The sequence below is a fragment of the Chelonoidis abingdonii genome, chromosome 14, assembly GCF_003597395.2.
Source record: "Chelonoidis abingdonii isolate Lonesome George chromosome 14, CheloAbing_2.0, whole genome shotgun sequence".
NCBI lineage: Eukaryota > Metazoa > Chordata > Testudines > Testudinidae > Chelonoidis > Chelonoidis abingdonii.
The window spans coordinates 33863734-33934584 of NC_133782.1; the positions used below are offsets into that span (position 1 = coordinate 33863734).

A 70851-nucleotide genomic window follows, 5' to 3' on the forward strand; every position below is an offset into this window, starting at 1 on the left:
GCCCACCCCTGGGATGCCAATAGGCTAACATACCTGTTTCTCAGTACTTTACTGTAGCCATCTGGCCTTGCCCCATCACAATACATATGAATATGTATGTAAGGATGTGTGTGGATGTACGCAGGTGTGCATTTTCTTGTGTGTCCATATGTGTGCATATGCATGCATAGGTGTGTGTGTGTGCATGCATGTGTGTGTGTGCATGTGTGTGTATGTGTGAGTATGTGTGTGTGTCTGTATGGCTGCTTGCATTTGCGTATGTGTGCCTGTGCGTATGTGTGTGTGTGTGCACGTGCATATGTGTGTATGGGTGTGTGTGTGCATATGTGTGTGTGCGCATAGGCATGTATGAATGTATTCACACATGTATATGTGCATGTGTGTGCATATGTGTGCATACGTGTATGTGTGTGTGCCTGCATGTGTGTGGATATGCGTATGCATGTGTGAATGTGCATATGCATGCATGTGCATATGTGTATATGCATGTGTGTGTGTGTGCATGTGTGTATCTAGAAGTCTCTCACCTACAATGAACAGATGCTCAGCATTTTTGCTGAGTCCATTTCCCCTGCACCCTCTCAGTGAGCACAATCGCCCCCATTGTCTGAACTTTGAGCAGCCACAAGTTCATGTCTCCCACCAGCCCACTGATACCCATCAGTGGAATTGGATACTGGCCCTAACAAGACTGGGGTCCCAGGATTTGAGTATCTCCATCTCCACTTTCTCTCAGGGCTGTAAGAACAGTGGTATTCAACCAGGGGCACCTGCAGACAGGGGGTACAGAGAGGTCTTTCTGGGGTACATCAGCTCATCTAGAGATTTGCCTAGATTTACAACAGGGTACAGAAAAAGCATTAGCAGAGTCTAAAGTAAAATTTCGTACAATGACTTGTGTATTCTACTGCATAGACTATACACTGAAATCTTTATATTCTAATTCATTTATTTCATAATTATATGGCTTTGAAAGTTTATAAATGAGGTGAAATTTGGAGATATACAAGACAAATCAGACTCCTGAAAGGGGTACAGTAGTCTAGAAAGGTTGAGAGACACTGTGTGAGAGCAGGACATGAAGCCCAGGGAAGCTCAGGGAAACACGACTGGGGACTACAGCAGGCTTCAGTTCAGGCCGTCCCCCAGCCCATGTTATATCTATTTTAACCTAAGAAAATTCACTGGTTAGCATGATCCAAACTTGCATTTCCTGCAAGCTTTCTTCAGGCCCTCCTGGACCTCTTTGTTTCTCAGGCTGTAGACGAGGGGATTGACCAGGGGAGTCAGGACGGTGTAGGCAACAGAGAGAACTTTCTTGAAGTCGCTCAGGAAGTTGGTGGTTGGGAACATATAGACGGTCAGCAGAGTTGCATAATAAATGCTCACCACAAAGAGGTGGGAGGAGCAGGTGGAAAAGGCCTTTTGCCTCCCAGTGGTGGACGGGATTCTTAGGATGGTGGCAATGATATAGATGTAGGACATCAAGATAAGTAGGAATGGGACCAGTGAGAAAAGCAACATAAGTGTGACAGCCAACGTTTCCATCAGTTGTGGATCATTGCAGGAAAGTTTTAGAAGGGGGATGAGATCACAAAAGAAATGGTCAATAACGCTGGGGCCACAGAATGTTAACTGAGATATTGACAATGCTGATATGCCACTACCTATGATGCCACCTATCCAAGAACCACCTGCAAGCTGGAGGCAGGCCCTGCCACTCATACGGGCTGCATAGTGCAGTGGATTGCAAATCGCTAAATACCGATCGTAAGACATCACCAACAGGAGAAGGCATTCTGTACCAACTATAGAACAAAAGAAATAACATTGTGTGATGCAGCCAACAAATGAAATAGTCCTGTCCCCAGTCAGGAGACCAGCCAGCATCCTGGGCAGGATGGTGGAGGAGCAGCAAGTCTCCAAGCAGGACAAGTTCCCCAGGAAGAAGTACATGGGGGTGTGAAGGTGCTGATCAGCCACAACTAGAGCAAAGATCAGGAAGTTCCCAGCCACAGTTGCGATGTAGATGATGAGAAACAGCAGGAAAAGAAGAGTCTGTAGCTCAGGGAGATTCCCAAATCCTCGTAGGATGAATTCTGTGAGAACCGTTTGATTCACTTGCTCTGGCTTCGCCATGCCGTCCAACTAGGGGAAAGAAACCAACATTTACAATGGAATCTGAGTGGATACATTTTTATCATGTGTTAGTATCAATTTACTTTCATAAATATTTCATAAGGCCCCTCATCCAGTGGGGTTATAGATGAACCAAGACTCTGGAGGCAAATTTCCTATTTAGATCTTTGAGATTCCATATTCACCTCCTTCTGGTCAGTGAAGAGATTGATGCAGGCAGAAAACCACACACACTGTTGTGTATATTGATGTCAAAACTGGCAAAGCCATTTTGTATTAGTCTTTTGTAACTTCGACAAGTGGTCCCCTGGCTCACCAGAATGGACTGTGACTTCTTGCACTGCAAACATAATATTGGTTCAGCTAACAGTTAGGAGGCTCTAGTGGTCTCAGCCAAGAGCGGGGCCTGTGATCAACATGGTATCAAAGAAGGTTATGTTAGTCTCCATTGGACAAGATCCAGCTCTTTCCTGCTTTTATTCTTTTTCCCTTTTTTGACATTCATCCTGGACCTCTCCACAGAGAGAGGGAGAGAGACACATCACTAAGCTCTTGCATCACAAACTGATACTAAATTTACACTTCACTCTCCTTATGATTTCCTTTGACAGCATCACAATCACCTTGGTGTTTCGGTTCCTTTCCCTCAGGGACACTCGCCAACCGAAACTCATTTTGTTTCTGTCTGCAATTGACTAGTTCCTCCATCCTGCTGTGAGTTTGCTTCCACTCCCCGCTGGTGTTATCTGCCAACGCGATTAACTTCACATTCTGAGTAAAGGGGAATTATGAACTCACACAGGATCAACAACCCAATGAGCTCGCTCCCCAAACTTGCTTCTCCCCACTCTCTGATTGATCTATTTTAATGCTATTTTATCCAACACACCGGTCCCCTAGCTCATGGCTTCACTCTCTGTTACTGAATCCCACTGTTTTTGGAAACTGAGCCACACAGCCAGCCACAGGGCAGTGCCAGGAGCGAAAGCAATCAGATATTTTCAGTCACTGTATAATTCCACTGATAATAATGGCATGTGTGTGATAAGATTTATTTTTACCGCCGCTCAGTCCTCTGTGTGAATCATTTTCCCCAGACCTTCTAGAGAGTTGTCAATTTCTCTCTTAATAATCAAACAACAAATAATAAACTAGGCATTGTTAGCAAAAAAATGGAACAATGTGTAAAATTAGGGGAATTATTGTCACCATTTCAGGGTAACGGCACATGTTTTCCTCCTCCATGGTCTACTCTGGGAGTTCCCAGTCAGGTCTCCAGCCATCATCTGTCTTTAGGCAGGGACTCTTCTCCCAGGCCCATCTGGCAGGGGATTTCAAGACTGCACAGCTCACCGGCCTTGCTCAGGGAGGTCCTCAGCAAGCCAATCTACCTAATGCCCAGCATCATGGTGTTTCCTTCTCTCCAAGGGCTAGGAACAATTATTGTTAACACTTACGTATTAACACACATCAAATTTATTTTCAAGGTGAAAGGATTACCGAGGAAAAGATCATTAAAAGACAACAAACAGATTTAAAACTAACATCAAACACACCAGGAATCACCCAGCAGTCTTATGGGCCCGAGCTGGGACAAGCCTTCCTTGTCCTCGCATCTTGGACAGAGATCCTGTTCATTTCTGTGTTTGCTAGGGCTGGTCTACACTTAACGCTTAGATCAACTTAGCTACATCGCTCAGGTCAGAGGATAATTGTACACCTTCTGCGACATTGTCAAGTCGATCTCTCACCCACACACAGTAGACACCACTAGGTGGGGATACAATTCTTCTGTTGATCGCGTGTCACCGTCTCTCCATGGGCCACAACTGAGAATACCAAATGAAGGACAAACTGCTGAGAAATAGGGCAGACACACCCCAAAACTGGTGGTTCTTCTCCCATAAGATATACCAAACCAGCAACAAAATAAACTTCTGTCTCACCACATTGGCTAATAAGAAGTCAGAAAAACAGTCTCCTTAGGCATTCTAGGCCACACACTAGACTTAATGAGGAGGGGCTATTTAAACCAATTTCATCAAAGAAAAGGGTTCTTCTGACCCCAAAGGGCCAGTCACACCCAGGTCAATATGTAATTCAGATCTTACCGAATAATCACGTTGTTGCCAATCCTTTAGTATCCTTTAGGAATTAAATGCATACAATAAATACAAAGTTCTTGGATCAGGCTTGTAACTTTGATGGAATGGCTTGTTAAGTCTCTGGTAGCTTCTGAATCATTGGAATGTCATAAGTTCCTAAGTTAGAATGCTCCCATTAATACAAGTTCATCGTAGTCCAGAAGTTGGAGCAGGAAAGAGGCCAAAACACATAACTTCACATACACAAATGATACACGCATACAAATAACACAATCATATTCTGCAAATCATAACTTCCCTATTGACACCTTTCTTGACACACTTTGTATAAGATTTGTTGCAATAGTATAACAGTGGTAACAACAATGATCTACATGGTCATATTTGAATGAGATAACATCACACCAAGCTATTGCCTCTCGGGGAGGAGGATTTACTACAGAGATAGGAAAACCCATTCAGTGGCTGGAGTAAGTGTCTACATGGCAGTAGTGTAGCTGTCATGTATCTCTTGCAGTGTAGACATGCCACCAATCTCTAGAAAAGCCAGCCTGAACCAAAACAAGCAAACCATCCCTGGGAGGGTGAAACGTCTCTGGAGTTGTGTAGTCTCAGTAACTTGCCTTCATCACCTCCCACCCCCAAGTTTTTAGTTCCTGACAGAGCTGTGGTTACTTTCCTCCTTGGAGCTGTATACAAGCCAGGACTCACAGTGATCCATGACCTTAAGTCAGTGGAGTCCACAACAGTAACAGTCAGAACACTATAATAATAATAAATAATAATAATAATAACTCAATTCTTGATGGAGATTTTTATTGACTATTAATATTGAAATGGATCTTAGGAGACTTACTTATGGACCATGACCCCCATTGAATGCGTAGCTGCACTAACCCAGAATGTTTGTGTGATAAAGTATCAGTAACATTGCTCAGTACTGAAGATGAAAAGTTCTCAGTAATGTTCTCATTCCTATCATTGAGTGTTTTCCATCGCCAAAACGCTATACAACATGAACACATTAATTCTGTCCATGGCCCAAGGAAAAGACTTGTCATCATTTAAAAGGAAATGATGTCTTTGTACAGGTGATGGATGCGGTGACATATTCTTCCCTGTCCCGAATGATCTATTTTTAACAAAGATGAGCGTGAAAGGTTTGTTTACCTTAAAGTTGGCATAGAAGAAGCTGGAATCTGTAACTTGACCTTTTCACTTGGCGTTTCAGGGAGCAGGATACTGGTTCAGCCGCCTGCCTCTGATCTGCACCCCCTTCACCTGTTTTAGTTGTCTCAAGGTACAACTATCTGCACACCATTGGAGGAGGCGTATAGGGTCTGTGTGGGTACACAGTGCAGTGAAGAGCAGTAATGAGATCTGCATGTTTCTGGTTGGACACTGCAGTTGTGCTGATACCCTTGGTTTGCTTTGCCTTGTATCTCTCACCTGAAAATATATGTCTCTCCTGAGTCATTGTTTACCCTGCAGGTGAATTTCCCCTTGAGACTTTGCTAATGGGCATATTAAATTTCTGGAAAGGAAAAGTCAATTGTATGTTTTGTTTAGGTTTTTGAGGTAGACAGTATGTTAATAGAGTCAAATTATTTCTGGCCACTCAGGGAATGGAACAGAAAAGAAAAAGCTTCAGAACTACGAAGTCTTTATCATTTGAAGCCCGAGACATGGACCAGGGCCCCAATATGCTTGGTGCTGTACAAACAAAGAACAAAGAGATGGTCCCTGTCCCAGGCCTCTCTCACTCTTTCCTGTTGAAACTGTGTGTGAAATACTTAGATATTCATTTGGCCAAAGAGATGGATTGAGAATTGTGCTCCAACTCACTGGTTGGGGAACTCGCATAGAAGTTGGGAGACCGAAGCTCCAGTCCCCTTGCTGCAATGAATAGTTAGTTATTTCATACGCCTCCTCCACGTCGCATCTGTGCCCTGGAGCTGTCCTGTGCCCTGGCACCTGAGCACACTGCCAAGGCAGAGTGAGTGTGTGTGGGTTATGGCGGGTCAGGTCATTGCTCAAGGAACACAGAGTTACAGTAGCATTGGAATGAAGCTTTACTCCACACTTCCTCATTAGGAAGAATGTCCAGGGTGCCAGGAGACGGTTGGGGTGTTAGCCCACGCTGGTGAAGTTTGCATCTTCCTCTTCTCTTCTCTTTTGGTCAGCCAGCGTGGTGATGGCCAACTTTCCTCCCAAAGATTCTTTTTCTGAGAACCCCAAAGGGAATGATGGGGCAATAGCCCATCCCCTCACTATCTTGTAGTTCAGCTAGCTTGCATTTCCCACACACCAGTTTTGGTTCATTGACTTGTGCTATCACGCTGTTCTAGTTTACCAGGCGTGGCCTCAGGGCCGACTTTAGCCAGTGCAGGGCCCAATTTGTAGGGTATGTACTCTCCTGGTGGCACTTTGGATTTCCGCTTTCCGGTGGTTGTAGCAGGGCCGCGGACTTGAGGGCAGGGGCGTCTCCAGGCCCCAGTACGCCAAGCGTGTGCTTGGGGTGGCATGCCATGGGGGCTGCTTCAGTGGAGCTGCGGGCAGAGCGCCTCCCGTGGCATGCTGCCGTGATTGGGGCGGTGAAAAGTCTAGAGTGCCCCTGGTTGCGGGGCTCCTGCTGTGGGAGAAGGGCAGCTGCACTTCCCACTCTGGAGCCAGGAGAGTTGGACTGAGGGATTGCAGGGCACCGGCCGTGGTAGTGGGGCCACGGGACTTGCTGCTCGCGGCTGGGGGACCGGGACTGCAGGGTTGTGGGGCTCTGGCTGGGGCGGCGCGGTTCCAGGGCTCCGGCAGGGAGAGCAGGGCTGCAGGGATGCAGGGCTTTGGCTGGGGTAGCGGGGCTGCGGGTTTGCGGGGCTCTGGCCGGGGTAGCAGGGCCATGGGGCTCCGGCCGGCAGAGCAGAGCTGCGGGGTTGTGGGTCTCCTCCCTGGGGAGCGGGACTGCGAGGTTGCAGAGCTCTGGCTGGGGTGGCAGGGCTGCGGGGCTCCAGCCTAGAGATCGGGGCTGTGGGGCTCCGGCCTGGGTAGCAGGACCGCGGGGTTGCAGGGCTCCTGCCAGGAGAGCGGGCCGCGGAGTTGCTGGGCTCCAGCAGGGGTAGCAGGGTTGCGAGTTTCTGGGGCTCCGGCCAGGGGAACTGGACCAAGGGTTTGCGGGGCTCTGGCCGGGAGAGCGGGACCACGGGGTTGCAGGACTCCAGCTGGGGGAGTGGGACTGCAGGGTTACTGGGCTCCAGCCAGGAGAGCAGGGCTGTGGGTTTGCGGGGCTCTGGCTGAAGGAGCGGGACCATGGGGTTGCGGGGCTCTGGCTGGGGGAGCGGGACTGAGGAGTTTTCAGGCTCCAGCCGCGGTAGCGGGGCCACGGGACTTGGCCCGCTCGGCTGGGAGAGCGGACCGCGGGGTTGCGGGGCTCGGGCCGGGAGAGCAGGGCTGCGGGGTTGCGTGGCTCCGGTCAGGAGAGTGGGGTTGCGGGGCTCCGGCTGGAGGAGCAGGGCCGCGGGACTTGGCGGGCTCCGGCCTGGGGAGCGGGACCCCAGGGTTGTGGGCTTTGGCCGGGAGTGCTGGACCGCAGAGTTTCGGGGCTCTGGCCGGGAGAGCAAGACCGTGGGGTTGCAGGGCTCCGGCCGGGAGAGTAGGCCACGGGGATGCGGGGCTCCGGCTGGGGGAACGGGGCTGATAGGCTTCTGCTGCTGTAGCGGGGCCACGGGACTTGCCGCGATCGGCCGGGTTAGCGGGACCGGGGTGTTGCGGGGCTCCAGCCAGGAGAGCGGGGCTGTGGAGCTCAGGCCTTGGGAGCGGGACCGCAGTGTTGCGGGGCTCCAGCCAGGAGAGCGAGGCTGCAGGGCTCTGGCAACGGGGTCGCTGGGTCGCGGGACTTGCCGGGCTCCGGCCTGGGGAGTGGGACTGCTGGGTCGCGGGGCTCTGCCCGGGGCAGTGGGGCCGCAGGACTTGGGGGAGTTGGGCTGTGGGGTTGCGGGGCTCTGGCAGGGGAGCGGGACCGCGGCGTTGTGGGACTCTGGCCAGGAGAGAGGGGTTGCGGGATTATGGGGCTCTGGCCGGGGGAGTGGGGCCACGGGATTTGGAGCGGGACCGCGGGATTGCGGGGCTCCAGCCAGGGGAGCTGGGCCAAAAGGCAAAAGCTAACATTAACGTTGTTTCAGTCTGTGTATTACTTGACATTGTGTATTCATTGTCACCATAGAAGGGAAGCACTCTGCATATACGGAAATTTGCTTGGGCATCAGTAGAAAATGTTAAGTAAAATTTGCTTTAAAAATTAAACCTGGCGCTTTGTAATCTTGTGTCACCATTTTTATTTCTTAGCTTTCAGCTATTTAAGTGAACTCTAAAAGTTTCATACTGACAATTTCCTATCTTATGTTTTATCTCTCTAATCTCCTTCATAACCATCATTGACTTTTTTCCATTTTAATACTATCCCATAGTATCAGAGACAGTGAGAAAAATAGCAAATAAAGGTACATTACTATCTTTCTATCTCTATAGAGAATGATAGATATACATGCCTCTGTCTCACATAGAGAGATGTGATGTGTTCCCTGCAGCCAGAGCCAGCTTTAGAAAGTGCGGGGCCCAATTTGAACAGTTTTGACGGGCCCCCGGCAGGGATGACTAAAAAAAACCAACACGTAAAAAAACATGTGGGGCTTGTACTCACTGGACAATGCTCCGAGTCTTCGGTGGCACTTCAGCGACGGGTCCTTCACTCGCTCCAGGTCCTCGGCGACACTGAAGGACCAGCCGAAGACCCAGAGGAAGCAAAGGACCCACTGCCGAAGTGCTGTCGAAGACCCAGAGCGAGTGAAGAATCCGCCATCGAAGTGCCACAGAAGGCCCAGAGCACTGCTGGGTGAGTAAAAATTAAAAAGACACCTCTATCCAGGGAAAGGATTCTCACTGGGCCTGGGGCCCTCTTAGGCACGGGGCCCAATTCGGGGTAATTGGTGGAATAGGCCTAAAGCTGGCCCTGCATGGCTGTAACACAGTCCTTGAGTTCTAACAAAAGGGATTTTTGTTTGGACTAATTCAGTCTTTTGTCTTTTCTTTGCATTTTTTTTCCTTCCCCATTTGTTGTTCTTGTTCACCGTGACACTCTATGAACTTTCCCTCACTTCTCCCAGTTGAGTTCCCACTGAGGGTATGTTCGTAGGCCAATTATCACAGATTCTTTGTGAATCCAGCCCTGGGTTGGACTTTTAAAACCATCAAAGATGCAAACACCCTTTGAAATCAATGAGTTTGAGGAGCCTGGGTGCTTTAGAAAAACCCAGTAGGCACCTAAATACCTTTAACAATCTGTCCCTCAGTGCCCTTGAGATAACTTAAAAACCCATCACAAGTAACTGGCATAACTAAAATGCAGTGCAGCATAACTCATCATCAGTGACCCTGAAAGCGCCAATCTCTCCCCTCTTCCATCAGTGTTAGAAAGATGAATCCCTTGTTTTAGTCCACTGGATTCAATGTCTTGGCAGTAACAGGGATAATGAACAGATCTCCCCAGATGCCAGTCCAGCAACCCACTCACACGCGTTGAACTGTAGTGACCTCAGTGGGAATACCCTGGAGTTTACAATGAAGTATATTCTTAAATGCTTTGCTGCCTGGGGGCAGGAGCACTCAGTGCTGGTAGGATCTAGTCTGATCACACTGATCAAGTGCAGGACCATCAGGTCCAGGTTCCTGGCACCAACACTATGGACCAAATTGTTCCAGGGGTTGGTCCAGAACAGAGCTCAACGGGAAGGTTTGGGGCAGATACTGTGTGAGGGGGAAACAAGTTAGTACAGCAGAACTGACACCTAAAATCATTCTTATCCAGTTTCCTCCCCTGACACTCATGGCATATGCACAGAGAAGTGGGCACTGCCCTACATACACGCTTCTGTCCTTCTCTTTAACTGGGTTTCCTTATTCCACATTAGGGCTCACTACATACAGAGACCCAGCCAGGGTCTTATGCCAAAAATAACAAAGTTTGAAAATCCCTGTGGATAGCTCCCAGGAGTAGAAACAGTATTACTGATCACAGAACTATCCCATAATATTATTTTAGCTGGAAATTTACCCTCTTAGGGATGAATAAATTCTGTATGAAATTTGTAAGAAATGTGGTGCTGCTTTTCTCATTATTAGAGCTATTCAGGACCAGAATTTTCATTTCATGGGAAATTCCATGAGTTCACATTTTTGTTTTCATTCCAATTCTGACTTTTAATTTTAAATTTTATTTTGAGATTTTATTTAATGTTTTATTTCTTTTTATGTCATATATTCTATTTTCAATGCTACTGTTTTCTTTTCATGTTATATTTCATTTTATAGTATTTTACACAATTCTTCCCCCTAGACAAAATTTTGTAGAAATTTCCCGTGGAACATTTTGAACTTGACAATTTGGCATTTTCTGATAGTAAAAACATTCCATCAGAAAATTATCAGTCTTCATTAACACATATTAGAGAATCTTGTACCAGAACTATAGGCCCTTTGGTGGTGTATTGGAGTGAATGATAACCACCAGAACATGTGTTCCAGCAGTTACAGAAGAACACAAATATCCACTTATTTCTGAATGCAAATAAAAAAACAAAACTAGAGGATTGTTATTCCCAGTCCTCTCCTAGCATAATTTGCTTCCTAATCATGCATAATGTCTCATACAATTTACCACCAGTGTGAATAATTTTGTGTCACCAAAGCTTTGTGGCTCATAATACCCAAATGTTAAATATTTGTGGCTCACACAACTGTATTTTGGAAAAAGAGGTTTTTTTAAAAATTAATCTATGGAAAAAATATTGCAGACAAGGATGAAATTCCATTGCTTAATTCTTCGAAGGATGCACGTTTAATATGAAAGTGGCTAGAATACAGAGACAGACCAGAATCTTCTCAGACAGTGGCTTAAATTTCAAATTCCAAGTTGATTGACTACATAATTTGAGGAATATTTTTAACTGAAATCAGGAGTTTAATCATTAATACTGGTTATTTACCATTCACGGAGTCGTACAGAGATCAATAGGAAGGATACAGAAAAAACTGGCTTCCTCCTAATGCCCATTGTACACCATGGCCACACTCTTACCAAACTTTACCCTCTGCTCTCCCTAGTCTCCATAATACAGTACGACTGCCCCTTTCCCATCTCTGCAGCCCCCAATGCCCCTTGGCCCTGGGTACATTCTTGCTTGTGCAGCCAGTGCTGAAGCTGGTACCGTGGTTTCTATATTTAGTGAGTGAGCTAGAGTACAGCTAGAGCGGCTACAGGAGATTCCATTCACATCCCTGGCTGCAGTGTAGATGCACCCAACGTATGGTAACTGAATTATTCAGTCAGGCCTCTTTCCGTCAGTCGGCTGTTTTTGACTTGGCAAATCAGCTTAAATTCTCAGCATGCCATTTTAATGCAGAAGACAGACAGGTTCCTTGGTTTCCTGGAGTTCCTTTCAAAGCCATGAATGTACTGATGTAGTTTCACTGGGACTTACGCGAGGTCGCCACATGGATTTTGCATCAGGGTCACTATTCTGGTTAATGGTGTAACTTTGTTTTGGAAATCGTTCTACCAGTACAACCTTTAGCACAGACACAGCAAACCAGTATTGAGGTTCCTTGAACTGGGATAGCTTCTTCATCTTCAGAATGAATGATTCAGATACAAGCAGCTTTACAACAGTGTAGTTGCATCCAGTCAGATTAGATGAGTGGCCACCTCACGGCACCCACTGGAGGCCTCTGGGCAGCCCAGAATGCAGCCCCTCACCTCAGTTTCCCTTCTTCATTACCCAAATAAATTCCACATGGTTTTTTTCCAGTCCAATAGCAACAGCTCCCAATTTAGGTTTCATTTATTAACTTAACATTCAAAACTAAAATGCAGATGACACCTTCCCACCAGTTACCTACACCCCAAACTCCCCCCATCCAGTCTGAGTTCAGCCCGCCTTAGCAGGCCACTCCCAGCTCTTCCTAGCTGGAGCAATTCCCCAGTCACAGGGTTTTCCCTCATTCACTCTCTGAACTTTCGCTTCATCCTCTTGACTTTGCCTCTTCCCCATCCCCCTTCTGCTCTCTATTGGAAAAGGCCTGATTCCCCTCAGGTAGGGAGTCTTCTCTTCCCCGGGCTGGCTTGGCTCCCGGCTCTCCAGCCAAAGGGCACGTGGCCCTGTCACTGGCAAGGATAGGCAGATATAGTTAAAGTGGTGCAACTTGTACATGTAGACAAGCCTTGCACATTTATTCCACACACTTGATATGAAGGGGACTGTTGCAAGACTGAGGTAGAAACCCCTTGGATGTCCTGCCAAAGGGGTAGCTCCTCCCCTGCTTCTCAGCAGAACGGCTAAGTGCAGGGGCCCAGACACTCAGGAAAGAGCTCAGCTGCAGGCTCTAACAAGGGCAGGCTCAGAAGAATCAGCTGAGCTGAGTGGTGCCAGCTGGGCTGGGGGCTAGGAGGAGGTATAAGCCCAGGGAACTCACTGGGGGAAAGGCTAGCCGGGGGGAAGACAGAGGAACTGTATCTCTGTCTCTGCCGGCTGCAGAAAGCCTCAGGGGCTGGTAGATCCAGGGAAAGTTCAGTGTTGGGATTGGTGTTGTGGGAATTGCCACTCTGTAATAAGCACCTCAAATAAAAAGACATGGGAGAACCAGCTGAAGGAGGCGTTGGGACCCTTTCTTGGACAAGCCGAAGCACAGAGCACAGGGATGAGAGGACAGAGACCTGTGTAGACCCTGTGTCAGGGACAGATAATGGGAAGTCTGACAACAGTGATTAGGAATTCAGCATCTCACACCCTTCGGTCCCATTGTCAAATACAATTGGATGTGGTGAAGCAGACAGGGCACTGGACCGGGATTTTCGATAGTTAATTTCCTGCTATGAGCAAACTGAGTTATTCCAGCCCTCTGGGATTCACAGTCCCATCTTGGCTGCTGGCAAACCTTGCAGGCACCCAAGTGTTTGCAGTAAATGGGCTGTAGGTGCCACTGGCCATGCCCTGCGGAGCCCCACACCATGTATCTGAATGCCAAGGCCCCAGAACAACACACAAACCTGGGGAAGGTGCGTGTTCCCCTGCTGATTCTCCTCCAGGGCCCCATCCGGCAGGACAGGTGCCCAGAGGCTTTGAAAAATCCCACTGGGATCCCAAGTATCTGGAAACAACTGGCTGTAAATTATTGCTGAAAATGAGCCAATAAGAGGCCCATGCTGGTGTCCTATGTTCTGGGGCCCAGGCCAAAGGGTTTCTTTTGGCTTTTCTCTTCCTTAGTATGAAGCCTGGGGATGAAATACACTGTTTGAAAATAAAGTTAATTATTCATTTTTCTAACATTGGAGTTACATGCTGACATTGTAACCCGATATTTTTAGAATGGAGGCATCTGATTTTTCAGGGATGTGTGCGTATATATAGAAATCTCTCACTCTACACAGAATAGATGCCCAGTGTTCCAGCTGAGTCCATTTTACCTATAACCTCTCACTGAGCACAATCTCCCCTCATTCTCTGAACTTTCAGCAGCCACAAGTTTAAGTCTCCCACCAGCCCAGTAGTATCCACCTGTGGCATCTTATATAGGTCCTAAAAAGCCTAGGGTCACAGGTTTTAAGAGGTCTCTTCACCTTCACTTTCTCCCACAGTTTTGACCCTGTAAAAACATGACTCAAATACCAGTGAAACTCAGGGAAACATGAGCTGGGACTACAGCAGTCTTTGGTTCAGTTTCCTACCCTAATCCATGTTATATCTATTTTAACCCAAGAAAACTGACAGGTTAGAATGGTCCAAACATGAATTTCCTGCAAGGTTTCCTCAGGGCTTCCTGGACCTCTTTGTATCTCAGGCTGTAGATGAGGGGATTGACCAGGGATGTCAGGACTCTGTAGATGACAGACAGAACTTTCTTGAAATCGCTCAAGATTAACATGAAGCCGTTCTGTGGTTGCATTTCTGTCTTAAAACATGTAGAATATAGTTAAGTTAATTCTAAATAGCCTACTTCTTGCCTTGGAACTGCTGTTATATTATTTTCTTTCTGGGAGGGAGTTTGGGTGCAGGAGGGGGCTCCAGGCTCGGGCAGAGTGTTGGGATGTAGGAGAGGGTGAAGGGTGTGGGCTGTGGGAGGGAGTTTGATGCAGGAGGGGATTCTAACCTGGGTCAGGGGGTTGGAGTTGGGGTGCAGGAGGGGGTACGAGGTATGTTAGGGAGTTTGGGTGAAGGACAGGATTCTGACCGGGGGCGGTTCATGGCCAATTCGAGCTGCAGGGACGGTGCTGGGATGGGGGAAGTGCGCGGAACTTTCTCCCCTCACACCAGGGGCTGCAGAGATGTGCCAGCAGCTGGCCACTTCCGGGAGCAGCGTGGGGCCACATTTTGCAGGCAGTCAGCCTGAGCCCTGCTGTGCTGCTGGACTTGTAGTGGCCCATAGATGGCAATCGACTGGCAGAGGCTCCAGGATTAACCAGTTGATCACAATCGACAGGCTGGTGACACTGAATTGTATATAATTATGGATTTATTTTTGTGGGTCCCCCCTTAGCCCGAGGCCCAGGGTTGCAGCCCCTAAAACCCTATATTAATCCCACCCTGTTCAGAACTGTAGGTCTGTACCTGGTCTGTTAGAGTTTGAGAACCAAAGAACAGCACAGATTCCATCCACAGTGTTCTACATTCACACTAGCCCAATCATGAGCCAGTTTGGGTGCAGTCAATACAACCATGTCAGTTATCTATATTGCAATATATTCTACAACTTGACTCCAACACTGTCCTTTTTCAACATGAAGTTTTTGACCTACTGTCACTTCTTGCCTTCTTCCAGCATTTACAGAAGGATACAAATATCCACTTATTTCTGAATGCAAAAGCAACTAGGAAACAGTAATCATTCCCAGTTCTCTCCTACCATAAGTTGCCCACTATCCTTGCAGTAAGATCTAAACCCAATTTATCCCCAGCATGAATAACTTTGTGTCACCAAAGCTTTGTTGTTCATAATGCCAAATGTTGAACATTTGTGGCCTGAATAATTGTATTTTTGAAAAAGGAGTTTCTTTGTTTTTTTAAATTGATTTTTAGTAAAAACATTGTTGTCAGGCCTGGGTGGTGCATATCATAGCATGGGGGAAGCTAAGCCTCCCCAGACAACCCAGCATGGCCCTGCCTGTGCTTCACCCTGAAGCCCCTTCCTGCTTGCCGCTTTCCCCTTGCCCCCCACCATCTCTGGCAGCCTGCTCCTTTGGGGAAGTGTACCAGGGCTGGGGTTGGGGCTAGGTTTACAGCCTCGTCCAGGACTTGAGGGCTCTGGGGCTGCCTAGTCCTGCTGCCCCCCGGGCAGTGGGGCCACACTGCCTAGTGCTTGGGAGGGCTGAGGGTACTGGGTTGGGGCATCCCACTGCTGGGGCAATGGGGCCAGCAGCTTCATGGAAAAGAGAGGGGCGCATGACTCTGACAGGGTAGCGGGGCATAAGGAGCAGAGGAAGGGGCAGAGGGGGGCAAGGCCTCAGGCAGAAGGGATGGGGCTGGGAGCTTGGCCCGCCCCAAGGAGCATCTCACGCACTGCCCATGCCGACAGGGATGAAATCCCATTGCTTAACTCTTCAAGGGAAACACGTCTAATCTGCATATTGGCTAGACTACAAGGAGAGAGCTGAATCTTCTCACACTGCAGCTTAAAATTTTAATTCCAAGTTGATTGACTTTTCATCACTTTAAGGAATATTAAACCTGTGATTTCAGTTAAAATAATTATTTTATTCGCCATTTCCTGTGATCAGCTGCCATGTAGAGATCATTAGGAAGGCTACATAGAACATTGGCCACACTGACCTTTGCTTCTCCTGAAGCCCACTACACTGTATAGCTCCCCCCGCCGTTTCCCAGCCTTCCTCCTCTGCTATCCCTAGTGCCTCCATGCTAGAGTAAAGCTGCCTCTTTCCCATTCCTCACCCTCTGCTGCCCCCAGTGCCCCTTTGCCCCAGGTACATTCTTGCATGTGCAGTTGGCACTGTACAAAAACGGTAGGTACAACAGTACACCGTAGGAAACAAGCAACCAACCCCAACCACCATTCTGGGATCTATTAACAGGAGTGTTGTAAGCAAGATATGAGAAGCAATTCTTTCACTCGATATCATGCTGATATGGCCTCAACAGAAGTATTGTGTCCTGTTCAGGAAAGATGGGGACAAATTGGAAAAAGTCCAGAGAAGAGCAACAAAAATGATTAAAGGTCCAGAAATCATGACCCATGAGGGAAGATTGAAAAAACTAGGTTTGTTTAGTCTGGAGAACAGAAGACTAAGAGGGAAAATGATAAAAGTTTTCAAGCACATAAAAGGTTGTTAGAAAAGCAGGGAGAAAAGTTATTCTCCTTTATCTCTTAGGATAGGACAAAAAGCAATGGTCTTAAAGTGCATCAAGGGCACTGTAGACTGGACATTAGGAATAAAATTGTGGGACCTGCATCATTGGAAGTTTTTAAAAACAGCTCAAACACCTGTGAGGAATGTCATAGTGCTGCCTTGAGTTTAAAGGACTGTACTAGATCATAGAATCATAGAAGATTAGGGTTGGAAGAGTCCTCAGGAGGTTATCTAGTCCAACTCTCTGCTCAAAGCAGGACCAACACCAACTAAATCATCCCAGCCAGGGCTTTGTCAAGCTGGGCCTTAAAAACCTTTAAGGATGGAGATTCCACCACATTCCTAGCTAATCCATTCCAGTGCTTCACCACCCTCCTAGTGAAATAGTGTTTCTTAATATCCAAACTAGACTTCCCCTACTGCAACTTGAGACCATTGCTCCTTGTTCTGTCATCTGCCACCACTGAGAAGAGCCAAGCTCTATCCCCTTTGGAGCCCCCTTTCAAGAAATTGAAGGCTGCTCCCCACTCTTCTCTTCTGCAGACTAAACAAGTCCAGTTCCCTCAGCCTCTCCTCATAAGTCATGTGCCCCAGTCCTCTAATCATTTTTGTTGTCCTCCACTGGACTGTCTCCAATTTGACCACATCCCTTCTGGAGTGGATGCAAAACTGGATTCAATACTCCAGATGTGGCCTCACCAGTGATGAATAGAGGGGAATAATCAAGTCCCTCGATCTGCTGGCAATGCTCCTACTAATGCAGCCCAATATGCTGTTAGCCTTCTTGGCAACAAGGGCACTCTGCTGACTCATATCCAGCTTCTTATCCACTGTAATCCCCAGGTCCTTTTCTGCAGAACGGCTGCTTAGCCAGTTGGTCCCCAGCCGGTAGCGCTGCATGGCATTCTTCCTTCCTAAGTGCAGGACTCAGCACTTGTCCTTGTTGAATCTCATCAGATTTCTTTTGACCCAATCCTCCAATTTGTCAAGGTCACTCTGGATCCTATCCCTATCCTCCAGCATACCTACCTCTTCCCCCAGCTTAGTGTCATCCACGAACTTGCTGAGGGTGAAATCTATCCCATCATCCAGATCATTAATAAAGATGTTGAATAAAATTGGCCCCAGTACTGACCCTTGAGGCACTTTCCATAATACTGGCTGCCAACTAGACATCAAGCTGTTGATCACTACCCATTGAGCCCGACCATCTAGCCAGCTTTCTATCCAACTTATAGTCCATTCATCCAATCCATACTTTTTTAAACCCAATGAAGCTCAGAGAAGCACAACCTGGGACTACAGAAGGCTTTGGTTCAGTCTCTATCCCAGTCCATGTTATATCTATTTTAACCCAAGGAAATTGATCCATTAGCATGGTCCAAACATGAATTTCCTGCAAGCTTTTCTTAAGGTCTCCTGTATCTCTTTGTTTCTCATACTGTAGATAAGAGGATTGACCAGGGGAGTCAGGACTGTGTAGATGACAGACAGAATTTTTTTGAAGTCGCTCAGGATGTTGGTGGTTGGGAACATATAGACAATGAGCAGAGTTCCATAATAAATGCTCACCACAATGAAGTGAGAGGAGCAGGTGGAAAAGGCCTTTTGCCTCCCATTGGTGGATGGGATTCTTAGGATGGTCGTGATAATACAGATGTAGGACATCAAGGTTAGCATGAATGGGACCAGTGAGAAAAGCAAGGTGAGTGTGAAAGTCACTATTTCCATCAGGTGAGGGTCGTTGCAGGAGAGCTTTACAAGGGGGACAAAATTGCAAAAGAAATCATCAATAATGTTGAGCGCCACAGAATGTTAACTGAGATATTGACAATGTTGTTATGCCACTACATAGGAAGCCACCTATCCAAGAGCCACCTGCAAACTGGAGGCAGACCCTGCCACTCATACTGGCTGCATAGTGCAGTGGATTGCATATCGTTAAATACCAATCGTAAGACATCACCGACAGGAGAAGGCATTCTGCAGCAATCAGAGAACCAAAGAAATAATATTGTGTGAGGCAGCCACTAAATGAAATAGTCCTGTCCCCAGTCAGGGGACCAGCCAGCATCCTGGGCAGGATGGTGGAGCTGTACCAGGTCTCCAGACAGGACAAGTTCCCAAGGAAGAAGTACATGGGGGTGTGAAAGTGCTGATCAGCCACAACTAGCATAATGATGAGGACGTACCCAGCCACAGTTGCAATGTAGCTCACTAGGAACAACAGAAAGAGAGGGATCTGCAGTTCAGAGAGGTCCCCAGATCGCAGGAGGATGAATTCTGTGATGGATGTTTGGTTTCCCTGCTCTGGTTTTCCTATGGGATTTGTCTATGGGAAAGAAATGAACTCTGACATATAAATGAAGAAAATTCATTTAATAAAACGTCAGCACTGTTTTAATTGCCCTCCTCTGCTGGCTGCTGGAACAATGGGTGAGTATAGAATGGAGGTCGGGGAGGGGAAATGCCATCTTGTGATCCCTGGGGCAAATTTCGTATCTGAGCAGACTGCAGGTTCAACAAAACGTTAATCTCTCTGGAAACTCATGTAGTAACTTGACAGATGGCACTAAGCCCCCAAATATTAAGATGATGGGGCTTAGGTAAAACAGTAGAAAATGTGTTGCTTCAAATAGTCACATTTTTCACTACCTGGTATATCAGAGCAGGGCAATGTTCTTTATAGATTGGAGATCCATGGGCAAAATGAGCCAGGATTTTATATTTTAGAGGAAGCCGCAACAGAGAAACAAACCAAAAAATTAAGGCTGGGATTTGCAGTGTCTGGGCAGGCAACTCCAAGTGAATTGCAGTGAAAATGAGCAGTCTAAGTGTATTAGAGCCATTTGAAAGTTTTTATCATCAGACAAATGCCTGTCCTTCCCTAGGACAATACTTCATTGTCCTGCAGTCGTACACGCTACACATAGAGAAGTGATCTTCATTAAAAAACAAAACCAAAAAAATTCCCGCTAGAAACCACCATATTAGCTGGAAATTGATCCACTCTTGCCAGGTAAAAATCTGGATAAAATTTGAAATTTGTAAAAAATGTGCAATTTTCATATTACGAGAGTTGTGTAGAACCTGAATTTCCATTTCTTTGGCAATTCCATGATTTCAAATGTTGGATTTCATTTCAATTTTACTTTTAAAATGTATTTACCAATTTTTAATTTTATTACTAGTATATTTTTATTTTATATTTCATTGTGTTATATAGTTGTTTACATTTATTTCTATTCAGTTTTATGTTATTTTATTTCATAAAATTCTATACAATAACTCTTTTCCTCAGCAAAATTGCATAGAAATTGATTTGTTCCCCTCTAACATTTTGATCTCTATCAACTAAAAATATTTTCATAAAAAATGCCAATCAGAATTTTTTATTAGCTCTATGTTTTCTTCTTTATCTTTGTTAAAGGTAATACTAAATCTCTCTTTCTCTCTAGTCTGCCACTACTCTCTCTCTCTCCCCATTACTGATCCTTAAAGAGAGAGAGTGAATGAGGTCATATATTTCCTTGGATGGTTTTACTAAGCTATATTACCAGCTCAGTAAAGCCCTGATCCTGCACAGAATTATGTATAAGGTTATTTTAAACCCCGGGAATAATTCTGCTATGTCCCATACTTCTCCGCTTACACCTCAGATAAAAGTTCTACTAACTTCAAGGATGGGCCCCTTTGATTCCAGTGGGATTTGGACAGCGAACACCTTGAGCTTTCTTTAAACGTACAGCTTGTCTGGATTCAATTTCCATTGACAGACATTGGTAAAGGTCAATATCAGCTGAAACAACCAAACCAATCAACATAAACTATCAGAAACAGTGGGCATTAGTGCAGCCTCTCCCTGAGTTTTGCTACTGTAGGTATGATGTGACTGGCCTCATGGCCAGGCAGGGAGCCCTCTGCACCCAGCTGTCCCAGGAATGAATGAGTGGGGCTGGGACAGAAGAGCTGCAGAGGGCTCCCTGCGTGGCCACGTGGCTGGTGACACCCACCCCTGCAGGCTCAAGATGCGGGGAAGTCTGCAGTCCTGGCAGGCTCGGGCTGTGAGGAGAAGAGTGAGTCCTTGGCTGTGGGGGATGCCACCCTGCTGCTGAATGGTTACTGCCCATCGATGGAGCAGTTCAACAATGAGGTGACCACTCCATTGGCTGGGGACTCCCCGCCATACTCTGCCTCCTGCTCCCAGCCCTGGCCATGGATCTCTGCTCCACTGGGCGAGAGCAGCCACCTTCCCTGCCCCTTGCGCCGTGGTGTCTTGGATCCCTCGGCAGGTCAGGAGCCCCCCGACACCCCGCTAGCAGCACTGTCCTCGCCCTGACCCACACCTTAACTCCCACTGAGCTACTGGAAAATTCAATAGTTAAAAAGTGTGTGTGTGGGAAAAATCTTAAAGATAAAATAATCCCAATGTTAACTCTCTAAGGGGAGAAATAAAACTGATTTGTGCCAAGTTCACTTATAGCCAGTGTCTGTCTCCCAAGCACCGAGGGCAGCACCCAACAGCAGCTCTGCTTATTCAATGCCCTGTGAGGGGGGAGCTTCCAGTGAGGGGCACAACCCTGTAGGGTCAGAAGGGGAGATTAGAGAGGAACAAAGCCTGCTCTCGTGTTTGAGGTGCTGGTTCCCATGTTTGAAGAGTCGGCAGATGTTTGGAAATCTGCCCTGAAAGTAACACAAGGAGCTGATGATAAAGCAGGGAAATTAACCAAGTCTGGTAGGTACTAAACAATGCACATTGGTGCCTGAGTAGGGGCTTTACCTAGCGCCCATCGATTTCCAATTCCACTGGGGGGTCTGCGTCTTGAGGTGCCAAAATACGTCCATAAATCTGCTTCTCTGTGAGCCAGGTCCCACCTGTAAATCAGGGGTAATTTCATAACAGGGGGTGGTGGGAGGATAGATACATTTAAGGCTGCGAGATGCCCAGATATCAGGGTGATGGAGGCCAGTTAAAGAACTAGGATAGACGTGACATGACAGGTCTTTCCTATTCCCAAATTCAGTCATTTTGCTTTGGGTTTTGGAGTTTGAGAGAGATCAGTTCCCTATGGATTCCCATGGGATTAGTTACCGAACAGACCTACACAGCTTCAAACTCCTCAAGATTCAAGAATCAGAGAGGAAAAGGTTGACTTACCTTTAAGACGGATCTGTGAGCAGCTGGAGTCTCTGTTGTCACCTCCTCATGCAACATTTCGAAGACCAGAATCCAGGTTATATAGTCCATTTTCTCTCTGCACTGCATTCACCTACTTCCAGACGCCCAGTAACAGGAATGACAACTTAGAAAAGCTACCAAGGCTGCATTCCAAACATGGTATTGTGACCTTGTGGCTCATATCTACTGTCAAATGGGGAACGTCTTTTCTGGTTCATTAAATATCCTTCTGTGGGAAAAGGCAGTCTCCTGAGGCGTGTCTGCTGTGAGGAATGCAACAGGCAAGGGAAAGTTGGTATTTACTGAGATTTTCTAAAACTAGACCAGAGTCAAACTTCTAATCTCAGAGGAAGAGTCCTGGAGAGGGAAGAAACTTCTAATCCTGAAACAAATCTCTCTATTGCGTGAACGCTATCGTGATTCTTGAGAAATAACATACTAATTCTAGATTTTAGAGCTGCCTCAGTGATTTAGACACCTAGTTCCTATCCAATTACTGTAGAAAAGTTTGAAAATGTCAGCAGAGTTAGCTCATCTTACATTTTCTCCAATGTTGCCCTCCATAGCAAGTGCACATGTACCCAGTCCCCATCCAATGAGCTCACTCAGTTAGTTCAGGTAAAATTTTTTAAAGAGTCTAGGTGATTTAGAATCCTAAATCCCATTTTCAAAAGTTTCTGAGTTGCTAAGGCTTAGCAACCTAAATCTCATTGAAAGGCAATGGGATTTAGCCTCCTATTTCACTTTTGAAGTTTACTTAAGTGTTTTTGAAAATGTTACCCATAGCTCAGTGCCTGCTGGTCTTTTCTGAAACAAAGAAATGCAGCCTGCTGCTCAGATAAAATGCAGGTACAACAGGATGCTTTACACATTTAGGTTGGGATCTTCAAAGAGGGGTAATGTATGCAATAAAGACCCAACTCCCATTATATTGCTATGAGAATTTTGCACCTAACTCCTTTATTCTTCTTGGAAAGGCCCATACCAAGGAAGCATGAAGTAAGAGACCTGAAATTATAAGGTACAAAGAATTTTTTCCCACACCCCAGAAAAGTTTCAGGGTCTCACGCTTCTTCAGTGCTACAGCAATTATACAAAAAAGTAATCTTGTTCCAGAATTGTAGGTGTCTAGTTGATCTGTTAGAGATATTGTGAACCAAAGAATAGCACTGATTCCATGCTGTAAAGGACAGTGTTCTCCATTCACACTAGCTGATTCATGGGCCATTTTGGGTATAGTCAATATAATCATTTCAGGTGTGTGTATTGCAGTATATTCTACAACTTGACTCCAACACTGTCCTTTTTCATCATGAAGTTTTTGATCTACTGTCACTTCTTGCCCTGAAGGGAAGGTTTCTTCCACCATTTACAGAAGGATACAAAAATCCACTTATATCTGAATGCAAAACCAACTAGGAGACTGTTATAATTCTCAGGCTTCTCCTACAATAATTTGCTCCCAATCTATGCAGAAAGGTCTCATTCCAATTTATCCCCAGTGTGAAAAATGTTGTGTCAAAACTTGGTTGTTCATAATGTCTAAATGTTGAACATTTGTGGCTCTAATAATTGTATTTTGGAAAAAGGGGGTTGTTTCTTTCTTTGTTTTTTTAATTGATCTGTGGAAAAAAACCCCACTTCTGTCAGGCCTGAGTGACATGTATCGTAGGCTAGGGGAGGCTAAGCCTCCCCAAACAGCCCAGCATGGCCCTGCCCATACTCTGCCCGAGACCCCCGCCTGGTTGATGCTTTCCCCTTGGCCCCAGCCTTGGCAGACTACTCCTCTTCCAGGAAGGGGGCTTGGGCTAGAGCCTGTGGCCGGGACTTGAGCCACCTGGAGCTACCCAGCTCTGGGGGCCCCCAGGCACTGGGGCCACACTGCCCGGCCCTACAGGACTGTGGGTGCTGGGGCTACAATGCCTGGTGCTCTGGTGAGGAGGGGACGCTGTGGCACTAGGGCAGGTCAACCCAGGGCTGGGGTCGCGGGGCCAGCACCTGTGAGGGGTAGGGAGGGGCTCAGGACTCCGGCAAGGTGGGAGTGGGCTGGAAGTGGTTGGGTAAGAGGTGGAGGGGGGGCAGGGCCTCAGGCAGAGGCAGGCAGGGTCTCAGGAGAGGCAGCGGGGCTGGGGGCTAGCCTCCCACAAGGAGTGGCTCACACACAGTCCATGCTGACAGGGATGAAATCCCATTGCTTAACTCTCCAAGAGAAACATGTCTAATCTGCATATTGGCTAGAATACAAGGAGAGAGCTGAATCTTCTCAGACTGCAGCTTAAATGTTTAATTCCAAGTTGACTGACTCTTGATCACTTTAAGGAATATTAAACCTGTGATTTCCTCTAAAAATAATAATTTTCCAGTCACTATGATCAGCTGCCGTGTAGAGATCATTAGGAAGGATACATAAAACACTGACCACATTAACCTTCGCTTCCCCTAACACCGAATACACAGTATAGCCACCCCTTTCCCAGCTTTCATTTTCTGCTATCCCTAGTACCCCCATGCTAGAGTAGAGCTGCCCCTTTCCCATTCCTCACCCTCTGCTGTCCCCAGTGACCCTTTGCCCCAGGTACATTCTTGCATGTGCAGCTGGCACTGTACCTAAACAGAACATACAACAGTACACTGAAGGAAACAAATGAAGAAACTGTGAATATCATTCTGGGATATATTAGCAGGAGTGTTGTAAGCAATGTATGAGAAGTACTTCTTTCACTCGATTACAGGCTGATAAGGACTCAACTGTACCATTCATGATAGGTGCTTGTCTAACCATTTCTGAAAACCTCCTATGATGGGGATTCCATGATCTCTCTTGGTATCCTGTTCCAGTGTCAATTTTTTCTTATAGTTGTAAGCAGAGTCAGGATGACCTTTACCCTGACATCCGGTGGAGAATTATGGCAAGTGTGGAAAAGAACTTAGGGAGCTGATCTTGTTTGCATAGGCACACCCACTCTGCCTAGTATGAGCCATGGCAGCCCAAAATGGTCACTTTGACAGCTGTGGGATCCCTCATTTCTCAGTTATTGGGGTAGGAGGAATAAAGTGTGGTTACCCTGATTATGTGCATGAAGGACTATGAGACTGTTTTAATGACAGAGGGTCTCACCATCAACTAAGTAGCACTCACTAGACGAGGGACATGGGTTCCAAAACCCAGTGAATTGAGAGAGGTTGGGCATGGGTTGGTATGAGTCCCCTGCCCTGAGTTTTGAGGGCATAGCATACCAATTGCACTGCTTTCTCTCTGTGCTGTTGAATAACAAAGCTAATTTTGATTCTGCTAGGAGTCTAGCTGGAAGCTGCTGAGCTGAATTCACTTTGGGCCAATGGTGCACCAGCAGTGGGGCTTCTCTCCTACAAGCTGAAACCACTAAAAGACCTAAAATTACTGAGTTGAGATCACTGAATGCTGTGTTAACTAGTGGGGGAACCTGAAGATATATTGCTAAGCAGCTGGCAGAGCAGAGCAGTTTGCAGGATGGTTGGAGTGGTGAATGGAGCTAAGCAGTTTGTGGGGACAGCTGGAGTGGCTCATGGAGTAGCTGATGGAACAGAGCTGTTTGTGGTGAAGGCTGCAGCAGAACTCCATGGAGAGGCAGGGCAGTCAGCCTCAGACCATGTAAGGTTCTCCTTAACACCCTGTGTCCCCCGCCCATTTCCACTCAGGCTGGGGGAGAGACTAAAACTCTGCAGATAAACTTTTGAACTCTGGGGCAGCACTGACCAGGGATAGAGACTTTTGGGTTGTTGGACTTTGGGGTGATTTGGACTTAAGACCCTGAGGGGAAAAGGATACTGCCAAACTTACTTGGAGGTGGGTCTTTTGCTCATGGTTTGTGTTATGATCCTGTTTGTGGTGTTTTCCCAATGTAATGCCACATTGTTTCCCTTTTTTATTAAAAGGATTTTGCTACACACTGATTCCATGCTTGCGAGAGGGGAAGTATTGCCTCCTAGAGACTCCTGGGGGGTGATATGTAATTGTCCCAGGTCACTGGGTGGGGGCTCGAGCCAGTTTTGCATAGTGTTATTGAAATGGAACTCTTAGATACTGAACCCAGCCCTTGTTGCTGCCAACTCAGAGGGGCAGAAGGGGTACATAGTAAGAAAGGGTTTTTTGGACATTAGGAAAAACTTCCTAACTGTCAGGGCGGTTAAGCATTGGACTAAATTACTGCTCAGGGTTGTGGAATCTCTGTCATATAGACAAACACCACCCAGAGATGGTCTAGTTATTCCATTGTCCTGCCTTGAGTGCAGGGGACTGGACTAGATGACCTACTGAGATCCCTTACAGTCCTACTCATTTATGATTTTGTTAATGTAAAATACATTTCCCTTGGATTACTGAAGTTTGTTTCTAAGTCACGAACATAAGGATGTATTTTCACAGGAACTAACAAAAGGTCTCCACACAGATTTTTGCACCAGGATAACTATTTTGGTTAGTGATGCGAATGTGTTGGAAATGGTTATACCGCTACAACCTCTCATGCGGACACAGTTTACCAATACATCTCTTATTCTCCTTCTCATCTGGGAATCAACTATCCCACCAGAAGCACCATCACATCAGTATCATTGTATCTACTCGGTGTAGATGAGTGGACACCTCACAGCACCTCATGGAGGACTCAGGGCAGCCCAGAGCACAGCCCCTCATCTCAGTTTCCCTTCTTCATTTCCCATATAATGGAGGAATTTCCTTGGTCTCATGGTTTTCCCTCCAGGAGCCTGTTACTCTCTGAAGTCTCACTCCAGCCTCCCGAGTTTGCATCTTTCTCTGGCCCCCTTCAGCCCGTCATTGGAAATGGCCTGATTCCTGTCAGCTGGGGACCCTTCTCTAATCAGGGCTGGCTTGGCCCCCAGCTTTCCAGCCCAAAGGCACATGGCCCTGTCACCAGGGTCGTCCTTAGCCATAGGCAAAATAGGCAGCCGCCTAGGGCACCAAAAGGTCTGGGGGCACCAGACGGGAAGCAGTGGAGCATGTAAGAGCAAGGCTGCTGGGTCCTAGAGAGAGCTGAATGCAGTACAGTCTGAGGGAGGTGAATGGGCGTGGGAGGGCTGGAGAAGGAACTCACTGCAAGGGGTGAAGCTATATGGGCTCCAGACCGGTGCTCAAGCACCGGATATTCAAGCTGGCGGATGTGCTCCACAAATTTGGGAGCTTTGGCGGTTTTTTCCCCTTGCACCCCTCTTCGGAGCTCTCCTGCCTGAAAGAAAACCGCCAGTCGTCTCTCCCTTTGGTGTGAGCTGCTTTTGGCCTAAGGCTATAGAGATCAGTGGCAGGTAGGAGCACCCGGGAGGGAAGAGAGAGGAGGGGGAAGGAGGGGCACCACCAGGCTTGGGAGCTTCTCTCCCCCGCCCCCCAGCACCCGGTCGCAGCAGGGGGAGAGGTCATACATGTGGCAACCCCCTGCCTGGTACCCATCTAGGGGAGGCGAGTGGGCTTTTCTGGACCTGAGAGAGTCCTAGGTAGCAGGATGGTGACTGTGGTGCCGAGTGAAGTGTGCCACGGGTGGTTGGGGAGCAGGGGGAGAGAAGGGGTACCCTTCTCCCCTGAGAGCTCTTCTGCCAGTTACAGGAGGGGGGAGAGGTCCTCTTGGCCTAGCCTTGGGGGAGCCTGTCTGCATCCCAAGTTCCTATCCCCAGCGCTTGCCCCCCCCACAGCCTGCGCCCCCAGCGCCCCAACCTGAGCACCCTGCTGCAGTGTGAACCCTCATCCCCAGCCCATCCCAAAGCCCTCACTCTGAGGGGAAAAACGTGCAACTTTAATATTGGTGTCCGTTTTGGAGTATAATTGTTGTCACCACAAATACTTGATTATTTCACACGCTTTAAAGTTAAAGGTGTTACAATGGGAATGTGTTACCTAATTGTTTTCTCTGACTACTGTGTGGTGCCTCAGTTTTCCCCTATGCATTTTCTCAGATCTAGGTTGGTGGAATGGTGTGTGATTGTTGTGAGGGCCTGAATCAGTGTGATGCTTCTGCACAGAGAATGGCGGAACCTGTCTCGGGCACTGATGCTGGGCCACTTTCTGGCAAAGATGCCAATTTGAAGGTGTTGTAGAAACAAAGAGATAGTGGCTTCCTTGAATTGCCTGGAAAGAGACAAAGGCCAGAGGCGTGAGTGTCATGCCTGTTTGGACTTCCAGGAAGTGCATGGGTTGGAAGGGGATTGCTGGATGCTTTTGGACTACTCGTACAACAGACGTCAGGACTTCTGAGGGAGCTCCTCTCTTGAGCAGACTTCTCCAGAGCAAGAACTATACACCTTCCGGGTTCATGACCTAGAGCAGTTCAGCTCCCTTCCACATTGGCGCTGTTTCCGCAGCGAGTGTGCCAGGCAGGTTCCTGGGGCAAACAGATGGTCCTGCACGCCAACCTCTGCAGTCAAACGTGGATCTCATTCCGCCAGTACAAACAGTTTACTAGACAACAGGTTCACGGTTCTAAAAACAAAGCTTGTAGGTTACAGAAAACAGACCCCTCAGGCACATCTTGGAAGGTGGAGCCTAGACCAAGTTCTGGGCCTTCTCCCATTTCCCAGCCAGGCTCAAACTGGACACTTCCCTTCCTTCTAGCCTTTGTGTCTCTTCTGATCCATCTTTGTTCCCAGCACCTCAATTGAGGCACTTGGCAGGGGAAACTGAGAACACACAGTATTTCAACAAACATTAAGAACATTCCCATTTTTCATTAACAAGTGCCAACAAATATAAATACGTTATTGAAGCAGCAGTTGAGCTCGCTATTCTGACTTCCACTTTTAAATTGACCCTTGTGTAATCTTGTGGTGCGGACACATTGTCGGCTTCATCTTTGATATTCGGCTTACAGGGCGACAGCGGGGGAATGGGGCAGGCACCACATATTGGGCACAACCAAAATTATACAAACTTGCCGCCTATGCTCACCTGTGAAGTGTGGACTCTTTCCCCGGCGTGGAAGGGCTTCAGGGCTGTGTTGGTTGAGGTGCTGGGGGGGAGGTTAGGTGCTGCCTCCCTGCTGAGGAAATTGACAGTTGGAAAATAAACTCCACTTCCTCGCAGGCAGCCAGGATTGGAATGGTCACACCGGTGGGCTTGGGTAGGCCCAGATAGCATGTGCGAAAAATCAGGACAGGGGTTGGGTGGGTGAGCAAGATGTCCATTTTATAGGACAGTCCCAATTTTTGGTTTTTTATTTAATAGGCTTCTACTTGCCCCCACCTCCCATCCTGATTTTCAAACTTGCTATCTGGCCACCTAGGCGGGGTAATTGGTGCCTATATAAGCACAAGGCCCCAATATTGAGACCTGGCCTATATCGGAATCTGGATTGGTCACCTACGTGGGAGCCGCATCTCCTCCTCCGACTGGCAGTGATCCTCCATTCCAGGATGGAGCTGTGCACAGGGCAGGTGAGATGCGGTGCCTCCAAGGGTGCCCCCGTTCTGAGTCAGATGCTGTGCTAACCTTCACCATGGTCCGTTGGCTGGCGTGATGCCTGACGTGGATCGGACCCTTGAGGGTTTGCTGCTGTGTTGCACTCTTGCACCCCAAGATGTGAATTTTGGGTCCTGCCGTTTTCCAGCCGATCATCCTCCTCTACTGCAGCATGTCTGAACCAGCAGGCTGGAGGGGGGTGAGCCTAAGCATGAACAGCAGTACTGTGTTGCCATTTTGAATTGTCATTGAGCAAATTTGTTTGCAAACATGCTTGCTAGACTCCTGAATTCAGTTTCATATATATATTTTTTAAAAAAAATCAATATCTTAGCCAAACAAGAAATTAAGCTGTTGACATTATTTGTGACAAGTTTGGTATGGGAAGGGAGTGGGCCACGTTTTCAAGAGAAACAAAACATGTTGACGACTTTCCTATGGCCTTGTTCTGCTAACAGAGCCATCAACACTGTAATATGCTCACTCCGTTACTAGTTGTATAAGCAGGGGTCGGCACCTACGGCACAGTCGCCAAGGTGGCCCGCGAGCTGATTTGATGACACTCGTGGTGTGGCTGAAATGGCTCAGCCCCCGCTGCTTCTGGGATTCAGCTGCTGCCCCATTGCCACCGGGTCCCTCAGCCACCATCTAGCACACCGCTGCTGGGCTCTGGAGATCCCCCAAGGAACCCCAGGCTGGCAGCAGCCTGCAGCGGCCACGGCTGAGCCACCGGGCCTGAGCACGTCACCGCTGTTGGCTTGATGGGTTCCTTCACTCAGCATATGGCAATTGGGTGAAAGGGATTTAACTTCAATGAAATAGGAAAAGCAAGAAGCAACTATGGAAAGTGCAAGACCTAGAAGAGTGGTCCCCAACCTTGGTGGGTCGGACGGGCATCGCCGACTGCTGCCGAAAATCGGTTGGCAGAGGTGTCATCCAGAGGGCATTGCGCAAAGATGCCATTTGAATTTCGGCGACATTTTGGCAGATTGGTTGTTCTCGGCCAGCATGCAGGTGCACTGAGAAGCCCCTGTGGGCATTATGGCGGGCACCATTGGCGCCTGCGGGCACCACATTTGTGGATCCCTGACCTAGAACCTCTCGAAGCATGGTGATCATTTTGATTTTAAATGGACTTGAACTGTTACGAAGATTGAGTTGTTAGCCACATGCAAAATCAATGATGGACATTGTACAGTTTATTCATACCAGCAACTTGCCATCATATTCTACAGATAATTCTTGTAACAGTAGCATCAGGAGAACGGATTTCTCCAAAATTAAGCTCATTAAAACTATCCCGCTGTACAATGAGTCGGAACACTTGACTGGTCTTGCTTTATTCTTAATCGAACAAGACATCACTTTGTCTTTGTCATATGATGACATTATTACTGATTTGCAGCCAAAAAGCCAGACAGATTGCTTTAATTAAAAACTAATTCTTGTTTCAATACCTCTTATATTACATTTCCAATAAAATGGTGACAATTTAAAAAATTATATTATTTGCATCATTCTGTCAAATCAGATTTTTTCTATAATGCTACTTTTAGTGCTAGTGCCATCAAGCATTACAGTGTGCTTAACTAAGTTAAACTGGTTTTAGTAACATGCCTGTGGCAAGTTTTCCAATACTGTAAGCTTATGTTTGTGTTTCTAAGAGCAAGACAGGCACAGGGGCACCAGTTTAATAATCTCGCCTAGGGCACCATAAATCCTAAGGACGGCCCTGCCTGTCACAGGCAGGGATAGGCAGATATAGGTAAAACGGTGCAACTTCTTGTGTAGACAAGAGTTGCACACTTATTCCACACACCGGACAGGGAGGGGACAGATAATGGGAGGTCTGACAACAGAGATTACAGAAAGAGGGCTCAGTTTATTTCTTTTATTGCACAGTGCTTTTGGTGCAAGGCCCACAGTTATTAGGGTCTCCTAGAAAAGGTAAAACAGGAGAAGGAAAGGGTGGAAAACATTTCCTGGGAGTAGAAGCAATTTTCAGGATAATGGTTTGTCTGTAAATGTACAGGCTAGGTTTTCCCATAAGAGGCTGATGTTAAGTACCCAAATCCTATAGACAGTGAATGGGAGTTGTGCACTTAACACCCTTAGGTCCCATTGTTAATTACAACTGGATATGGTGGAGCAGACAGACCACTGGATAGTTGGTTTCTATGTCTCTCCCTGCCACTAGACTGCTGAATGATTTTGGGGAGGTAAATTTACCTCTTCCTGTCTTAGTTTCCCCAGTTATAACATGAGGATAGGGACATGGAGTTTGGATCCTCCACTTTGGGAATCTGAATCCCAGATTCTGGCTCCCCAGGATTCACAAAACCGAGTTTGGCTGATGGCAAACCCTGTAGGCACCTAAGTGTTTGCATCAAAAGGACCAGAGATGCCTCCAAACATGCCCTCTGCAGCCCCACACTGGGTATCTGGATGCCGAGGTCCCAGAGCGATGCACAAACCTGTTGAAGGTGGGTGATCCACTGCCCGACTCTCCTCCAGGACCTCATCCAGCAGGTCAGATGCCCAGATACTTTTGAAAATCGCACTGGGCCCCCCAAGTATCTGGAAAAAATTGGCCTAAAATCATTGCTGAAAACGACCAAATAATGAATTCTGTGCTGACGTCATGTGTTCTGAGGCCCAGGTCAGATGGTTTCCTTTGTCTTTTCTGTTCCTTTGAAGGGAGCCTGGGGATGAACTACACTGTATGAAAATAAAGTTAATTATTCAGTTTTCTAACATTTGAGTTCCCATGCTGACATTGTAACCTTGTATTTTAAGAATGCAGGCGTCTGATTTTTCAGGGATGTGTGTGTATATCTAGAAGTGTCTCACCTTACACAGAATAGATGCCCAGTGTTCCAGCTGAGTCCATTTCATCTGCACCCTCTCACAGACTACAATCTCCCCTCGTTGTCTGAACTTTGAGCAGCCACAAGTTCAAGTCTCCCACCAGCCGATAGGTACCCACATGTGGACTCTGATACAGGTCCTAGTAACAATGGTCACAGGTTTTAAGAGGTCCATCTCCACTTACGCCCACAGCTGTGACTCTGTAAGAGCAGGATATGAAGACCAGCGAAGCTGAGGGACACACGACCTGGGACTTCTCTTCAGGCCCTACACCAGCCCATGTTATACCTATTTTATTTTAACCCAAGGAATTTGACCATTTAGAATCATCCAACATGAATTTCCTGCAAGCTTTCCTCAGGGCCTCCTTGACCTCTTTGTTTCTTAGGCTGTAGATGAGGGGATTGACCAGGGGAGTCAGGACTACGTAGACGACAGACAAAACTTTTTTGAAGTCACTCAGGATGTCCATGGTTGGGAACATATAGACAATCACTGGAGTTCCATAATAAATGCTCACCATAATGAGGTGGGAGGAGCAGGTGGAAAAGGCCTTTTGCCTCCCATTGGTGGACAGGATTCTCAGGATGGTGCTGATGATGCAGATCCAGGACATCAAGGTAAGCAGGAATACGACCAGAAGGAAAATCAAGCTTAGTGTGAAAGCCTACATTTCCATCAGATGAGGGTCATTGCAGGAGAGTTTTAGAAGAGGGATGAGATCACAAAAAAAATGGTCAATACCATTGGGACAACAGAATGCTAACTGTGATATTGAGAACGCTATTATGCTACTAAGTAGGAATCCACCTATCCAAGAGGCACCTGCAAGCTGTAAGCAAGACCTGTCACTCATATGGGCTGCATAGTGCAGTGGATTGCATATTGCTAAATACCAATCATAAGACATCACCGAAAGGAGAAGGCATTATGTACAGGGCTGGCTCCAGGCACCAATGAAGTGACCAGGTGCCTGAGATGGCCAATAGAAAGGGGCAGCAGTCCGTCTGTCGTTAGAGCAGCAAGTCCGGGTCTTCGCTGGCAATTCGGCGGCAGTCCTTCAGTGTCTCACTTCCTCTTTTGCGGCACTTCGGCTGCAGCTCAAACTGGGTTTTGTTTTTTTCTTCGCCGCTTGCGGCAAAAAAGCTGGAGCTGGCCCTGATTCTGTAGCAGCCATAGAAGCAAAGAAATAACGTTGTGTGACACACCCATTGAATGAAATAGTCCTGTCCCCAGTCAGGATACTAGGCAGCACCCTTGGCAGGATGATGGAGGTGTAGCAGGTCTCCAAGAAGGACAAGTTCCCTGGGAAGAAGTATATAGGAGTGTACAGATGCTGATCAGCCACAACTAGCATCATGATGAGGATGTTCCTGGCCATGGTCACAATGTAGATCACTAGGAACAGCAGGAAGAGAAAGAGCTGCAGTTCTGGGAGATCCCCAAATCCCAGGAGGATGAATTCTGTGTTAGACATTCGATTTCCCTGTTCTGGATTTGCCATGGGGTTTGTCTATGGGAAATAAATTAACTTCCACATAAATGAAAAGCAATGTTAACTCAATAAAATATCACACTATTTTCATTGTCCATCTCTGCTGGTTACCGGAATGATGGTTGAGTGGAGAATGTAGGCCAGGGGAGGAGAAATGCCATCTCATGATCGCTGAGGCAAATTTCATATCTCAGCAGGCTGCAGGTTCAACAAAACATTAATCTTTCTGGAAATGGGTAGTAAGTTGATAGATGGCTCCAAGCACTCTAACACTAAGGAGATGGGGCTTTGGTAGAAAAGTACAAAAAAGTGTTGCTTCAAATAGTCACATTTCACTACTTCGTGTATGAAAGCAGAACAGTGTCATGTGTAGATTTTAGAGGAAGCTGCAACAGAGAAACAAACCAAACAATTAAGGCTGGGGTTTGCAATGTGTGGGCAGTCAACTGGAAGTGAATTGCAGTAGAAATGGGCCGCCTAACTCTATCAGAGCCATTTGAAAGTTTTTATCATCAGACAAATACCTCTCCTTCCCTGGGCCAAGATTTCATTGTCCTGCTGTAGGACAAGCTACTTTTAGAAACACAATCTTCATTAAAAAGGAACAAAGAAAACAACTTCATCTGGAAACCACCTCGTTAGCTAGAAATTGATTCTATCTTGCAAGAAAGCAATTCTGTATAAAGTTTGAAATTTATAAGAAATGTGCTATTTTCATATTGTGAGAGAGATATAGAGTCCGAAATTCCATTTAATCTTCAATTCTGTGATTTCAAATTTTGGTATTCATTCAGATTTTCACTTTTAAAAAATGTATTTATTTGTAATTGTATTTCTAGGATATTTTTTTATTTTATATTACATTGTATCTTATAGGTATTTAAATTTATTTCTATTACATTATTTTTATATTATTTTATTTCATTTTATATTATTTCATAAAGCTCTATACCATTGGTTCTCAAACTGGGGGGCGCACCTCCCCTGGGGGGCATGAAGAAATTCCAAGGGGGAGACGAGGCTGCCAGGCCCTTGAGCTCCCTCCCCTCCTGTCCCCACTCCCCTGCAGCCACACTGCCATGTTGGCAGCGCACCCCCCCAGGTTTTCCAATAAGCCAGTCCTGCCATTCTGAGTGGCCTGGTAAGGGAGCGGGGCGGGGGAGGGCGGGTTGGATAAGGGGTAGGAGGTCCTGGGGGGCAGTCAGGGGACAAGGAGTGGTTAGATGGGATGGAGGTTCTGGGGGGGGCAGTCAGGAGACAGGAAGCAGAGGGGTTGGATAGATGTGGGAGTCCTGGGGGGCCTGTAAGGGGGTAGGGGAGTGGATAGAAGGCGTGGCAGTCAGGAGACAGAGAGAAGGGGAGCTTGGATGGTGGAATAGTCCCTGGAGCGGGTGGTCAGGGGACAAGGAGCTGAGTGGGTTGGATAGGGCATGGGGTCCGGTGAGGAAGTGGTCAGGGGACAAGGAGCGGGGGGGTACAAAGGGGGTGGGGTCCTGAGGGAGTAGTTAGGGGTAGGGGATCCCAGGAGGAGGCAGTCAGGGGATTAGGATCATGAGGGGTTGGATGATGGTAAAGAAAAGGTGGGGAGCGTGAGGGTTTCTCGAAAATTAAGAAGGGTGAGTGATGCTGAAAAGTTTGAGAACCACTTCTCTATACAATAACTTCCTGAACAACATTTTCTAGAAAATGATATGTTCCCAGGGAACATTTTGATCTTGAATGACACATTTTCCATCAAAAATGCCAATCAGAAGTTTTTATCAGCTCTACATTTTCTTCTTTATCTTTGATTTAAAAAATATTAATTCTTTCTCTCTTGGTGGCTGTCCAGTCTGCCTGACTGTCTCTCTGTCATTGCTGAGCCTCAGAGAAACAAGGTGGATGAGGTCATATCCTTTATTAGACCAATTTACTAATCTTTATTAACTGCTCAGTAAGGCCCTGATCCTGCACAGAATTATGCACAAGGTTATTTTTATACCCTAGGAATAATTCTATTCTGTCCGAGCCTCCTCCCACTGAAGTCAGAGATCAAATTTCCACTGACTTGAGGGATGGGGCCCTATAATTCCAATGGGATTTGGACAACTAATGCCTCTAACCTTCTTTGAAACTCATAGCTCAGCTCGGCTGGATTGGATTTCCATTGATACACGTTGGTAAATGTCGATATCAGCTGAAACCCTGAAATCAACAACAAACTATTTCAGCAACAGTCGGCTTTAGTGCAGCCTTCCCCACAACTTGCGCCTGGAGGGATGGTGTCACCAGCCCAGTGACCGTGCATGGAGCCTTCTGCACCGAGTTATCCTGGGAGTGAGCGAGCGGGGCTGGGACAGCGGAGCTGCTGAGTGTTCCCTGCATGGCCGCGGGGCTTGGGACACCCATCCCTGCAGGCACCAGGTGCAGGGAAGGCTGCCAGAGCTGAGAGCACCAGCGGGTCTGTCAGGAGGCAGAGGAGGAGGCAGGCCTCGCTGTGGGGGAGCCCCACCATTGCTGAACGACTTCTACACATGGACAGAGCCATTCAACAGCAGGGTCAGAGCAGTTGCCTTCTCTCCCCCTTGCGTTCTGGTGTTTTGGACCCCTTGGTAGCACAGGGAGCCGCCAGTATCTTCCCTGTCACTGCTGGGAGTTCCTCCTGCACCCCTGTTGTCAGCGCTACCCCAGCCCCACCCCCGCTGAATTTTCCCACAACAGTAAACATTAAATTAGTTAATAATTGGGAGAAAAACCCTTAATAAAAATCAATATTAGTGGTTCACATTGCAAAAATAAAACGTCATTCTGCCAAGCCTGCTCATAGCCAACTTCTCCCCCCTGAGCACCATGCGCAGCAGCAGCTACCAGCTGTGCTTTACCCACCTCACCTCTCTGATCTCTCAGAGTCCCAGCCAGGCCAATGCCACCAAGAAAAGTAAATTCTGGTGTGTAGCATGGAGGAGGGGAGGTTAGAGGGGAACGAAGGCTGCTCTCATGTTAGAAGCGCTGGCCTTAGACTTGGCAGATGTTGGTTCATTTCCCTACTTTATCACAAGCTCCTTCTGTAACTTTCAGGCCAGATTTCCAAAGGCCGGTAGGTACCTAACAAGGCACATGGTGCCTGAGTAGCAGCCATACCTAATGCCCGTCGATTTCCAATCTGCCTGGGGGGCCTGTGTCTTGAGGTGCCCAATATAAAATTGGCCCCTCTGTCCACCAGGTCCCACCTGTAAAGCAGGGGTAATAGCATCACATGGGGTGGTGGAAGGATAGATATATTAAAGGTAGTGAGGTGCCCAGATACCAGGGTGATGGGGGTCAGGTAAGGAGTTATGATGCACGTGACCTGACAAGTCTTTCCTTTTCCTTTTCTTGTTTGTTTTTTAAGTAATCTGACAAAAATACAGCAGCGGTGTATGAAATCTTATTGTTTAGCTCTTTGAAGGATACTGGCTGAATATAGGGCCAGAATATATAAAAAATGGACAGACCTGTATCCTCATGCAGCTTTGATTCCTTTTTTCCCTCAAATTTTAAATTGAAATGTTAAATTCCAAGTTTATCAATTCTTAATCACTTAACATTTTAACTAAAATCAGTGTTTTAATGGTTACTGCTGTCCATGTGTCATTCCCCATGATCGGGTGTGATCAAGAGATCATAAGAATGGAAATCAAACACTGGTCTGAAACCCTGGTTGTTCCTTAGTGCTCATTACACTGTGTAGACACCACTTCCCCACTCCTCACCCTCTGCTGCATGTGGTGCCCATTATACAGTATAGCCGCCCCTTCCCCACCCCTCACCCTTTGCTGCCTCTAGTGCCCATTATAAATTGTAGCTGTCTCTTTCGCACCCCTCGCCCTCTGCTGCCCCCTGGTGCTCATTATACAGTATAAATTATACATTCGTCTGACAAAGTGGATATTCACCCATGAAAGCTCATGCTCCAATATGTTTGTTAGTCAATAAGGTGCCATACGACTCATTTTTACTTTTTACGGCTCCAGACTAACACATCTACTTCTCTGATACATGGTAGAGTATAGTCTCCCCTTATGCACCCCTCACCCTCTGCTGCCCCTAGTGCCCATTATAAAGTATAGCTGCACTTTCCCCACCGCTATCCTCTGCTACACACATAGGTATCGTGTGTGTGTGTGTGTGTGTGTGTGTGTGTGTAGAAGTCTTTCATCCTACAATGAATGAATGCTCAGTATTCCGGCTGAGTCCATTTCATCTTCACCCTCTTACTGAGCACAAGCACCTGCCATTCTCTGAGATTTAAGCAGCCAGAAGTTCAAGTCTTCCATGAGCCTTCCACGAGTCTTCCACGAGCCCAGTGGTACCCGCTGTGGAATCTGATATAGGCCCTAAAAAGACTGGGGTCCCAGGTTTTAAAAGGTCTCCTTATCTCCACTTTTCGCCAATGACTCGATGACTCTCAATCAGGGGTACATGTAGCCTGGCGATACACAGAGGTCTTCCAGCTCATCTAGAGATTTGCCTAGTTTTACAACCGGCTACAGAAAAAACACTAGCAAAGTCTATACAAACTAAAAGTTCATACAGACAATGACTTGTGTATACTGCTCTATAGACTATACACTGATCCAATTGATTTATTTCATAATTATATGGTAAAAATGAGAAAGTCATCAATTTTTCAGTAGCAGTATGCTGTGCGACTTTTGTATTTTTATGTCTGATTTTGTGAGCAAATAGTTTTAAGTGAGGTGAAACGTGGGGATCCGCAAGACAAATCAGACCCCTGAAAGGGGTACAGTAGTCTGGAAACATTGAGACACACTGTGTAAGAGCAGGACACGAAGCCCAGTGAAGCTCAGGAAAATACGACTGGAGACAACACCAGGTTTCGCTTCAGGTCTTACCCTACCCCATGTTATATCTATTTTAACAAGTAATGCAAGTAGGGCGGTACCCTTCAGTATGCAGTACAGGCAAGAGATATTTAGCTGGTACAGGGTACTGGAAAGACTTTGGGCTAGCCCACCCCACTCATCTGGAGTGGGGGGCTACGCTCTTCTCCTCAAAGCATGATGCATATGCTAACAAATGTAAAGAAAGGCATTGTTTAAGTTTGTTTGCATATGTATTGTGCTGTTAAGTTGGTCAGGAGTCCATAAGAGGAGAGGGCTGGTGTGGGGAACCAAAAGGTGTTTTAACAGTGTTTTTTATTCTTTTTCTCCCCATTTGTCTGAATTATAAATGACATTCATACTGCATCACATTAAGTCCCAATCATTTGAGGAATGCCTCAGCTTGCACTGCGCAAAGGATGTTTGGATTCTTATGTCAGCCCAGTTCTGCAGCCTGACAGGAATCAGGTGTTGTCCCCAGTGTAAACATATAATTCTTCTTTGCAGCTAAACTAGTCTAACATGCATTTTTTTTTAATTGGAACTGGGGCAGCATAGCAAAGAAAACAAATGCCTTGTTTTCCAGCTTTGTGGGTGAGAGAACTATAAGTGAAGATTATAATGCCAGACACTGATGGCCCTAAACCAGCTGCCTCAGGAATCTGCCAAAGACGTTGCTGAAAATATGTTCCTCATCTTAGCAATGAACCTAAGACTTATCACACATCTACCTGCCTTTATTCGAATAACGCTCCTTCTGATCTGACAGCTCAGACATTGTCAGTTTCATCCAGAACAATTTACAAACTTGGAACCTAATCCTGTAAACCCTTAATCTTTTGATTGATCCCATTGAAGACTATGGGACTATTTGCATGTCTATGGACCACTTTTGTGATAAGAGTTTCAGGAGTCTGTTCTATTCCTATAAAGGAAGTTGAATCTCCCATTGAAATGCAGTGTTTGGGTACAATACCATAATACAGTTTAGGATACTCTTCTACTTAAAATTTATCTTTTAAAAAGTCATACACACTGAAATGGCTCCTCACTCAACTCCCATATTCCATATAAACAGACCAAAATACTACATATTTGGGAAGGGGGAAAGAGAGGAGTTAAGCATGTTGATATTTGTATGTACAAACACCCATTTCATCACTGTACTGGAAAATAGAGCTGAACTTAATTTTCTATGAAATTTGAAGAAAATTTAACAGACTCAATTGTTTTCCGTGTTAATCAGTGTAAAGCTGAAAAAATTACACCCCATCTAAGAGAGAAGAATCAGTCCACACTTACTGAAAAAAAATTCCTTCCAACTGGTGTTCAGAAGAGTGCTACAAGACACATTCATAACCTCATGAGCAGAGAGTGGAGAGGAGACTCTACCACATTATGACCAACAAAATAAATAATAATAATAATAATAATAAAATCTCAAAGAGGGAAAGGTTCACAGATTTTCAAACCTAAAAACCTGTGTTATGCTTTAAACCATCTCAGCACATACCAGGTTTATGAACATTAAAAAGTTAATTGCAAAGGAACACTGAAGCCCATTAACCTAAATGCGTGCCAGTATGCTCTCACTGACTAAAGGTGCAGTCACACCTGTGGAGCTGAAAATTAACCTTGCCCTTTTAGGCTAAACGGAGTCACGTCACTGGCTCCATCTCTGTTTTTACATAACAGATACCAAAACTCCAGTGGGGCATGGTGCTGGCACATAGGGGGTCAGATATGTGGTGTGATTTATGAGAATCTCTTTTGGGAATAGTCATGTGTGCAAAATAACTGGTACTTATGATTATGCTATTTCTGAAGTTATGAATATTAACTATGCTCACTACATGTTTGCACCTGCGGTAACGCCCACAAGGTATTTAGTGATCTCATGAAGGGAAAAGTTAAGCTGAATGGCCCATTAAGGAACCTTAGCTCACAAAGGACCCTGGAAAAGACCTGTCTACACTTAATGGATTTCTTCTGAATGTTCAAACTAGAATATGGGTAGGGGCGATGGACATGTAACTTTCCGATGTGACTCCAAACACCATTTTTCACATTGAGAACAGATTTGCCTTTACTTGGCACTTGGCAGAAGCTAAAAGGTCCTGGGCTAGAAACATCTCCATTTTGCTTCTTTCTTGCTCTGGCCTGTTTCTTTCTCAGGCCTCTAGACTTTGAACATATACTGATGGGAGCATTCTAACCAAGGGACTGAGAACTTTAAGGAAATCTGGAGCCTTCATGTATGTGGACTGTTGTCCCTTTACTAAAATTCAGTGGGGTGTTTTGGTTGGCTAGCTCCCAGTACTAAAAGAATAGGGAAAGGCCAATGCTCCAGGTCAGCCTGATGGACAGGGCAGGCAGGTTAATCAGGGAGTCAGGAGGCCAGGGTGGGTCCCATCCTCTGTGTGAGCTGGAATTGCCTGGGTCAGAGAGAGTGGGGCCGAGCTAAGGAGAGAGCAGGGGTCCAAGCTGAGCTGGGGAGCAGAGCCATGCCAATCAGAGGGGCCAAAAAAGCAGCCCAGGAGGCAGGTCAGTGCTGGGAGCTGAGTTACAGAGGCAGCCCACAGAGCCGACTGTGCTGGGAGCAGGGCTGCAGCCACAGAGCCAGAGGGGTCCAAGAAGCAGCCCAGGGGCTGGAGGCAGAGCAGCAGCATCAGTGCTGAGGCCGAGTGGAGCCAGAGCTAGAACAATGGAGCTGGGGCTGGAACTGGAGCAGTCTGGATCCGGGTGCGGTGAGCGACTGGGGCCAGCCAAGGGAGGGACCCTGGGCAAAGGGCCCAGCACAGAAACACACCCCCAGCCAAGGATCCTTGCAGGCCAGACTGGGAGGAGAATCTTATCCCGACAGGGGGCTGATGCTGAGAAGAAGGGTCCCGTCACTCAGAGCCTGGAGGTGTTTGGCCACCACCAGAGCAAGTGTCCAATTCACAGCATCCCTGCAGCACAGCCAGCACCTGAGAAGGAGACCTGGGACATATAAGGAGCAGACTATGAACTGCCCTGATGTTTCAGAGATATTGGTTGTAATGTTCCTGGCCACAGAGCAGGGTGATGTGTTTTCCTTTAACCTTTCCCACTTTTCCTTATTCCTTTTTAAATTAATTGTTGATTAAATAACTTGTATTTGCTTTAAATTGTATGTAATGATCAGTGAGTCGGGGAGGTGTGCAGTGCAAAGAGAGTACCCCGGAGTGGGGACACCCTAGTCCCTGTCCTAGGTGACCACAGAAGGGCTGGGAGTTGAGTCCCCCAGGAATCCTGGGCCCAGCCTTGGGGTTATGAGGCCTCTGCCACACAGAAGAGTGAAAGGGAAGTCCTCAAGGGCAGGGAAGCCTCTGGGTAAAGGAAGTGGAAGCGAGAACTCAGATCCTTTCACTAGTCCACTTCACCAGGGCAGTGCAGAAGCCAGGAAAGTTCCCTACAATAGTGGGACCATTCCCTTGCTTACATTTATATTTCCTTGATCCTTTGCAGATGTACTTATGAGTTAGATATGGTACAGAGACTGTTCTAGCCTCATTGGTTGCTGAGTTCTCTCCTGCAATGGACAAAGATCAAATGTCTGCTGAGTTTCTCATGTGAGTCAGAAACCTTTGATACCTGTAGTATAAGCAACATAGCCCTTGTTTGAGTGGTTTTCTTCTTTCCTCTCCAAATGTCAAAGCCTGTTTCCATTGAACTCAATAGCAAAACTCCTTTTGATCTCAATGGGAACAGGAATTGGTCTTAAGAGATCAGAGAATGTGATTTTGATCAATTGCTTATCTGTCCAGCGACAGTTCTCATGCATGTTCTGCCAGGCTGATTTTGGTTGCCCCTCCAGTATATCATGCTGGGGAAAATAATAAAACCATTTGGGTTGCACTTCTATCAAGATGTAAATAGCACATACAGTTCTAAGCCTCTTTTCCATCAAACCCAGATGATGCAGCATCTTCGCTTTCCTATGCCTGGCGGAGAGCAATACCTAGATAGAGGGAAGCTGGCAGAAGGTTAGTTTGGACACAATGGAGGCATTGATAGTGTGTTAAGGGAAAGTGGGGTGATTGTCCTTCCTATTCTTCTTTCATTTAAGAAGTTTTAATTTGGGGTGCTGCTGGATCCTCAATGATACCTGGAAGTACAGGTGGCACCAGGGGCCCAAAGCATCATTTTAGAAGTGGAATTGTTTAGCAGATGGAGTTGGAAAATTTTTGAAAGGTAAGGGGGTGGTGGAGGAGATGGGGAGAGAGTGGGGGCACTGGGCTGGGGGCAGGGCAGGAGGAGGCACATGAAGGTCACTTGGGGAGGTCTTGTTTCCCCCCAGTTCCCTTGTGTCCCTCCCATGAGTGCAGTACCAGCAAGCAATGATTTCTACTTGCACCACTGATTTTAACCCAAGGAAACTGACCGGTTAGCATGGTCCAAACATGAATTTTCTGCAAGCTTTCCTCAGGGCCTCCTGGACCACTTTGTTTCTCAGGCTGTAGATGAGGGGATTGACCAGGGGAGTCAGGACTGTGTAGATGACAGACAGAACTTTCTTGAAGTCACTTAGGATGTTGGTGGTGGGGAACATATAGATAATGAGCAGAGTTCCATAATAAATGCTCATCACAATGAGGTGGGAGGAGCAAGTGGAAAAGACCTTTTGCCTCCCTGTGGTGGATGGGATTCTCAGGATGGTGGTGATGATGCAGATGTAGGACATCAAGATAAGGAGGAATGGGGCCAATAAGAAAACCAAGCTGAGTGTGAAAGCCAATGTTTCCATCAGGTGAGGGTCATTGCAGGACAGTTTTATAAGGGGGATGAGATCACAAAAGAAATGGTCAATACCATTGGGGCCACAAAATGATAACTGAGATATTGATAATGTTCTTATGCCACAACATAGGAAGCCACCTATCCAACAGCCACCTGCAAGGTGGAGGCAGTCCCTGCCACTCATACGGGCTGCATAGTGCAGTGGATTACATATTGCTAAATACCGATCACCAATAGGAGAAGGCATTCTGTACCAAGCAGAGAAGCAAAGAAATAAAATTGTGTGACACACCCATTGAATGAAATGGTCCTGTCCCCAGTCAGGAGACTGGCCAGCATCCTGGGCAGGATCGTGGAGGTGTAGCAGGTTTCCAAGCAGGACAAGTTCCCCAGGAATAAGTACATGGGGGTTCGAAGGTGCTGATCAACCACAACTAGCACCATGATGAGGATGTTCCCAGTCACGGTCGCAATGTAGGTCACTAAGAACAGCAGGATGAGAAGGAGCTGCAGTTCAGGAAGATTCCCGAATCCCAGGAGGACAAATTCTGTGTTAGACATTTGATTTCCCTGTTCTGGACTCGTCATGGGGTTTGTCTAGAAGAAAAAAATTAACTTCAATATAAATGAAAAGCAACATTCACTCAATAAAATGTCAGCACTGTTTTCATTTTCTCCCTTTTCTGGGTAGTGGAACAATGGGTGAGTGGAGAATGGAGGCCAGTGGAAGGGAAATGCCATCTCATGATCCCTGGGACATATTTGAGGAGACCGCAGGTTCAACAAAACATTAATCTATCTGCAGGGCCAGTTCTAGCCATTTCACTGCCCCAAGCACAGCGGCACGCCGCTGGGGGCACTCTGCTGCTCGCCAGTCCTGCAGCTCCGGTGGACGTTCCGCAGGCATCCCTGCGGATGCTCCACCGGACCCGCGGGACGAGCGGACCCTCCACAGGGACGCCTGCGGGAGGTCCACCGGAGCCACCTGCCACCCTTCAGGCAACCAGCAGAGCGCCCCTGGGGCCTTGCCACCCCAAGCACGCGCTTGGCGTGCTGGGGTCTAGGACTGGCCCTGTCTATCTGGAAACACATCTCATAACTTGACAGATGGCAGCAAACACTCACTATTGTGATGGGGGTTAGGTACAACAGCACAGAAACATGTTGGTTCAAATAGTTGCATGTTTCACTACCTAGTGTGTCAAAGCAGAACAGTGTCCTTTCTAGATTGGAGATCCGTAGGCCAAAGAGGCCAAGATCTGATATTTTAGAGGAAGCCACAACAAAGTAACAAACCAAGCAACAAAGGGTGGGATCTGCAGTGTGTGAGCAGCCAATTTCAAGTGAATTGCAGTGAAAATGGGCCATGTAACTCTATCTGAACCATCTGAGTGTTTTTATCACCAGACAATTGCATCTCCTTCTCTAGGCCAAGATTTCATTGTCCTGCAGTCAGACACTCTATATATAGAGACATGATTTTCATTGAAAACAAACAATCAAACAAACAAAACAACTGCCGCTGGAAACCACCATGTTAGCTAGAAATTGATTCTCTTTTGCAAGAAAAAATTCTGTATAAACTTTAAAATTTGTAAGAAACGTGCTATTTTCATATTCTGAGAATGACGTAGAACCCAAACTTCCATTTCATCGTTAATTCTGTGATTTCAAATGTTGGTGTCCATTCCAAATTTCAATATTTAAAAATTTATTTATCTATTTTTAATTGTATATCTAGGTTATTTTTATTCTATATTACATTGTATTTTATAGATATTTAAATTTATTTCTATTAAATTATATTATTTTATTTCATTTTATATTATTTCATAAAGCTCTATACAATAACTTCCTGAACAACATTTTCTAGAAATTGATATTCAAGGGAAGATTTTGATCTTGATTGACATATTTTCTATCAAAAATGTCAATCAGAAGTTTTTATCAGCTCTACATTCTCTTCTTTATCTTTGGTTAAAATAAATAATTCCTTCTCTGTTGGTGGCTGTCTAGTCTGCCATGACTGTCTTTCTTGTCATTGCTTATCCTTAGAGAGACTAGGTGGGTGAGGTCATATCCTTTATTAGACCAATTTACTAATCCTTACTAACTGCTCAGTAAGGCCCTGATCCTGCACAGAATTATGCACAAGGTTATTTTTACACCCTAGGAATAATTCTGTTCTGTCTGGGCCTTCTCCCACTGAAGTCAGAGATCAAATTTCCACTGACTTGAAGGATGGGACCCTATAATTCCAATGGGATTTGGACAGCTAATGCCTTTACCCTTCTTTGAAACTCATAGCTCAGCTTGGCTGGATTGGATTTCCATTGATACATGTTGATAAACATCGATATCAGCTGACACCCTGAAACCAACAATAAACAATATCAGCAACAGTCGGCTTTAGTGCAGCCTTCCCCGCACCTTGTGTCTGCAGAGATGGTGTCACCGGCCCAGTGGCCGTGCATGGAGCCTTCTGCACCAAGTTGTCTTGGGAGTGAGCGAGTGGGGCTGGGACAGCAGAGCTGCTGAGTATTCCATGCATGGCCGCGGGGCCAGGGACACCCATCCCTGCAGGCACCAGGTGCAGGGAAGGCTGCCAGAGGTGAGAGCGCCAGAAGGTCTGTCAGGAGGCAGAGGAGGAGGAGAGCCTTGCTGTGGGGGAGCCCTGCCATTGCTGAACGGCTTCTACCCATGGACAGAGCCATTCAACAGCAGGGTCAGAGCAGCTGCCTTCCCTGCCTCCTGAGTTCTGGCATCTTGGACCCCTCGGTAGTGCAGGGAGCCACCAGTATCTCGCCTGTCACTGCTGGGAGTTCCCCCTGCACTCCTGTTGTCAACGCTACCCCAACCCCCCCCTGTTGAATTTTCCCACAACAGTAAACATTAAATTAGTTAATAATTGGGGGAAAAACCCTTAATAGAAATCAATACTAGTGGTCCAAAACACAAAAATAAAACGTCATTCTGCCAAGCCTGCTTGTAGCCAATGTCTCCACCCTGAGCACTGTGTGCAGCACCTGCTACCAGCTGTGCTTTACCCACCTCGCCTTGCTGACCTCTCAGCACCCTGACCAGGCCAATGCCACCAAGAAAAGTAAACTCTTGTGTGTAGCATGTAGCACAGGTTAGAGAAGAACGAAGGCTGCTCCAGTGTTTGAAGAGCTGGCCTTGGACTCCACAGATGTTCCTTCATTTCCCTGCTTTGTCACCAATCCTTTGTGTGACTTTCAGAGCGGATTTCCAAATACCAGTAGGTACCTTACAACCAGGTGCCTGCGTAGGGACTGTACCTAATGCCTATCCATTTCCAGTCCCACTGGGGGTTTTGCATTTTGAGGTGCCAAAAAACCTTTATAAATCTGCCTTTCTGTGTACCAGGTCCCATCCTGAAAGCAGGGGTCATAGCATCACATGGGGTGGTGGAAGGGTAGATACATTAAAGGCAGTGAGGTGCCCAGATACCAGGGTGATGGGGGTCAGGAAAGGACCTAGGATAGACATGACCTGACAGGCCTTTCCTTTTCCAAATTCAGTCATTTTGCTTTGGGTTGAGATTTAAAAGAGATCAGTGCCCAGTTCCCCTTGGATTCCAGTGGGGTTAGAAACCTAGCAAACCTATATTGCTTCAGACTCCTCAAGATTCAAGGAGCAGGGAGGAAAATGTTGATTTACCTCAAAGGTGGGGTTGTTAGCAGCTGGGATCTCTGCTGTCACCACCTCATGCAGCATTTCAGGTTATTCAGTCCATTTTCTCTCCTCACCGCATTCACCTACTTCCACGAGCGCAGTAACTGGAATGACAACCTAGAAAAGCTACCAGGGATCAGTTCCATGTATAGTAACATAATCCTGTGCCTCATACCCTCTGTCAAATGGGGAAGGTCTTTTTTGGATCATTATATATCCTTATGCGGAAAGAGGCAGTCTCTGAAAGCACGTCTGCTGTGGGGAAGACAACAGGCAAGGGGAAATTAGCATTTGGTTGATTTCTAGACAATATTGGTAGAGTAAAAAGAACAGGAGTATTTGTGGCACCTTAGAGACTAACAAATTTATTTGAGCATAAGCTTTCATGGGCTACAGCCCATTTCATCCAATGCATAGAATACTTCTACTCTCAAAGGGAAAGTCCTGCAGAGAGAAAAAAACATTTCATCCTAAAACAAATGTCTGCTTCGTGGGTCAATGTTATTCTGATTTTGAAGAAATTATTCTGCTGCCTAAATGTCTTAGTTAGCAAGGCTTACCAGCCTAAATCTCACTGAAAGTCAACAAGACTTTGGCTTCTAAGTCACTTCTGAAGTTCTCTTATATGTTTTTGAAAACGTTACCCAACTTTTCCTCAGATAAAATGCAGGTAGAACAACGTGCTTTACACCTGCAGGTTGGGATTTTCAAAAAATGGGTAATGTATACAACAAGCACCAACGGCTACTGAATTGCTAGAAGAGTTTGGCCTTTTCTCCCTTTCTCTTCTTGGATAATTTTTTGTCACCAAAGCTTTGTTCTTCATAATGACCAATTCTGAATATTTGTGGCTCACATAATGGCATTTTTTTTTTAAAAAAAGGAGGTTTCTTGGTTTTTTTTTAAAGTAATCTGACAATAATGTAGCAGCTGCGAATGAAATCTTATTGCTTAGCTCTTTGAAGGATACTGGCTGAATATAGGGCCAGAATAAAAGGGACAGACCTGAATCGTCACGAAACTTGGCTTACACTTCTTTATTCCAAGTTTTACTTCAAATGTTAAATTCCAAGTTTATCAACTCTTAATCACTTAAACAATATTTTAATTAAAATCAGCTTTTTAAATGGTTACTGCTGTCCATAATTCCCCAATCAGGTGTGATCAAGAGATCATAAGAATGGAAATCAAACACTGGTCTGAAACCCTGGTTGTTCCTTTGTGCTCATTACACTGTGTAGACACCACTTCCCCACTCCTCACCTTCTGCTGCATGTAGTGCCCATTATACAGTATAGCCGCCCCTTCCCCACTCCCACCCTCTGCTGCCTCCTAGTGCCCATTATACAGTATAGCCGCCCCCTCTCCTTCTCGTCCTCTGCTGCCCCAATGCCCTTGATAAAGTATAGCTGCCCCTTTCCCACCCTCTGCTACCCACAGTTATCATATATGTGTGTGTGTGTGCTTATGTGTGTGTGTATCTAGAAGTCTTTCATCCTACAGTGAATGAATGCTCAGCATTCCAGCTGAGTCCATTTCACCTTCACCCTCTTACTGAGCAAAATCGCCTGCCATTCTCTGAGGTTTAAGCAGCCATGAGTTCAAGTCTTCCATCAGCCCATTTGTACCCCCTGTAGAATCTGATATAAGCCTAAAAAAACTGGGGTCCCAGGTTTTAAAAGGTTTCCTGATCTCCACTTTTCCCCAATGACTTTATGACTCTGTAGGAGCCGTGGTTCTCAACCAGGGGTACATGTAGCCTGAGGATACACAGAGATCTTCCAGCTCATCTAGAGATTTGTTTTCTGAAAACAAAACACTGGTCTGAAACCCTAGTTGACCCTTCGTGCTCATTATATTGTGTAGATGCCCCTTCCCAACCCCTCACCCTCTGCTGCATGTAGTGCCCATTATACAGTATAGCCGTCCCTTCCCCACCCCACCCTCTGCTGCCTCCTAGTGGCCATAATATAGTATAGTCACCCTTCCCCACCCCCACCCTTTGCTACCCACAGTTATCGTATCCCCACCCCACCCTCTGCTGCTTTATCTCAGTCCTTACATAACAGATACCAGAACTCCAGTGGGGCATGGTGCTGGCACATAGAGTCTCACATATATGATGTGATTTTTTTCAGAATCTCTTTTGGAAAACGTCATGTATGCAAAATAGTTAGTACTTATGATTATGTTATTTCTATGCATGTATCATCTTGGTATCTGAGGTTTGGAATATTAGCTATGCTTACTACATGTTTGTGCCTTTGGTAACATCCACAAAGTTTTTAGCCACCACATGAAGGGACAAGTCAAATTGAATGGCCCATTAAGAAACACTTAGCTCACAATGGACCCTGGAGAATACTTGGCTATAGTTAATGGACTTTTTGTGAATGTTCAAACTAGAATATGGTTGGGGGTGATGGACATATAACTTGCCCATGTGGCTCCAAACACCATCTTTCACAGTGAGAAGAGATTTCCCTTCATATGGCTCTTGGGAGAAGCTAAATGCCCTTGCCTGGAAACTTCTCCATTTTTGTCTTTCCTGTCCGGCCTCTTTCTTACTCAGGCCTCTGGACTTCGAACATATACTGATGGAAGCATTCTAACCAAGGGACTGAGGACTTTAAGGAAATCTGGAGTCTTCATGTACGGGGACTGTTGTCCCTTTACTAACATTCAGTGAGGGTGTTTTGGTTGTCTAGCTCCCAATACTAAAAGAATGAGGAGAATATTAAAGACATAAAGAACAAATGCCCTCCTTAGCCTCATTATGCCCCTTTAAGGAGAAGAGCACAGCGCCACCATCCGGAGGGCTGGCTACTCCCAGGTCTTTCTGGTACCCCGTACCTGCTAAATATCTCTTGCCAGAAATGCGTATTGGAGGGTACCGCCCTACTTTCACTACTTATTAAAATAGCTATAACATGGGCTTGGGTAGGGCCTGAAGCAAAGCCTGGTGTCATCCGAAGTTGTGTTTTCTTGAGCTTCATTGGGCTTCGTGTCCTGCTCTTACACTGTCTCTCTCAATCTTTCCGGACTATTATACCTCTTTCAGGAGTCTGATTTGTCTTGCTTATCCCCAAGTTTCACCTCACTTAAAATTATTTGCTCACAAAATCAGACATAAATATACAAAAATCTCACAGCGCACTGCTACTGAAAAATTGATGACTTTCTCATTTTTACCATATAATTATGAAATAAATCAATTGGAATATAAATATTGTACTTACATTTCAGTGTAGTCTATAGAGCAGTAGACACATGTCATTGTAGGTATGAAATTTTAGTTTGTACGGACTTTGCTAGTGCTTTATCTGTAGCCTGTTGTAAAACTAGGCAAATCTCTAGATGAGCTGGAAGACCTCTATGTATTCCCAGGCTACACGTACCACTGGTTGAGAACCACAGCTCCTATAGAGTCATAGAGTCATTGGGGAAAAGTGAAGATAAGGAGACCTTTTAAAACCTGGGGCCCCAGTCTTTTTAGGGCTTATATCAGATTCTACAGGGGGTACAAATGGGCTGGTGGAAGACTTGAACTCATGGCTGCCTAAACCTCAGAGAATGGCAGGTGCTTGTGCTCAGTAAGAGGATGAAGGTGAAATGGACTCAGCTGGAATGCTGAGCATTCATTCATTGTAGGATGAAAGATGTCTAGAGACACACAATGCACTCACACATGTATATGCTAACTATGTGGGTAGCAGAGGGTGAGGGTGGGGAAAGGGCAGCTATACTTTATAATGGGCACTAGGGGCAGCAGAGGGTGGGGGAAGGGAAGGGGTGGCTATACTGTATTTCATTTAAGAAGTTTTAATTTGGGGTGCTGCTGGATCCTCAATGACATCTGGAAGTACAGGTGGCGTCAGTGCCCCAAAGCATAATTTTAGAATTGCATCTGTTTAGCAGATGCGGTTGTAAAATTTTAGACAAGTAAGGGGGTGGCAGAGGAAATGGTGAGATCGAGGGGGTTGGAGGAGGGGTAGGGAGGAGTCACATGGAGGTTCAGTTGGGGAGGTCATGTTTCCCCTGCTCCTTGTGTCCCTACCATGAGTGCAATACCAGCAAGAAATAAATTCTACTTGCACCACTGATTTTAACTGAAGGAAACTCACTGGCTAGCATGGTCCAGACTTGATTTTCCTGAAAACTTTCTTCAGGGCCTCCTGGACCACTTTATTTCTCAGGCTGTAGATGAGAGGATTGACCAGGGGAGTCAGGACTGTGTAGATGAAGTCACTCAGGATGTTGGTGGTTGGGAACATATAGACAATGAGCAGAGTTCCATAATAAATGCTCATCACAGTGAGGTGGGAGGAGCAGGTGGAAAAGGCCTTTTGCCTTCCAGTGGTGGATGGAATTCTCAGGATGGTGCTGATGATGCAGACGTAGGACATCAAGGTAAGGAAGAATGGGACCAGTAAGAAAATCAAGCTGAGAGTGAAAGCCAACATTTCCATCAGGTGATGGTCATTGCAGGAGAGTTTTATAAGGGGGATGATATCACAGAAAAAATGGTTAATACCATTGGGGCCACAGAACTATAACTGAGATACCGAAAATGTTGTTATGTCACAACATAGGAAGCTACCTATCCAACAGCCACCTGCAAGGTGGAGACAGGCCTTGCCACTCATACGGGCTGCATAGTGCAGTGGATTACATATTGCTAAATACCAATCATAAGATATCACCAACAGGAGAAGGCATTCTATACAAGCAGAGAAGCAAAGAAATAATATTGTATGACACACCCATTGAATGAAGTGGTCCTGTCCCCAGTCAGGAGACCGGCCAGCATCCTAGGCAGGATGGTGGAGGTGTAGCAGGTCTCCAGACAAGACAAGTTCCCCATAAATAAATACATGGCGGTATGAAGGTGTTGATCATCCACAACTAGCATAATGATGATGATGTTCCCAGCTGCAGTCGCAATGTAGATCACTAAGAACAGCAGGAAGAGAAGGAGGTGCAGTCTTGGGGGATCCCCGAATCCCAGGAGGATGAATTCTGTGTTAGATGTTTGATTTTCCTGTTCTGGATTTCCCATGGCATTTGTCTACGAGAAAGAAATTAACTTCAACATAAATGAAAAGCAACATTCACTCAATAAAATGTCAGCACTGTTTTCATTTTCTCCCTCTTCTAGGTAGTGGAACAATGGGCAAGTGGAGAATGGAGGCCAGTGGAAGGGAAATGCCATCTCGTGATCTCCAGGACATATTTGAGGAGACAGCAGGTTCAACAAAACATTAATCTATCTGGACACACATCTTGTAACTTGACAGATGGCAGCAAACACTCACATACTATTCTGATGGGGCTTAGGTACAACAGTACAGAAACGTGTTGGTTCAAATAGTTCTGTGTTTCACTACCTGGTGTGCCAAAGCAAACAGTTTCCTTTCTAGATTGGAGATCCATAGGCCAAAGAGGCCAAGATCTGATATTTTAGAGGAAGCCACAAGAAAGAAACAAACCAAGCAACTAAGGGTGGGATCTGCAGTGTGTGGGGAGCCAACTCCAAGTGAACTGCAGTGGAAATGGGCCGTCTAACTGTATTAAAGCCATTTGAAAGTTTTTATCATCAGACAAATGCCTCTCCTTCTCCAGGCCAAGATTTCATTGTCCTGCAGTCGGACACTCTACATATAGAGATGCGATCTTCATTAAAAACAAACAAAAAACAGACAAACAAAACAACTGCAGCTGGAAACTACTATGTTAGCTTGAAATTGATTCTCTCTTGAAAGAAAAATATTCTGTATAAAGTTTGAAATTTGTAAGAAACGTGCTATTTTCATATTCTGAGAGGGATGTAGAACCCAAACTTCCATTTTATCGTCAATTCTGTGATTTCAAATGTTGATGTTGATTCCAAATGTCAATTTTTAAAAATTTATTTATCTATTTTTAATTGTATTTCTAGGTTATTTTTATTTTATATTACATTGTCCAAACTAAGCTTCTTCTAGCTTGCCTTTATCTAAGCATTGATCTCCGCCATGCATTTGGAAAGCAAAGATGCTGCGCCACCTGGGTTTGTTGGCAAAGAGGCTTAGAACTGTGTGTGCTATGTACATCTTGATAGAACTGCAGCCCAAATTGTTTTATTATTTTCCCCAACGTGACATATAGAAGGGGCAACCAAAATTAGCCTGGCAGAATGCGCATGAGAACTGTCTCTGGACAGATAAGCAATTGATCAAATCACATTCTCTGATCTCTTGAGACCAATTCCTGTTCCCATTGAGATCAAAAGGAGTTGTGCTATTGAGTTCAGTGGGATCAGGCTTTGACAACTGGAGAGGAAAGACCAAACCACTCAAGCAAGGGCTATGTTGCTTATACCACAGGTATGAAAGGCTGCTGACTCATGTGAGAAAGTCATCAGACATCTGATCTTTGTCCATTGCAAGAGAGAACTCAGCAACCAATGAGGCTAGAAGAGTCTCTGTACCATATCCAACTCATAAGTCCATCTGCAAAGGATCAAGGAAATATGAATGTAAGTCATTCCCATTTTTTTCCAGGTGCCCCCGACCGACCTCACCGAGGCCGGCCAGGAGCACTCATGTCTGCCCAGGTGCCCCTAACCAACAGCGGCATAGCCAGGGTTGCTGCCGAGGAGGAGCAGCAGAGAAAAAATGCACGTCTTTTGGTGGCATTTCGGAGGTCTTGCGCATGCACCAAAATGCTGCCGAAAGACAGAGTGGCGCATGCTCAGGGCTGCCAAATGTATTCTTATTTCAGCGGCCCTGCGCATGCGCCGCTACATCCTTTGGTGGCATTTCAGCAGCCCTGTGCATGTGCCAAAATGCCACCAAAAGACGGAGCGGCACATGCAAAGTTTTTTGGCGGCCCTGCGCATGTGCCAAAATGCCACTGAAAGATAGAGTGGTGCATGCGCAGGGCTGCTGAAATTATTCTTATTTCAGGGGTCCTGCGCATGTGCCGAAACACCTCCGAAAGATGGAGCGGCGCATGCGCAGGGCCACCAAAAGACGGAGTGGCACTGGAAAAGGTGCCACTTGGGGTATTCTGGGCTCGGGGGAGCAAGCCCTCCCCCTGCTCCCCACGTAGCTACACTGCAGCTGACCGACCTCACCAAGGCCGGCCAGGAGCAACCAGGAGACAGCAGCAGAAGGTAAAGTATGACTGGTAACCATCTTTGCCAACTTGCAAAGGCAAGGAGCTGCTGCTGTGTAGCACCTCAGTACCACATCTGTCAGCAGCACCCAGGAGATGTACAGTGACACTGAGCTGAGCGGGCTCCACGCTTGCCATGGTATGTTCTCTGCACGGGTAACCCAGGAAAAAAGGCGAGAAATGATTTTTTGCTATTGCTTTCATGGGGGGGGAGGGGCTCATTACATGTACCCAGAACCACTCGCAACAATGTTTTTGCCCCATCAGCCACTGGGAGCACAACCCAGAACTCCAATGTGGGGCAGAGACTGCGGGAACTGTGGGATAGGTACCACAGTGCAACGGTCCGAAAGTTGATGCTAGCCTCAATACTGTGGACGCACTCTGCCAACTTCATGTGCTTAGTGGGGACACACACAAACGACAGTATCAAATCGATTTCTAAAAAAACCGACTTCTATTAAATCGAACTAATTTCGTAGTGTAGACATACCCTTAGTTACCAAGGCTTAGCAGCCTAAGTCTCACTGAAAGTCAACAGGACTTTGGTTCCTAAGTCACGTCTGAAAGTCTCTTACATGTCTTCAAAAACGTTACCCAACTTTTGCTCAGATAAAATGCAGGTAGAACAAGGTGCTTTACACATGTAGGATGCGATTTTCAAAGGTGGGTAATGTACACAACAAGCACCAATGGCCACTGAATTGCTAGAAGAGTTTGGCCTTTTCTCCCTTTCTCTTCTTGGATAAGTTTGTGTCAACAAAGCTTTGTTCTTCATAATGCCCAGTTCTGAATATTTGTTGCTCACTTACTGGCATTTTTTTTAAAAGAGGTTTCTTGTTCGTTTTTCTTAAGTAATCTGACAAAAATATAGCAGCTGTGGATGAAATCTTATTGCTTAGCTCATTGAAGGATATTGGCTGAATATAAAGCCAGCATATATGAAAAAGGGACAGACCTGAGTCATCACATAGCTTGGCTTACATTTTTAATTCCAAGCTTTAACTTCAAATATTAAATTCCAAGTTTATAAACTCTTAATCACTTAATATTTAAACTAAAATCAGTGTTTTAATGGTTACTACTGTCCTTGTGTCATTCCCTATGATCAAATGTGATCGAGAGATCATAAGAATGGACACAACACACTGATCTGAAACACTCGTTGACTCTTAGTGCCCATTATACAGTGTAGACACCGCTACCCTACCCCTCATACAGCCCAGTTCCACAGCCTGAGAGGAATCAGGTGTTGTCCCCAGTGTAAACATATAATTCTTCTTTGCAGCCAAACTAGTCTAACATGCATTTTGTTAACTTTAACTGGAGCAGCAAAACAAAGAAAACAAATGCCTCGTTTTCCAGCTTTGTGGGTGAGAGAATTATAAGTGAAGATTAGAATGCTGGACACTGACGACCTTAAACCAGCTGTCTCAGGAATCTGCCAAGAACTTTGCTGAAAATATGTTCCTCATCTTAGCAACGAAGCTAAGACTTAGCACACATCTGCCCACCTTTATTCAAATGAAGCTCCTTCTGATCTTACAACTCAGGCATTGTCTGTTTCATTCAGAACAATTTATAAACTTGGAACCTAATCCTGTAAACCCTTAATCATTTGATCAATCCCACTGAAACAATAGGACTATTTGAATGTCTATGAATCCCTTTTGTGGTAAGAGTTTCAAGAGTCTGTTCTGTTCCCATAAAGGGAGTTGAATCTCCCATTGAAATGCAATGTTTGGGTACAATACCGTATACAAGTTTAGGATACTGTTCTACTTAAAATTTGTCTTTCAATAAGTCATATATATGCTGAAATGACTCTTCACCCAACTCCCATGTTCCCCATGATGAGATGTGATTGAGAGATCAGAAGAATGGACACAAAATATTGATCTGAAACCCTGGCTGACCCCTACAGCTTTTTATACAGTATAGCCACCCCTTGGCCATCCCTCTGCTGCCCCTAGTGCCTATTATACAGTATAGCCGCCCCTTCTCCACCCCCACCCTCTGCTGCCCCTAGTGCCCATTATACAGTATAGCCACCCCTTGCCACAACCTCCACCCTCTACTGCCCCTAGTAGCCATTATACAGTATGGCCGCCCCTTCCCCATCCCTCTGCTGCCCCTAGTGCTCATTATACAGTGTAACTGCCCTTTCCCCACCTTCTGTTGCCCCTGGTGCCCATCATACACTATAACCACCATTTCCCCACCCCTAACCTCTGCTGCCCCTATTGTTAACTAATGGGAATGGGGTTGCCTTTCCCACTCAGGTGTGGAAGAATGGTGCAGTGAAAGGACCCTGGAGTATAGTGTGAGACATCTGTGTTCAATTCCCAGTTCAACCAGAGGTGCTGAATTGGGCATGTCACATAATCTGCCTTGTGCCTCTGTAACATGAGGTTTTGAATTCCCAACCTCTGGGCAGTCATTGTGAGGTGTCCTGCCATTTTGTTTTTGTGATTTGTTTTTTATTAATTTTCCTAAAGAAACAAACAAGAAAAAATATTATGGCTTGTCCATGTCACCCAGCAGTCTGCATTTTACAGGCTAGCTAAAAAAATTAGGGAATTATGCAGCTTTATAACTTGTCAAAGCAACAAGACTAGACAACACAGAGAAACCTTGCATGTGAAGCGGGGGTAAAAACAGATTTAAAAAGACAAATTGACAAAAAAGGGAACTTGGGGAATGGGTGCAGGAATCAGGAAGGAAAAACAGAGAGGTCTGGTGGAACTGAATTCAGTCATTATTTCAGCATTCTTTATCCAAAAGGATCAAGAAACAGGGTCCAAATTTCTTCCAATTCTTATAATTTCTCCCCATAGCTACAAGCTATTCTTTCTTGAGGTGTCCCATTGTTAATGACTGTGGGGTGCTCAGTTAGGATGTTGCTGACAGCCATGTCATATACCTAGACTGAATGATGTGAACTGATCATTACCCACCACTGAACGTACAGCAGGTTATGAAAATCTTATGGGCTCTGAAAAATCTTGATGTCTCACATGGGGGCCCCCCAATTGCTTAGGCACCCAAAATACATGTGTACTTTCAAACATTTTGTCATTCAGTTGGAATTTTTCAGGGACCCAAGGGAGCAAGGAAACACGATCCCATTGAATTTTGGACCCTTAACCTTCTTAGGATCCCAATGTAAATTGTTCTTCTGTCTTATATTCTTGCTTGGACTTAGTGTATGGAATTGCCTAATTCGAAATGAATATCATACAGTTCCATTCTATTCTAAATATAAAGAGCTGTGTACTGATTAATCTTGCATTTCAGACATTTGCACATCCTCCAGAGAAGCACATTCCCAAAGACCTAGCCAGAAATAGAGACCACCCGGAATCTGTCTCTATAAAACAATATATGAGCTTTGCATTTCACCATTTTCCCTTAATACAATGAGAAACTAAAACCTTGTGATTACCAAATTCTTTTAAAGTCTAGACATTTTCTGACTGTTTTTCTCAAGGCCTCCTTCACCTCTGTGTTTCTCAGGCTGTATATGGAGGGATTGGCCATGAGAGTCAGAATTGTGTAGAAGAGAGAGAACACTTTGTTGAGGTCTCCGAGTGTGTTGTTTTTTGGTAGCAGATACAGAATGATCAGGGTCCCATAGAAGACTGACACCATGATGAGGTGAGAGAAGCAGGTGGAAAAGGCCTTTTGCCTCCTGGTGGTGGAAGGGATTTGTGACGGGTTGTCCCCCCTTTCTGGGGTGCCACCTGATATACTGGAGTCCCACTGAGCCTGCCTGTCCCACCAACCTCAGCTCCCTCATCCTGTCCTGCTGAGCCAGGCCTTCAAGCCTCCTCTAGCACTCATAGAGGTAGGGACACACCCATCTGCAGAAAGACCCAGACACTGAAATCAGATCTGCATGGGAAGAATCAGCTAAGGGATTGCCTAGCACTCAAGTGGACACCCTCTCTGGGTGTAAACCCAAAATTGTATTGTCTTGCACTCACAGAGAACTGCACAGAGAAGGATGAGCTCCCCAGCACCTTCAGAAACAATAACTAGACCCTGCACAGCCATTACAGTCAAACTTCCTTTATCAGACAAGCATTTTCACAGAGAACTTACTACACTACTGTACAGCCTGGTAGGACTTGAACCCAGCACTATAGGGCTATAAGACAACCAATACTCCCCTATTGCTACCTATAATTTGATGAGTGCTTGCAGCACACAATCTGAAGTGGTTGAACACCAGGGGATGCTCTGCCTCAAAGAAGCTGATGGACAGTGGTTTTAGCAAGCCCCAGTTGGCTCCTTGACCCTATATAAACCCATGGCTGAAAAGAGAGTGTCTTAGTGGTGATTGTAGACTGAGAAAGGGACTGCTGGCTGGTTAGGTTTTAGCTAGCAGGCTAGACAGAAATAAACAAAATTGAAACCAGGCTAGATGATGAAGCTAGGGAAAGCATTTAGGAAGACTGGATGCAAACAAGGGGAAAAAAGGTAGATTTTCTGGAACCAGAAGAGGGACCAGCCAATAGGAGGTCAGGGAAGGGAATGACGGGGAATCTAGTAAACTCCCTAGATAAGGACTTAAAGATAGGGGCTATCAAACCCCTGAGAATGGTTGCATGGATCAGAAAAGTGCTGGAGACAGAGCAGGAGCTAAGATGCTGCCTGCTGGAGTCTCATTAGTGGAATGTAAAAACAGAGAACATGCAGGGAAGCTCCTTAAGACTAAGGTGCTAGGTAAAATAAAAAATTAGCTGCCAGCTACCTAAATTCCTCACTGAAGCAGGAGGGCTAGTGTCTGGGGTGTCAACTGAAAAGTCAGGAAATAAAGCAAGGAATAGGTGAAGATAAGGTGATTAACAGCTGAGGCTAATTAGCAGAAGAGGTGATAGCAAGGGCTTGACAGCTGTGTTGGCCACATTTCAAGAGAAGGATGTGATTGGATTGAGTGACTGTAGGTTATCAGATATTCTGGACTAAGTCCTTTATTCCTCTTTCTGTGAGAGGCTACAGCTGCCAAAGATTCGATCATGTAGCAAATACTTCCAAAGGGCAAATACAGTGCAGTAAGTGTGGAGGTGACCATTCATCTGATTGTGAGGAAGGGATCGAACAAATGTTGCAATGTGGAGGAAAACACAGTCAGCGTATGGAGGATGTATTGAGGCAAAGTGAGCTGGAGAAATGCAGAGAACCCAAGTTACTAGTAACATCTCCTGTACAGAAGCTGCTAGGAGATACCTAAAAGAGAACCTGATGTGGGGAAAGGGAATAGCCTGCAACAAATGTATGGGAGCTAATCAGTGGCATTGGGTGAAAGGAGATGATGACATACTTATAGAAACAGATTCTTTACATTAATGATTGATGTAATAAATTGTAGGCCTCAAACAGGGAAGAAAATGGAAAATAAGCCTTATAATTGAAGCTGCTGATAGGTTGTTAGCCCACAAGTGCTTATCAGTAGAACAATTTCGTACTTTCCTAAGCAAAGGAAACAGTGAAGGTTAAGAGAAGAGCAATGACTGTCTTCAGCTGCGATGCCCACAGCTTAATAGCACCCAGGCAGGAATTAAAGACCAATATTTTTTATATGAAAACAAAGCCTGATATATGCATGTAAGACTTGGCTAACAGAAAAACTAGACTCTCTAAAGTTCCAGGATATGGTCTATATAGACATGATAGAGAAATAGGAAAACATGTGTGTGCCTGCACCTTTACTAAGGAGAACCTGAACTAAATTGAAGTAGAGATTAAAAAGCTAAACACTGAGTATAATGCTATTGAGATACCAATACAACGTCATTCTGCATCTCAAAGACTTTATAATGTTTATAACTCATGCAGGAAACTAGAGGTAGGGACCTGAAAGAATTAATTGCTGATGTCATGTGCCTATCCATTATTTGTGATTCTGAATACTCACAACAGATTGTGGAAAGTAACAAAAAAAGGATAAAAATGGAAAATGGCTAGGGCAAATCTTCTAAAAGAATAACTTAGTAATATTAAATGATGGAACCCCCACCAGGTTCAACACAACTGGTGGAAGCTTCTCATGCCCAGATCTGGGACTAGCTTCTCGCTCCATAGGGAGGGACTGCAGCTGGGAAATTGACAGAAGGGAAGGAATGGGTGGTGATTGCTTTCTGACATTAATTATATATCATGGAAATACTGAAAGAGGATAATATCCCCACTTGGATTTTTTCTAAAGCAAACTGGATAAATCTTAGGAAACAGAAGTGAGGAATATGTGACTGAGCAATGCACCAGTGAAAATACCGAGGGATTCTGTAGTAATATTAATAAGGGGAAGATGACAGCTGGCCTAGCTATTCCTAGAATACTAACACAACCTAAAGATAGGAAAAAAAGAATGTGAAACAGTAATGGGGGCGGGGGGAAAGGCATACAAGGCAACAAATAATCCTTAAATAGTGGATTGAATGAAATTATATAAAATAGCTTCACAAAGGACTATAAAAAGGGCAAAAAGCTGGAGAATGCAATACAAGAAGTAAATAAAAATACCAACCCAACGAGGGTCTATAAACTAAGCAAATGAATGCAATCAAGGGTAAGAACTATGTAACACCAAGCCTTCCAGCTGCAGGGGCAGGGAGTAATAAGCTCTAATAACAGAAAAGCAGAAATTCTGGCCACCATATTTCAAACAGTCAGTCAGTAATGATGAGGATCAGAGGATACAAATTAGGGAGAGAAAAAGAACATTAAGGATAAATATTAGATGAAAAGGTGGGATTGGAGAAGAATGTGGATATTTTAAATCAGTGATTCTCTTTTCTAGGTGGTTCAGGAGCCAAATTAGTGATCAGCATTACCCAAACGAGCCACAGTAGTGTGAATTCATTTCATTTACTATAGTAACATATATTCAGATTAAACAGTATGATGGAAAATATTTATAGTAGTCTCACAGCAAAATGACTGACCAAATAGTATTTTATCAACTACAATTGGTTAATAACACAGTGAAAATCTCCTGATTGGTTAATAACATAGGTTAATTAAATCTCAGTGTGTTAATATCATGGGCTGCAAAAAGCCACAAGAGACACATTAAAGAGTCACTTATGTCGAGAGCCGCAGCCTTAGGATCGCTGTTTGAAATGGAAGCTGTAGCCTGATTTAGGTAAAACAAGGGAAAGAATGGCAAGGAAGAGATCAGTAGCACATCTAGAAAGAGGCAGGTTCATACGCAAAGCGGGTTCTGGTGAGGTAGGAGTCTCCAAAAGAATCAATGATGCACTTAAAAGAAGTGCTGCAAAGGTGGGGAAAGCAAAGGAAGGATTCTCACAACAAGGAAAAGCCCAAAAGGTGGAGAGTTACAGCTGCGAGACCCAGAGATAAATATAGTGACTTTACAAAGTCCTAGGCGTGACCTTTGGTAAGAAGCTCACTTGGAGGGACCATACTGAAAGTATAAGTGCAAAAGTAAACCAGATCTCTGGACCATCCTGGGGCGTGGATATAAACATGGTGATAATGCTATAAAGGGTGCTAATTTTATTGAGTATGGATGCTTGGCCTGTGGGTTGGCAATGGACACAGATCTGAACTAGATAACATATCATGTGCCTTCAATACTATAACTCTGTGGACTACAGACAGCAGTTGGTGAAATGCCTATAACTCTTAGAATGAAGCTCCCAGATTTAACTTTTGGTCTAAAGTACTAGGCAATAGGGAAGATAACACTAAGATGACATGATTCTTAGGAATTAAGTAAGGTCAGTTAGGACAAACTCAAAATTCCCCATGTAAGTAGAGAATGGAAGTGGACAATGGATCTTAATGAAAAACAGGGACTGAAAAAAGACCAAAATTTATAGTGATGGGAAAACACTCAAATCACCCCCTGCCAAGACAGATATGGAATGAGATAATTAAATTAATAAAAGAATTCTAGATAAGATGTTAGTTATAGTGATTTGCTATAGGTGGGAACATTACTGCCAAATACACACAGAGAAAAGAACATAGCGGGAACAGCTTCCTGCGTGCCCTCACTTGGACTTAAGAAAACTGTACAGCTAACTAATTTTGTATCTATCTTTATGACTGAGCTAACAGGGATTACACTATCACTAAATCGTGTTTAGATGTGTGACCAGCTGCTGTGGCCCTCCTTTCTGACTCCCTATCAGGGCTTCAGGCAACTTCCAGTGGTGACTCTGAGAGCAGAAATGGTTTCCTAAATGCAATATTACTGCTAACAACAACCAGAGTGGAATTGGATATAACCATTGTAATAGCCTGGATCCTGGTGCAGACAGGCAAAAAATGCTATTAATCATGAATGAGTTGACCTAGGGATCCCTTTAAGCAAACTGGAATTTAAACACCTAATCAAAAGATGAGCTAAGAAAAGAATGGTAAGAACTGTGGGCAAATGCAATTAAAAGGAAAAATGCCAAGAAGTGAGTCCAGCAGTTGAAAAGCTTGATATAATCCAAGGCCCTGAGAGGAAGAGTGAAGTGGCTCTAAGCGGGGCATTGTGGATTATACAGTCATTTATTTCTAATTGCCAAGCAGAAAGATGGCTTATGCGTAACATGTCAGGCCTGGGAAATGATAGAGCCAATCCTTCGGGAGTGTAAAGACTGTACCAATAAAATGAGGTTTTCTAGAGAAACTCAGTGGCCTTAAAGTAACATTTTTTTCTTTGCCACATCTATCAAGAATACAAGGGAAATGGGTCTAATAAAATCGCTCTTCTGCAATTCTTTAAGAATACCAGGAAGGGTGGGAGACTAAGTCATGAGCAAGATACAAAGTACAGTGCCTGGCCGTCATAGACTAGGGAAGTGAGTCTGCTACGTCGCAAAACCCAAGTGTCTATGCAACAATGCAGAGCCCTAGCTAGCTGCCATGCCTGCCCTGCTTCTCTGTTTCTGAGCTGCCGGCACTTGGAATCCCAGCCCCAACCCTGATACCAGGTATTGATCCTCGGCCCGATTCCTGATTCTGTCTCCAGCTCTGACCCTCAGCTTGACTCTTGACCCTGATACTGACTCTGATCCAGGCTTTAGTTCTGGGATTTCAATCTTCTGCCTCTAGTCCTGCCTACCTTCGCCCAGCATCCTGACAGCTAGTCATGAGTCAAACATCGTAAACATGAATAGGTATTTCCCACATTCTTCACAGGTGGCAAATCTTGAATTGCTAACAGGGGCGGCTCTGGACATTTCGCCGCCCCAAGCAGGGCGGCATGCTGCGGGGGGTGCTCTGCCAGTCGCCAGGTCCCAGGGAGGCCTGCGGGAGGTCCACCGGAGCCGCCTGCCGCCCTCCCGGCGACCGGCAGAGAGCCCCCTGCGGCATGCCGCTCCAAGCACGCGTTTGGCGTGCTGGGGCCTGGAGCCACCCCTGATTGCTAATACTTAATTGCTCCAGCACTCTAATACCCCTGGTTGGAAGGTGATAGATAAATGCAAAGCAGGAGCAGTTTAGCACTGGGTGTTCCTGTCTAGTCAGAGTGCAGCTCAAGCTTGAGTTGAACTCATTTCTCAGGGTTTCAGACGAGGTGGGTGAAGTAATACCTTTTATTGGACCAACTTCTGTTGGGGAGAGCCCAAGTTTTCAGGCTACATGGAGCTGTTCAGGATTTGGCAAATAGGACTCTGGTTCCACTAACTCTTTCATCCATCTGCAGAAATGGGATTGTCTGAGTAAAGAGAGCTGCAGCTACTGAAGGGATGAGCAGGTGCATTTCCATCTGTTTGAAAATGGGCTTCCCCTTCAATTTACAAACTCTAAATGTGCCCTCATATTTGTATTTGCTCTGCATGCTCTTTAATACAGCCCCACTTCAGCCTTTCTCCCACTTGATTAATTTTGCATCTCCAAAGCTCTGTAGCTAACAATGTCCAGTGTGATGTGTACAATGTGACTTGCATAATTGCATCTTTTAAGTCTAATGATCCTATGTGGCAAATATTTGAGATCATGATTAAGCACCAGCTTACGTTTTTGGGAGATGCCTGTCCAAAGCGATGGCCTGTAATGTAGTTGCACTGCCCGTTTCTTAGCAGTCAATATATGCTGCTCTCTAGTGGGCATTTCAGAAAATACCTGCCCATATCTCAGCCTTTCAATATACTGCCATCATTTTACAGTATAACTTTCCCATCCTTGTATTGGCGGCTGGAATCTACTGGTCACTAATCAGAAATCTGACACCCTCCCAACCTCATTTCCTCTCCTCTGTTGCCATCTAGTGTCAATTTCCCAGCATGACCGCCTTTGCTTTGCTTTCCTGTAGTGGATTCTTTTTGCTGTAGCTGTTTCTTTCCCATTTGTGGCTCTTATGTCACCTGGTAGCCATTATTTAGTATAATGGCTACCAGCCCATTATTTAGTATAATGGCTACCAGCCCATTTCTCACTCCTTAACTTCTCCTACTTATACACAGTTCATAACATAGCATAGAGGTCCTCTTCTCTTCAGTGCTCTGTCCTTATCCCTCATACACCATTATTCAGCTTCACCTCCTTTTCTACTTCCCACTGTTGGTCATTTGGCACCATAACATCTCCTTTCTTGCCCTTCCAACTTTGCTGCCCAATGGATAGCAGCCACTGCTGCACCTTTCCCATTGCTCTGCCCTCTAGTGGCCCTAAACAGCATAATCACATCTTTCCTCATTTCTTACCTATTGCCTGGTGTGCACTGTTCCAAATATATAGCCCCTGGGAACAAAATTGTACCACATCACGATTGCAACATTAGTGGCTACAACAGCAACTACAACAGCAGTGCTGGCTCTCAGAGATTTAGCAAGTATCAGAGGTGTAGCCGTGTTAGTCTGGATCTGTAAAAAGTGACAGAGTTCTGTAGCACCTTATAGACTAATAGAAGTATTGGAGCATAAGCGTTAGTGGGTGAATACCCACTTCGTCAGAGATTTAGCAGGGGTTTCCCTCAGCCCGGTGCATTTCTGTTGCTGTGGGGTCTGTTTCCAGTGGAAATGCAGAGACTGAACATAGCATGACAGAAGCCCAGTGGCTCTCCAGGCTGAGATTCTCAAAGGGTGTCTATGGGAGTTCAGCACCCTACTCCCATTTCCAAGGGATTTGGGTGCTTAACTCCCATTAGGTCCCTTGGAAAATCTTTCCCTCTGTGCTGAAACCTTACCATTCTCACCGGTGCCCAGCTCCCCTGCCTCATGGAGCTGACATGCTCCCAGTCACTGAGCCAGCACTGCCATGTCTGGCATCACAGGGTTCTGCCTGTTGGTAGGTGCTAGCTGCTTCCTCTCACCATAGGTCACCTCATGCCCCGAGGAGAGAGCCCTGCATGGAGCAGAGCTAAGGCACCTGGAGCAGACAAGACACTATGCCCTGAAAACTACCCTCTTGGGACATGCCCTTGTCACAGTCAGTTTTGGGGATACTCATTGTAACAGGTCTCCTCTCTTTAAATGGCTCTGTGCCGTTGACAGCAGTAGAGCAGCTGGTACCCTACAGCACCACAGGCTGGGTCTTTCGTCGGCCACCGTTTGACAGACCCGCCCCCAGGAACAGCCTCAGTTCTACGTGTGTCCTGGCAAACTTTCGGCTGGGTCTGCACAGTCCTAGTGCCCCAGGCTTGTGAATCCACCTATTCGTTTGCCCAGCCTTCCCATCTCCCACAGCCTGGTGAGCCTGGGGCTTCTGCTTTGCCAGAGCTGCTCCCAGCCAGGCATAGCCCAGATAAGAGCTGTGAAGATGTTCCTGGAGAAGTGTCCAGAGGTCACCACCGGGGCTTGGCTATTCGTGTCCAGCCTGCGTGAGAGCAAAGAAGGTGACTGGTTTGAAGAGGGTTATGATGGCAATAAGCACAATTTCCTGGGTGGCAGATTTCCCAGGTTTAGGACCCCATTTATACTGCACCAAGAGTTAGTATTTTTATTGTCTAAACATCTATTTTGGTTAACTAGCTTTTTTACAGATATAAAAATTTGGTTAAAATTGTGTCTCCACTCCACCTGGTGCCCAGTATAAAAACTCCATGATGGGAACATGGTTATGGCCTCCTACCTTCCTAGTCCTTCCATTTAGATGGATAGCACTGAGTGAGATTTTCAATGGAGGTTTTCAACTTAATTTTATTGGAGGCTGATTGCTTAAATCACCCAGGCAGCTTGGAAAACCTCATGCTAAGTTATTATCTAGGAGCCTCTGCCTATATTTGTGAAAATCACATATTTACTGACTGCTTTGCTCAAGGCTTCCTTGACCTCTCTGTTTCTCAGGCTGTAGATGAGGGGATTTACCAGGGGAGTCAGGACTGTGTAACAAAGAGAGAGCATTTTATTCAGGTCTCTCAGTGTATCGTGTTTCAGTAGCATGTACACAATGATTATGGTTCCATAGAAAATGGTCACCACAGTAAGGTGGGAGAAGCATGTGGAAAAGGCCTTCTGCTTCCCAGTGGTGGAAGGGATTCTCAGGATGGTGGCAATGATACACACATAGGACATTAGGGTTAGTAGGAATGGAGGTAGGGTGAATGCACAGGCTAGTATGAAATCCAGCAATATGATCAGGTATGTGTCCACGCAGGAGAGTTTTATCAATGGGGTGGATTCACAATAAAAATGGTCAATTTTATTTGGGCCACAGAATATTAACTGTGATATAAATAAGACAAAGATGGTAATAGCCAAAAAACCACTGAACCATGATCCAGCAACCAATTGGAGGCAAACCCTAGTATTCATCAGAGCTGAATAGTGCAGGGGTTTACATATCGCTAAATACCGATCTTAAGACATTGCTGCTAGGAGATAACATTCCGTACATGCCAGAGAACCAGAGAAATACAGTTGTGTAAGGCAGCCACTGACTGAGATGCTTCTGTCCCCAGTCAGGAAACTGCCCAGCATCCTGGGCAGGATAGTGGAGGTGTAGCAGGTCTCCAAGCAGGAGAAACTCCCCAGGAAGATGTACATGGGGGTGTGAAGGTGCTGATCATCCACAACAAGCACCACAATGAGGATGTTTCCAGCCATGGTCGCGATGTAGATTACTAGGAACAGCAGGAAGAGGAGAATGTGCAGGTCAGGGAGATCCCCAAATCCCAGGAGGGTGAATTCCGTGATGTTTGATTTCTCCATTCTGTGTCGGCCATGGGTTGAGTCTGGGAACAATAAAAAAAATCCCTGCCATTGAATTGGAAGAATACAGTTAACCATGTTTCATGAATTGATTTCATAAATATTCAGAAAATCCCCTTCTGCTGTTGAGAGGCTGAAATGCTAAGGCTAAATGTAGACTTCAGAGCAAAGTGCCAGGAGTCTCAGTCTGAGAACAGAACACTGGTATCCATGCCAGAGTTTATGCTCAAATTAGAGATGGGGGATTAGTGATGACAACATATTTGGGATTTGTACACTACATTTTAATTCAAAAGTGGAGGAGGCATAAAGGATCAAGGGTTGAATGGTTAGTTATTCTTGATATATGGTAAATGATTTTAGTGTACAGTGCTGCTACACCTAATCCCAAATCATGGATGGATGAAACATTTACTAGGTGGAGGAGTTTGAAGTGTCACGGGTGTTTAGTTATTTTAAGAATATTAGTCATTCATTTTTAAAGTACCCTTCTTTGGCCAAGTCGTTTTTTATCACAACACTGCAGATGAGAGTGACTGTACACCCCACCAGGGAGACATTCACTAAAGGAAGAGTGAAGGTTAATGCATTGTGTGAGTGGTGCAGTAAGGTTAGGGAAACAGTCCCGCATATATCTGGGCAATGCTTTAAGACTACAGAGGCCCGTATTGGAAGACACAATCGAATATTGAAAGCTTTGATTGAGACAGCCAGTAAATGAGGATGGAGGGCATTAGTAGAGCCACATCTCTGCAATAAAGAAAAATGTACAGAAGCCGGACGTAATTGTTATAGAAGACGACAACATAGTTGCTGTAGTGGATGCCACAGTCCGTCAGGAAGACGAGGCTGGTAGTTTGGAGGTAGCCCACAGGAATAAGGTGGAATACTACTCTAAGCTGGAAGAGGAAATTAAGAAGATTTCTGGAGGCAAGGTCATACACTTCTTTGGGTTCATAATTGGGGCATGTGGTAAACAAAGTGAGTTACCGATGCTTTTCTGATTTTCCGTAGTTTTCTTGGAACATAAGATTGTTCTTTGCACAAAGAGTTCTAATAGTCCTTGATCTTAAGTCCTTGCTTCGGTTGCTAAGTTGCAACAAACACAATCATGTCAAGCATGCGTCTTTCATACCAGGCCTCAATGACCTAAACATATTACATGGATATATGGATCATCGTGTGTGTATATGTGTATATTGTGTATATCCCAACAACACCTGCGCAAATATAGCCAAATGCCTCATCTAATTAGTGATGCACATGAATGGATGAATGAAATTTCCATTGTTTCTACATACAATCTAGTGAAACCCCAGCCAAGGGAATGGGCTTGGCAGAATCAGCAGGGAAAGTGCCTCACCAGGTGAGTGAAAAAACGTATAACGGTAGTAGTATTTTATTGGCAGCCTGGATGCCTCCCACTTTTTCTACATCTCTCATGTCTCTTCAGTGAAGCTCAACAGGGTCGTCTTTCCCCGCTGATTCTGCCAAGCCCACTGCATTGAATCAAATGTGTTTGCCAAATCAATGGGCACAACAGCAAACCTTGTGTTCTGGGGGTTCCACTAATGTCTAACTATTATAGACCAACATGATGTGTGTGTGTGTGGGGGGGAGATTACCTCACACCTGCTGCTGCAGTATATTTAAATTTGCCTGTGAAACATCTAGTGCTGATGACTCTTGGAGAAAGACACTGGACAGGATGGCCCTTGGGTCTGATCTAGTCTGGCAATTCCTGCATTACCATGTTCTCCTCAAGTGATAGAGAAACCCAACATTCCATTCGTTCCAGAACCGACTCTTTCGGTACTTCAGCCTCTGACAGCTGTTACCTGGAAACACGATACCTGTATTAGTGACTGTAACACTTTTTGGAAAGATCAATACAAACGATATCATTAGAGGAGATTCGCAAATTATCTATGGAAACCTAACAATTAATCATCTCCTGAATAGGGAATAACATGGGACACCCAGTTCTAGGTGGCTTTGAAAATCTCAATCTTCACCCCTCTGCAATGTCTTATATCTTGCATACCAACAATACTCACAAAGCACCTTCATGCCCTGGTTTGAAGTGGTATAGAAATGCAGTCAGTGAAAAGGGGTTTCACCTTAAGCAAGGACACTGAAGCTGCAAGCAATGAGCTTTTATTCTTCAGCATTTGGCACCTGATGGTCTGTTTCCATCACAGAATCGTTCTGGATGTCGTCATTCGATTAAGAAACTGAATATTCTCAGCCAAAACACGTGCCTCGCTCGAAGACCAAGCAGTGCTGTTCATCATGTGTAAAACTATGCTCTTTCCCCCTCCTGTTTACACCAGTCGCAGAGTCACCTCATTTTTGTATCTTCTCCACGGCAGCTGTGTTCTCCCCTGATTCAAACCTCCAAAGGCTGAGCCTGGGATGAGTGCCTTGTTTTTCTGCTGCAGACAGTATAACAATGTCCTGTATGCAACCCAGCTTTCCCGATGCCCAGAGGAATCATCTGTATCTGCTCCTCTGCTATATGATCATTGCTGTGCACGGCTGAACTGTAAAACAGCGCACCCAGATCGTGCATGGCCCTTACAAGAGTGACTACTGCCTCAGTAATCCTTGCCTCATGTCAGTAGTGTCTTCCCTCTGCTCAAACCATCTACCAGAGGTAACAAGGCTAAGCGAGTCAGTTCGCTGCGTTGGCATTGGGCATGAGCAGTTTCTAACAAACATCACTCAAAAACTGAATGTAAAGAAATTTCAATGCATTAGTTTGCTAAATGGAATTGGCGAAGAAATTCTCTTCTCTCATCTCTCTCTCACACACCACACACTGAATATTTCTCCAAGAACTTTTTGTTAATGTACAAATATATCTTATAGCAATACTCTCACTCTTCACTGATGGGGGCCAGAAGCGTCCAGCATCTGTAGGTTGCTTTTCTCACTAGAGGTAGAATCCAGTCTGATTGGGAGCTTGGGTAATTTCCATAGGAACTCGATATTTTCTACTTAATACACCAGTCTAGAACAGAGGTGGCCACAAACCTGCTGAATCCTTCTCCTCAGGGATCTCAGCCATACTGCCAAGAGGAGACGTAAGTACAAAGGACCTTTCCTCACCCAATACTTTCAGCCCAGGAACAAAGGATGCAAGCTGGTCATCACCAGCAGTGGGAGCCAGGCTAAGGCGAGAGGTACTTACGTGTGCCTCATGAACGACTTGTCCACGTGCTTCTCTCATGCTTTGCATCATGGAACTAACTGTTCATTTATTTTTGATGCAACAGCCCTCTGGCTATTAATCCTGATAAGCTATCTGAAATAGCTTCTCTATGGTTCCAGCTGTTGTTTCCTGGATGTGCCCTATGAGTTGGCCTGATCTTTGATTCTCATTTCTGAGAGATTTAGACTCTTAAGTAGCAGATAAAGTAATATCATTTTGAAACGGAAAAAGAAGCCCCTAGGACTCAGAACGCTGATGCTACTGTGTATGCACAGGGCTGACTTCGTTGGTGAAACCCTATGTTAAAGTAACACTTCTTAGGTGTTCTGATCTTGCTGCTGTCCAATGTTCATACCCAAGCTTCACTGAGAGGATTCTAAAATTCTTTAACTGTAATAGTGCCAGGAGAGATTGT

At 45.6% G+C, this 70851-nt stretch overlaps 2 protein-coding genes and 4 pseudogenes across 2 annotated transcripts; all 6 read right to left on the reverse strand.

Moving 5' to 3' along the window:
* Positions 1–1188: 1188 nt before the first annotated feature.
* On the reverse strand, positions 1189–2139 carry LOC116836514 (olfactory receptor 10A7-like). Its single transcript, XM_032800159.1, has one exon. The coding sequence runs from the start codon at positions 2137–2139 to the stop codon at positions 1189–1191; it is 951 nt and encodes a 316-aa protein (XP_032656050.1).
* A 15879-nt stretch (positions 2140–18018) lies between these two features.
* LOC142047763 (olfactory receptor 11A1-like) lies at positions 18019–21862 on the reverse strand (annotated as a pseudogene).
* A 10571-nt stretch (positions 21863–32433) lies between these two features.
* LOC116836513 (olfactory receptor 10A4-like) lies at positions 32434–33639 on the reverse strand (annotated as a pseudogene).
* A 9261-nt stretch (positions 33640–42900) lies between these two features.
* LOC116836511 (olfactory receptor 5AP2-like) lies at positions 42901–43841 on the reverse strand. Its single transcript, XM_032800158.1, is given in 2 exon segments — positions 42901–43484; positions 43487–43841. Coding segments are annotated over 2 exon segments (939 nt in total).
* A 7235-nt stretch (positions 43842–51076) lies between these two features.
* Positions 51077–52008, reverse strand: LOC142047780 (olfactory receptor 6M1-like; annotated as a pseudogene).
* A 14266-nt stretch (positions 52009–66274) lies between these two features.
* LOC116836510 (olfactory receptor 6N1-like) lies at positions 66275–67284 on the reverse strand (annotated as a pseudogene).
* Between the last annotated feature and the right edge of the window lie 3567 nt (positions 67285–70851).

What these genes read in the sequence shown, in the direction of transcription:
- LOC116836514 (XM_032800159.1), bottom strand. Translation starts at nt 2,139, where the DNA reads ATGGCGAAGCCAGAGCAAGTGAATCAAACGGTTCTCACAGAATTCATC.